At 36.6% G+C, this 60,948-nt stretch overlaps 2 protein-coding genes across 5 annotated transcripts; both read left to right on the top strand.

Moving 5' to 3' along the window:
* Positions 1-18,991: 18,991 nt before the first annotated feature.
* Positions 18,992-29,668, top strand: LOC110655500 (uncharacterized). Of its 3 annotated transcripts, XM_058129763.1 has the most exons (19): positions 18,993-19,192; positions 20,197-20,526; positions 20,834-21,022; positions 21,112-21,195; positions 21,315-21,374; positions 21,830-21,874; positions 22,528-22,727; positions 22,978-23,448; positions 24,379-24,505; positions 24,616-24,813; positions 24,963-25,052; positions 26,084-26,146; positions 26,530-26,604; positions 26,722-26,772; positions 27,139-27,216; positions 27,701-27,835; positions 28,015-28,122; positions 28,926-28,991; positions 29,314-29,668. In XM_058129763.1, the coding sequence occupies exons 2-19, from the start codon at positions 20,215-20,217 to the stop codon at positions 29,380-29,382; spliced, it is 2,421 nt and encodes an 806-aa protein (XP_057985746.1). In that variant the 5' UTR covers positions 18,993-19,192; positions 20,197-20,214; the 3' UTR covers positions 29,383-29,668. The 3 variants fall into 3 exon arrangements, with proteins under 3 accessions (XP_057985747.1, XP_057985746.1, XP_057985748.1); XM_058129764.1 differs by lacking the exon at positions 21,315-21,374 and having other exon boundaries at positions 18,992-19,192; XM_058129765.1 differs by lacking the exon at positions 18,993-19,192 and having other exon boundaries at positions 20,386-20,526; positions 20,827-21,022.
* A 3,533-nt stretch (positions 29,669-33,201) lies between these two features.
* LOC110655501 (growth-regulating factor 1-like) lies at positions 33,202-35,357 on the top strand. Of its 2 annotated transcripts, none has more exons than XM_058129766.1 (4): positions 33,202-33,813; positions 33,933-34,404; positions 34,520-35,019; positions 35,109-35,357. In XM_058129766.1, the coding sequence occupies exons 1-4, from the start codon at positions 33,627-33,629 to the stop codon at positions 35,114-35,116; spliced, it is 1,167 nt and encodes a 388-aa protein (XP_057985749.1). In that variant the 5' UTR covers positions 33,202-33,626; the 3' UTR covers positions 35,117-35,357. The 2 variants fall into 2 exon arrangements, with proteins under 2 accessions (XP_057985749.1, XP_057985750.1); XM_058129767.1 differs by having other exon boundaries at positions 33,203-33,813; positions 34,526-35,019.
* Positions 35,358-60,948: the final 25,591 nt, after the last annotated feature.

Genomic DNA, 60,948 nt, shown 5'->3' with positions numbered 1-60,948 from the left:
ATGTCTATTCAAATGTCATTTCTTTTTTTTTTTTATAATCATTTATTAAATTTCAAAATCATTTATTAAATTTCAAAATCAATTATTTTTATTATTTTAATCTCAAACGGTAAAATTATTTACCGTTACTATTTTTTTTAAAATTGTAAAATTACCCTTTAGTCCCTAATAACCGTAAAAAAATAATTACTTTTTGGGGATAATTTTAGAAATAAAAAATTTATAAAAACTCTATAAATACCTCAATTCATCAACTTAATTCATTCACACTACTCTTAAATTCTCTCCAATCTCTCAAATCTCTCAAATTTTCTACATAATTATTCTCAAATCTCTCTTTAATTCTCAATATTCTCTAAATTTTTACACTTTATTTTTTTTTACACTCATAAAAATTTCTTATATCGTATTATTTTATTCAATAACTCTATTATTATTTTTTTATACTATCATTAAAATTTAATATTTTCTTTATTACTCTATTTTTTTATATACTCATAAAAATTTTCACTATCTCTAATTTTTAATTTAAAATTTTAAACTTTTTTTTTGTTTGCAAATTTCTAATTTTTTTTTTATCTTCTACACTTCTTTTTTCAAATTTCTAGTACCTTCTATTTTTTGTTATCTCTATAATATTTTTTTTTCAAATTTTATCATAGTATCATTCCTTTTCTTTTTTTTTTTTTGAGAAAATGGCAAGTAGTGGATTTGGAAGTTCATCAAGTAGCAAGGGGAAAAGTAAGGTTGGTGAATCAACATACCCAAATCCAAATGAGCTTACTGCAGTTGATTTAGATAACATAATAGAGCAAATTGGGGATGATGATAATGGTGTTGAAGTTCAAGAGTTATTCCACCACACTCAAGAAAGCCAAAATCAACAAGCTGAGAAAGTTGAAGTAAAAAAAGCACTCACGTCCGATATTTTCAAAGTCCACTTTATTTCAATATTCTGATCAAAAAAATAAAGAAGAATTAGCAAAAATGATTTGTGTTGACTATTTATCATTTAATTTTGGTGAAAAACTTGGTTTTATTAATTATTGTCAAAATGCTTTAAATCCTAATGCAAAACGTATTCCTAGAAATACTTTGAAACGAAATGTTTTTTCTTTATTTAAAAAAGGAAAAAAAGAATTACTAGAAATTTTTTTAAATATGAGTGCACAAGTTTCTATTTGTAGTGATATTTGGAGTGATCATTGGTAAATGCATTCATATATGGGCATAACATGTCATTGGATTAGTGATGATTGGATCTTGCAAAAAAGAATAATTGCATTTCGTGTTTTTGATGAGAGACATACTGCTGGTAATATTTATAGAATGATTAAAAATATTTTAGAAGAATATATATTAGTTTATAAAATTTTTTCAATTGGTTTTGATAATGCTGCTGCAAATTCTGCATCAATTAATGACCTTAAAAAAATTTGCCAACCCAATTTTGGGGGAAAATTTTTTCATATTAGGTGTGCATGTCATGTATTAAATTTGTGTGTGCAAGATGTTTTAAGAACCCTAGATGAATTTATTTCTCCCATCAAAAAAGCAATTTCATTTTTATGGGGACATCCTCAAATTATGAAAGAATGGGCTAAATTTTGTAAAATAAATAATAAAATACCAAAAAGATTTCCAAGAGATGTTCTCACTCGTTGGAATTCAACATATGAATTACTAAACGAGTCATTTGGATATAGAGATTTATTGTGCACATTTATTAACAATAATGTGCCACAAGTTCAACTATATCCACAAAATTGGGACATTTGTACAAAACTTTTGGATATTTTAAAAGTTTTTAATGATGCTACATATATATTGAGTGGTGTTTATTATCCTACATCTCATTTATTTATGATTGAATGTCTTAATATTATTGGTACATTGCAAGACCATGAAAATGATGTTAATTTAAAAGATTGCATTTCTAACATGAAAAAAAAATGGTTAAATTATTTCAAAAATATTCATCCACTTTATCTTGTTGCTTGTGTTTTTTTATCCTAGATGTAAATTAGATGGTTTAAATGATTATTTGTCTCTTTATTATTTATGTTTAAATCTTGATGATGAGATTGATTTTGATATTCATGCAATAATTGTTGAAATTAGAAAAGTAATTTTTGATTTATATAGTGAATTTTGTTCTTCTAGTCAACAATTAGTTTCTCAATCTCAGCCTTCTAGTCAAGTTCAGAATGAGCCAACCTCTAGAATAAGCATGGGTGATTGTGCCTTATTACAAAGGCAAAAAAGGCCTAGAGGATCCCTTGGTAATAATTCTGAATTTGATATTTATTTAACCACTATTTTCGAGTTTGGTGATAGTAGTGCAGGTAAAGAATTTCCAATACTTGATTGGTAACGTCGACATACAAATGCTTTTCCCACCCTTGCACTAATTGCTAAACAAATTTTAGCAGCACCAGTCTCCACAGTTGCAGTTGAACAAGCTTTTAGTGCAGGTGGTAGTATATTAGATGAGACACGATCTAATATGGTTCCTGAATCATTAGAAGCTCAAACATGTTTAGATGATTGGATTAAGACAGCCTTAAGGCAACAAGAGATCACACGTGAAGGAAATAAAGATTTATATGACATAAGAACCGATGGAACAACAATGGAATCGAGCGATTGTGGAAGTGATTAGGGTAAGGGGGTTATCTAACTCTAAATAGAAGGTAAGAGAACTACGTGGGCTTTGATTCCTCTAAACCCCAAGAGGATACGTAGGCAACTTAATTTCTACAAAATTAAGTTCAAGCCCTTCTTCCTTTTTTTTTTAACTAAAATTAATTTAATCTCTTTTCATTTCTATAATTTTTTTAAATTAACTCTATACATTTCTTATTAATTTTTATTACAAATACAAATAATATCATTTTCTTCTTTTTTTTTTTTGAAATATTTATTTTACCAAATTTTTTTCTCCCATTTTTTGATCAAACCGTCCTAAACCATCCCCCGAACCGCCCTAAACCGCCTCTTGAACCGCTCCAAACCGCCCAACTCTAAACCGCCTATTAAACAGTTTTAAACCGGGGCTCGAATCGGAACCGGCGGTTCACGAACCACCCTTCAAACCGTCTCTTAGCGGTTCGGTTCAGGTTCAATATTTCTCTGAACCTAAACTGGCGGTTCAGGAACCGTAATCGGCGGTTCCTAAACCATGGCCACCCCTATTAGACATGAGCAAATTGGATTAAAGGAACAAGATATTCGGTCTAATGATAATTATATCTTAGACCTCACAAAATCATATTAATTTGTTGAGCTTATTGATAATTTTATCATATATTCTAAAGATACAATCTAAATTAAAGCTTTGGGGTTTAATAGTAATTTCATTTTAAATTCTATTTAAAATAAAATTTTATAATTAATGCTTTAGGTTTAATGGTAATGTTACCCTAAACCTATTAAAATAAAATAATTAATTTATATTGTGGGTTTTAATGGAAAATTCTTCTTAAGTCCTATTAAAGTCCAATGAAAATGAATTAATTAAATCTTTGGGTTTATTGATAATTTCATCATAGACCCTAATTAATATTTAATGGTAATTTCACCTTAAACATATTTAAAAAAAATCAATCGTTAATTAAAATTTGCTGGGTTAGTTACAAGTTTCATCACCTAAATATAAGTATAACCTTAAACCCTATAAAATGCACTAAAATACAAAATTAAAATAAATTTAGGTCTAATGATAATCTCGTTTTAGATCTTTTTAATTACAAAATTTGGAATTAATTATTTCAGGTCTAATGATAATTACATCTTAGACCTTAGAATTTAAAAATATAAAAATACTAATTTAATAATAATTTCATCTTAAATCCTGTAAATTTAAAATAAAGCATATAAAATCTTTCAGAGTTTGATGATAATTCCATCTTAAGCTCTATAAATCAAATAAAACTAAAATAATTGGAGGTTTAATGATAATTTCATCTTAAATCTCGCAAAATAAAATAAAATAAAGATCATGGGTTCGATGATAATTACATCTCTAACCTAAAGAAATAATAATTAATGGTTTATTGGGCGTAATGATAATTTCGTCTTATACCCAACTCAACTCAACTAGGTCTTTATCGCAAAAATTTGGAGTCGGCTATATGGATTTGTTTTCTTCACTCTAAACGGTTTTAGGTTAAATCCTCAGAAATGTGTAATGCTTATAGATCATGTTGTACTAGCCTCCTCCAAGTCAATTTAGGTCTACCCCCTTTTTTTTCTATCCTCTAACCTAATGTGCTCTACTTGTCTAACTGGAGCCTCCGTATGTCTACACTTCACATGACCAAACCACCTTAATCTCCCTTCTCTCAACTTATCCTCAATTGGCACTACTCCTACCTTTTCTCTAATACTCTCATTACGGACTTTATCTAGTCTAGTATGGTCACTCATCTACCTTAATATTCTCATCTCTGCAATTCTTATCTTAGACGCATATGACTCCTTCAGTGCCCAACACTCACTACCATATAACATAGCCGGTCTTATATGAAGAAGTGGAAGCATGAAAATTATTAGATTAGAACATTGAATTCAAAAATTTTCTTCTAAGGTCTCATGCATCATGCAAATTTAATTTTTACCTATTGATTTCAATGTTCAATTGCATATTAAAACTCTTTTAATATGTATTTGGATCTATGTTTGCCATTTAAGATTTTAGAATTAACAAATTAATTCATCAGAACCCTAGATTAAATCAAGAATATGTGCACTAACATTTTGATGCATTGTTGATTTGTTTGGTACCTTTGGGATACACCTAGGACACCAGATATTATCCCTCTAGCTTGTCCACACCAAGATCACCAATGGCAGCCCCTTGAACAGCTTCTCAAGCCTTTTCAATCAATTAGAAATTGAGGTTTTGCCTTTTAGAGATGTTATAGATGTATATAGGACACTAGAAACTATTTCTAGCAATTTTAATTCAAAAGAATGTTGTTAATTCTCTTTTAATTGATGAGAGATAAAGAAGAAGAGTTGAAGAGAGGATGAGAGGTGGCAGCACACAATGAAAGAAATCAGATTGTATTTTTTGTTCTTTCATCCTTTCCCTTATATAGCTAGGTCATCACTTAAAACCCTTGCCACATGTCATCTTCTGATTGGCTTTTAGTTTAATTGACCCAATCACATTGTGCCAAGTGTCAAACCTAGATTTAATCTTGACTTTAATCATCTTATATGATTATAAGACAAATGGCAAGCTTATGTGTAGTGCCATGTGTCACCATCTCATGGTGCCACATGTCACCTTGTGAAATGACCAAATTACCCTTATGTCTTAATTTTGAGTTCTCAACCTAAAATAATTATTTCTCTTCTTCTAATCAATTTATATCAAATATAAATTAATTAATTAAACTCTATTAATTAATTTCTCATAATTAAATTTATATTTAAACACTTTAAATATAAATTTAACTTATATTATACATCAAATAACCTAGATTTAGTTTCAAGCCATGCTAGGAACTTTGCAATCTAATTGCAAATTAAACCTATTTAATTAATCAATTAAACTCTTTAACTAATTAATTAAATCACATTTAACTTGGTGATTACTTGTGTATGTGTGTGACTCACTAGGCTCATCACTAATTGGCAATGAGATATAATATCAACTCTTAATATCATCAGAACTCTTTCTTACCATAAATGATTTCTCTAAATCATTTTATGCACCTCATAGACCATGGTTAACACTTAGCATAGCATGCTATGGCCACCCAATCAGTAATAAGGAATACCTTAAATGAACCTTTTATCATATGTTACCATGTACTAGAATCTCTCTGTTACAAAATTCCAATTCAAGTTTGAGTCATGGTTTATGTCAAACCCTATTTGCTATGAATATTATGTTCTCTTTTAATTTTAGTTCTTGATTAAAAAGATTTTATCATCAGAAACTCTTTTCTGATTAAATCTATCTGTTCTGGCCAGGAACTTGAAACATCAAGAACAATTAAATAAACATAAGATTTTATCCCTATTTACTTAGGGTAACAGATTCCATCTTGATCAATACCTACCTCCATATATAACTAGTAGGAGCCAACACATGCCCATATACCCATACACAATACAAGTATGAAAGCAGTATCAAACTCAAAACACCTATATACAAGATAACTGTGCTATCTCAGGTCTAAAGATTATATGCACTAATATGATTTATGACAATGCATTGACAAGAGTAAACTCCATGTGCTTGTCATAAATGTCACTGGTTCGGCCTACTTATCATGTATAAGTGCCTATCATGTTTGCTATATGGCATGAGACTCACAATTCCATTTTATTTATATCTTATATAAATAACTTGGGAACAAACATGGTTACAATCTTTCTGGATAAGTCATGTCCTTATTGTGAAGTATCCTTGATTGTGAACCAATTTATGATACTTTATGCTAGAAATATTGTCACTCATATTCTTAACAACTTAAGAATAGAATTTCTAACAAAATATTAATGGACCTTTTCTATTACATATAAATATATTATGTAAACGAAAAAGTAAAAATATCTTTTATTAATAAAACATGTACAAGATACATACTAAATGATATATTTTAGAGCATACTACTAATAGTATGGCTGTACAGTAAAATTTTTCTTTCGACTTATTGGGAATCTTGTGATCACATAGAACTCCCGTGGCACGTCTCCACTTCAACCATTCGGCTTTAATCCTATGACTAACATCCTCCTCACATCCCCTATCTACTTGAAGGACTGAGCCGAGATATTTAAAGTGATTACTTTAGGACAGTACCACTCCATCCAAACTAACTCTTTCCCTATTACCAGTTTGGCCTTCACTAAACTTGCAATGCAAGTATTCTGTCTTCGTTCTACTTAACTTAAAGCCCTTTGACTCTAGAGTACTTCTCCAAAGCTCTAGCTTTCTATTGACTCCTTCTCGTGTTTCATTTATCAAAACAATATCATCTGCAAACATCATGCACCAAGGAATACTCTCTTGTATATGTTTCATCAATTCATCTAAAACTAATGTAAAAAGGTAAGGGCTTATAGCTGATCCTTGGTGTAATCCAATTGAGATCGGAAAATCTTTTGTGTCCCCTCCCACTGTGCGCACAATAGTAGTTGCTCCTTCATACATATCTTTCAACACTTGTATGTACCTAATAAATACCCTCTTTTGTTCTAATACACTCCATAAGATATCTCTTGAAACACTATTATAAGCTTTCTCCAAATCAATAAAAACTATGTGTAGATCTTTCTTTATATCTCTATATTTCTCCATCAAGCTTCTAATGAGAAAGATCGCTTCCATAGTTGAACGATCGGGCATAAAGCCAAATTGATTGAGAGAGATAGAAGTATCATGACGTAGTCGATGCTCCACAACTCTCTCCCACAACTTCATAGTATGGCTCATGAGTTTAATTCCCCTATAGTTTGAGCAACTCTGTATGTCTCCCTTATTTTTAAAAATAGGTACTAAAATACTCTTCCTCCATTCATCAGGTATTTTCTTTGACTTTAGAATCTTATTAAATAATTTTGTTAACCATGCCACTCCCATATCTCCCAAACACTTCCACACTTTAATTGGTATACCATCGGGTCCACAGGCTTTACTCAATTTTATTCTCTTAAGTGCTTCCTTTACTTCTAAAGATATAATCCTTTCAGTATAATTCATATTCTTTTCTATTGTTCTATAGTCTATATTCATGCTATTACCATTTTGACTATTATTAAAGAGATCATTAAAATAATTTCTCCATCTTCCTCATCTTTTACCAACACTTTTCCTTATTTATCCTTAATGCACCTAACTTGATTGAGATCTTGATATTTCCTTTCTCTCCTCCTCACTAATGTATAAATATCTTTCTCCCCTTCTTTAGTTCCAAGTTTCTCATATAACTTTTCAAAGGCCTGTGCTCTTGCTTGACTAACTGCCTTTTTTGCATCTTTTTTTGCTATCTTGTACTATTTATATGTCTCATTATTATCACATTTAGGTAATTTCTTATACCATTTTCTTTTTCTCTTCACAGCCTTTTGTACTTTCTCATTCCACCACCATCTCTCTTTTGAGGGTGGTCCATGTCCTTTAGACTCTCAGAGTACTTTTCTAGCTACTTCTCTAATCTTTGATGCCATCTGTATCCATATATCATTGGCCTCCATATCCAGCTTTCATACTTCGGACTCGAGAAACTCATTTTTGAACTTCACTTGCTTTACTCCTTTGAACTCCCATCACTTTGTTTGAGCTACATTATTTCTTCTGACCTTACTTGAATTGTTCATAAACTTGACATCCAAGACCACTAACCGATGTTGACTTATTAAAGCCTCTCCTGGAATGACTTTGCAATCCTTGCATAAAGCTCTATTTGTCTTCCTGGTTAAGAGGAAGTCGATTTAGCTTCTATGTTGCCCACTTTTGAAAGTCACTAAATGTAACTCTCTTTTTATAAAGTAGGTATTTGCTAGTATTAGGTCGTATACCATAGCAAAATCTAGGATACTTTTTCCCTCCTCATTTCGACTGCCAAAACTAAAAGCTCCGTGAACATTCTCATAACTTTGCCTATCACTTCCGACATGTCCATTCAAATCTCCACCAATGAAAACATTCTCTTCATTCGGTATGCTTTGCATTAAATTATCCATATCTTTCCAAAAACTTTGTTTACTCTCACTATCTAGTCCTATTTGTGGGGCATAAGCACTAATTACATTTATTGTTTCTCCTTCTAGTACTATTTTTACTAGTATAATTCTTTCTCCTACTCTTTTCACAGCTATTACAGCGTCTTTTAATGTCCTGTCTATGATTATGCCCACTCCGTTCTTGTTTTTCTCATTTCCGGTAAACCACAGTTTGTACTCTGAATTACCCACTTCCTTGCTTTTCTCTCCTACCTATTAATTCTCCTGAATGCAAGCAATATTCACTATTCTCCTTTTTAAAGTATCCACAAGCTCCATTAATTTTCCTGTAAGTGATCCAACATTCCAAGTACCAACCCTGATCCTCCTCCTATCCTGTTCCTTCCTAATTGGTCTCCTTCTATGATATCTTCTATTGTTTTCTATGTCTATTTTGTATTTTGTTTCATTATCTGTTCTACTATTTGTCTTATGGACTAACTTCTTTACCCACACTCGTCCATGATGTGGGAACCCTTGATCACTTAACACCACACCCGAGCGCCAACATGGCATGTCGCTTTCGGTGAATGCCTTACACCCTTGCATATTTCTCACTGCACCCGGGCTCCGATGTAGTGCATCGTAAGTAGAGGACGCCCCAACGTTTATATCATTTGAATCCATATCATAAGGTGTGACGAAATTTTTACGCTAGTTGTCACCTACCGCAACCCTCCTCCTTTATCCGGATTTGGGACCGGCTAAGCGCAAACTACTTAGGCAGAGTTTTTCGTCTTATACCCAATTAAACAAAATAATTAGATTATTTTTTCTTAAATTATTCTAAAGATAATAATAAATTCAAATGTAATATTATTCTCGTATGTGAATTATTTAACTGGTCAAGAGCTACAAATTTTGGAAAATCCAGCTTTTAGGGGCATCTCGCTATATCTCTCGGTCAACTTGTAAGTAATATATGTGCTTAATTCATAAGTTGCATTTCATAATTAATTAAGCACACTACACACATAACACCCTCAGTCATTTTGACACCAATGATGGGATTAACAATAGGGAGTTGAAAGTTTTCACGATCTATTGGAATCCCTAGGAACTAAATGATACCTTTCTCAGTATTAAAATTTTAATCATGGAAAGGGAGGAAATTAATAAAATATTAAATAGGTATCATTTGCATCACATATATGCTTGATTCTTTTAGCAAGATTTGTATTTAAAAAAATGACTGATACCTTTTAAAATTAAAATTCATTTAGCTTCTATTTTCAATGGTGTGATTTAAAAAATATATGAAAATAAAAATAAAAATAAAAATAAAAACTCTTAAAAATAAAAATCTATTTTAAAATTCATTGTCCGTTTCAATTTTTTTTTTTTAATTTTACAAGTCAAAATTTAATTTTTCAAGTTAATTTCATTCCAAACAAGATTTTACTTTAACAAATTTAATTTTCAAAGTACAATTTAATTTTCAATCAAAATTTTGTTTTCATGCTAAATTTAATTTTCAAATAAATAATATTTTCAGATTATTTGTCAAATTTAGAAGCCTCCTTTAAAATAAAAATTTTCAAAAACAAAATACGGAGTCATAATTCACTTTTAGGGTATTTTGACTTACTTGTGTATTTGATTTATTCTAAGAGTAAGACATTCAAGTGTTCCAACATTTTCGATCCATCTACCCTTTTGGGACGATGTGGGGTGCCTAACACCTTCCCTACACGTATAAGAACCCCGAGCTTAAAATCTCTGAAATAGAAGTGGATCATTTTCTTTAAAACAAAAGTTTCCAAAATATAATAAAAAGTTTTCTCTATTTTTCCCTCAAAATTAGAGTGGTGACTCCTCACATTTCCACTTCGGTGTGAATTACGTGGAAACCGCAAAATACATTGCGACAAGGGGAACTCTTAAAGGTAACCATGTTTTACTTTCCTGCTAGACAATCAACACAATTATTTAAATGCGCCTAGTTTATTCCGGATAACACATTCTGCTTCATTAACTTTGTCATCACTTTCTAGCTTATATGCCTGAGTCGTCTGTGCCATAATTCAACTGTGCTATCTTTCTCCACTGTGCTCATAACATCATTGGAGAGCTTTGCTTACATCATATAAAGCATTGATTGCTTTACACCTTTGGCCACCACCAGGGAACCTTTGGTGAGCTTCCATTTGCCATTCTTGAAGGTGCTACAAAAACCTTCATTATCAAGTCTGTCTATGGAAATTAGATTCAGGCGCATATCTAAAATATGTCTGACATTTCTCAAGACTAATCTCGTGCCATTCTCTGTCATCAAGCATACATCTCCTTTGCCAATAACTTTGGACAGATTGTCATTTCCCATTTTAACAGAACCAAAATCTCCAGGTGTGTAAAATGAGAAGAACTCTTTCCAAGATGTAACATGGATGGTTACACCACTATCAATCACCCAACTTGTTTCGTGGGTTGTCAAATTGATTATATCATCATCATAAACAATGTTGAACTCATCAATGACATTAGATCGTTCATCATCACTGTTTTCATCTTTTCTCACTTCTTGCCTTTGTTCTTTTTCGTGATCTTTCTTGAATTTCTGGCAAAACTTTTGAAAATGTCCCTTCTTTTTGTAGTAATGGCACTCAACATTTGCATATTTGTTTGACTTTCCTCTACTCTTGTCTCTAGGATTGAAACTCCTTAACTAGCTCATTCCTCTAGAATCTGTAACCAGGATGTCTAACTATGATGAATAGGCTGAATTCTGCGATCTCCTCGTCATCTCTTCATTCAGAATACCACTCTTGACATATTCCATACTTACTACACTATTAGGTGTAAAATTTATAATTGATACCTTTAAAGTCTCCTAAGACTATGGTAAAGAAGCAAGCACCATAAGAGCGAACATTTCATTATCAAACTTTATGCCCATTCCTGACAGCTAATCCATGATCCCTTGCATTTCATTCAAGTGATCTGCTAAGAAGTGCCTTCCCAATATTTTACTTGCATCAACTTTGTCAAGTAAAATAATTTATTGTTGCCAGTCTTTGAAGCATATAGCTCTTCAAGTTTATTCCACAACGTTCGAGCATGAGTCTCATTGCAAATGTGGTTGTACACATTATCTTTGATAAACTGTCTGATAAAACCACACACTTGCTCATGCTCAAATGCCTAATCCTCATCTATTTTGTCTTCATGTTTATTTGTAGCAAACACCGAAAAATGCAATTTCATCACAAATAGGAGATCCATCTTGTTTCTCCATATATGGTAATTTGTGCCATTTAAATTGATCTTCTTGTTTGTCTTTGCCTCTATTTTTGTAGTACTTTAGGTGGGAACCAGGCTCTAATACCACTTATTAGAGAAACACCTCAAATTAAGTAGCGAAAAAATAAATATTGCAGTAATAATAAACAAAATGGCACACAAAAATTTAATGTGGTTCACCCTTAATTTGGGCTACGTCCATAGGCAAAACTCCAAATAAATCTTCCACTATAAAATAGTAGGTAAAAAGAGAGTACAAATGAGATCTACCAAAAATAATGGTACTCAAAAAAGTGTTTTCCAAAAAACTCACAAAAATTTCCTCACTATTTTTGTCACTTCCCTTTTAGAATATAATTTCTAAAATTAATAATACTCTCTCTCAATTTTTCCTGAAAGCTATAAGCCTTGGAACACCCTTTTTCAAAGCAAATTTGCTTTGGAATAACTCACAAACTCGTATGCATAAAATGAATGAAGAAATGCCTATTTGTAGGCAAAAACCAACTTACATCGCTTTAAGTATAGGCGGTTAACAATTCTTATACTTTAATAATTGATTTGCTTTTTATACTGCTTGGTATAGCTACACATAGCACCCATTTTTTGACTTTTTTTTTCACTTTCTTTTTTTTTTTTTTTAAACCATTGGCTCTTCAAAATGGTGCCTCCATTAGGAGGGACCCACAACAATGAGGAGGGTGCTCGTGTGCTTCACTTCTCCGTATAGTTAATGTGGGAAGTATTAGAGAAACCAAAGATATGATTTTGATGGTCTCTCCAATACATGTCGACAAGTGTGCTTTCGATGGTCTCTCCATCCCCATGTAAAAGCATTATAGTGGGTTGGCGAAAGATCGTTGTCTCGATCGAAGCTTATTGAATAACGCCGGTCCCTACGCTCATTTCCTTTTTCTATGCAATCTAACTCAGAGAATACAAGACTAGTGATCACAAACAAGTTTGGATTACTAAACAATAGAAGATTAAATGAGAAGGTTATTCTCAGAGTTATGTAGTCCATCGTGATGGCTTAGTGGTAAGCCTTGGGAGTTGGAGGCGTCTGACCTCGGTTCGACTCTCTGCACTTACTTTGAGAATTATTATTATCTCCGCTAAGAGTTGATGGGTGAATCGACTGTGGGTAGTTCATTCTTGTGACTCTTTGTGTCACACCTTATCCCTTGTAAGGCACAACATGTTCCCGTAGCATATCTAATGAATCACCGAACTCCACCTACCGATAACCCATTAGTTATGCTACAAAGAATTTTAATACAAACTATAGCTTTTTATCTTATCAATTCTTTTGCAGAAAACTGCATGAGAATAGTTAAAATTCCATGTAAACATTCATTAGAAATAATGATAGACTAAATATTGCAAGAGTTACATTTTCATAAGTCTCAAAGTGAAATACAAAATAGTTACAAACTCAAAATGTGATAGCAATGTTGTGCTTTTAAATACAAACTGCTCAATGTTCGTATATCCATACATATAGGTACAAAATACATCCAAAGGAATCACAAGGGTATACCTAACGTAAATACCCACAAACAATACTAAAATGCTACTTTCAAGTCTCTCACTCGGTAGCCTTCTCCTTTCCCTTACCTGCGACAGCATAAAGAAGCTATCGCTGAGTACATCACTCAGTGGTGCACAACTAATAACTTTAAAACTTAAGGTAAAACACATTTTGTCAAAGCATAATAAATCACATTTTTCTTAAGCATGAAAACTTCACAATAGTTCTAAGTCCATAAAGGCCATTTATTGGAATAACATTTCAAGTGAGAAATCACACTTTATAAATCACAATTCACAAAGCATTAGTGTTGCCAACATCAACATACAGTTAAGGTTATGACAAAAAATTTCACGATCAGTGCTTGTTGTACACCACGACAAAGCAATCTCAACCTCACTAACCGTTATTAATGAGGGAAGGGCTAGCTAGCTAATGAGTACTCATGTAGTCTTACCCCCACTAACCGTTATTAATGGGAAACATAATCAATATCAATTATCAACCTCAAGTAGCCGTTACTACTGGGGAGTTTCGAAAGGGACTGTCATGCTAACTGTGGTTTCAAAACAATTTCCAAAAATTTTTCACTCAACAATCACGTTTATAAACCAATAAACACATTCAAATTCATCATAATATCCATATAAAGGTGACAACACCCAAATTTCTCAAATGCAAGAGAAAAACCATATTTCAGTCAAAGTAAACTTGTTCAAAGCAAACTCATTCAAATAAACACATTCCAAACAATTTACAAGTTTAAAAACGAAGAAAAGGTTAGTTGTGCACAAACCTTCAATAATTTTCCTTCCTTGTTACCTACTTCTCCTTGTCCGTTCCAACTTCTTTTTCTATTGAAAATACACAAATAGAATACTTCAATAACAATCTTAATTGCTGCCAAGAACTCATTACATTCATGTCTAATGCATCCCAAATTAGCTTTGCAAATTTTTGAAAATTTTGGTTTTGGACAACTTGGTGCCCCAATTTTTTAATCCAATTTTTACCTAGTTTCGATCATAATTTGGTGAGGTGTTCTTCATGAAAATTGTTCATCTAGGTCTTAACTTTATTTTTCTTTTTGAATCGCCTAATTCAGAGCTGTGTAGCTCAAGTTACGCCCAAAACACGATTACTGTTCACGTCACTGTTCATGCTGCAGATTTAGTTCTGGCAAATTTATCGATCTAACTTTGTTCAGCAATTTGATCAAGTTAAGTATATAATTTGGTCTAATGTTCTTCATATAAAATATTCTACTATGTCTTAGGTTTCCATCGGTTCAAGAATCACCTAAATTGGAGTTTTCTAGAGAGAGTTATGGCCATGCAAAGTTTACTGTTCATATAGTAAATCTGCAATTCTGCAGATTCAGTGATTCAACTTTGCTCAGCAATTTGATTGGGTTAAGTCCATAATTTAATTTATGCAATCCCATGAAATCTTACTACTCTCAATCATGCATACTACCTCAATCTAACTTAGATTTATTATCAATTTAACTAAAATACATCAAAACCCTAATTTTTCCTAAGTTGGCCAAAACCCTAGTTTAGGTTCCATGCATGTTTCCTTTCAATTTCTCATGAAATTGCACCATAAGTTGGGAGAAAGGTCCCTTAGGCAAATCCCACATCAACAAAGCACGGAGATGGTCTTGGGTTCAAAAAGTAATGATATATAAAATCGAAAAACTAATCACTAGAGCCGCCTTTTGGTGGAATAGCCTGGAGAGTTGAAAGAACTCCAGGGTTAAGCGTGCTCGTTTGAGAGAAATCTTAGGATGGGTGACCTCCTGGGAAGCTCTCCATTCCACCTATGGAAAAAAATCGTGAGGCTTATGGCCAAAGCGGACAATTACTCTAGTGGTTGGAGCCCGATTGTTACACTTTGGGGACCTATTATGAGTTAGTGGTAGGTCCCCCCTATGGGAGAGGTTAATTAGGGGCTAATGAAACCATTTAACCATGAACCTTGGCCTAAGGACCAATGACCGTCACACCCGGAAAGCTCCTTTTTTTTTTTTGCAGTTCAAAAAAATATATATAGTCCATCTCCATCAGAATTAATTATTTATTTATTTATTTTAAGTTTAAGATTTTAAAGCATTTTAATATATTTTTTAATATCTTTCTAAATATTGTTCTGAACTCTCAAGGAATGTTTGGCCCTAAATATTAGAATTTGAAATTTTAGCACTTTTAATTTAAAAAGTAATAATTTTCAATTAAAAATTAGGGAATTGACTATTCAAAAGCATATGGCTAGCTATTAATAATTTGAATATACAAATAATTTTAATTTATATGTTTAATTTAATATATGAAAATAAAATAATATTTTAAATTTATTATTAATTAATCTATATTTTATTTTTATTTCTTTTTCATATAAACTAAACTTTTTATCTCACTTTCTAAAAAAAACTTTTTATCCCATAGTTTTTTACCGAAGATTTTATAACATTATAAAAATGAAAGAAAATATTATTAATCATGAAACCTGAATTTGTAGCTCTTAACATAGGTCTCATTTTTAGTCTTTATTGTAAAGACTTGTAAAACAAATAAAATATGGTTAGAGATCTACCGGCTCTCCAATACTCAAGCTAGAGCCCTTAATTTTCAAGCGAGGGATAAAGATAGGAGAGAGTGTAAAGAGAAAGGATAATCCACCTTTTACCTTTATTACCTAGGCCTATTTATAAGAGGAGTGAGGGGAGTATATTCTTTGACATATTTTTTGGGTGAGAGTGTATTCTTTAGCATATTTCTTGGGTGGGAGTGTATTTTTTAACTAAGGGTATATTCTTTTTAATGATTGTTTTATATTGTATTAAAGGGATTTAAGTCCTTTTATTGTATCAGATGTCCTTCTATTTATGACTTGTGTCTCAAGATAAGCTTCTCTGTCACAAACCGCACTTGCTATCATTAATAATAAATAGTTATATTTTTTCATTTAACAGGTTATCTAGTTATCACTTATTGATTTTTTAAATTCGTCATTTAAGCAAATCAAACCAACAAAGTGAAGGTCGAACGAAGGGATTATATTGTCATTAAGACTGATTGATCATATAATATTCAACTAAAATGAATTTGTGTGTAGTATTCTTTTTGAAATTATGTTAGCCTATTAAGGCTAATAAGATTATAAATTAGAGCACATTGCAATATTATTCAATCTACGAAATATTCAAAACATATATTTTCTTACCTCTTCAAACTTGATAAGGCTAAAACGGATATGATCATATATACTACTAGCAATGTAGAGTGCAGGGGAAGTAATTTCTTAGTGTTTTGCAACTGCACTCATAGAGATCTTTATTAATTTGGAAAGGTCTTCTCAACTCTCTAAGAATCCTTCAAAGCACTAATTGTCAGAACAGTTTTGTGGTTTTATGAAGCTTATGGTTTTGATAGTAGGCACCTTATCGCTATGATTTGATTAACTTGCGTTTGATTTTCATGATTTGAGTCTATTGTAATTTGAGGCGTTATGGCTTTTAGAACTCATAGCTCTAACAGTTGGGCCACTGGCTTCGAGGCCTTGGGAGGTTTTAACTCTGGAAGTCGGACACTTGGGGCTTATAGCTCAAATGAACATTTTGACGTTTAGAGTTCTTTAACCCTTCAATTTTGAAAAGATAAAATTTACTCGTAAACGTAATTCTAGATTTTATTAATAATTTTTTGGAAAGGATATTTTATTTAATAATCTTGAATAATTAATATTGAAGTATCCAATTTCAATTCTTATTTTATTTGTAAGGTGAATTAAACAATTAAAAAGTTGGATAATTTACAATTAAATCTTTGAAGTATAGCAAAACTCACAAATTAGTTTTTAGTATGTTTTTATTAATAATTTAATTCTCAAATTTTATTTTATTAGTAAAATAATTTCTATATCTAAATAATTATTTATTTTATATCTAAATAATTATATAATTCTTTATAATTATTTACATATAAAATAAATAATTACTTGAATATAAAAATTATTTTATAAGTAAAATAAAATTTTAGAGATTATTTTATTAATAACATAAAATTTTAACAATTAAATTATTTTAAATTAAATAATTAATAGAATTAATGATATTTTTACAGTAGAAACTAATTTATTAATAGAATTATCACTAAAAACGTACCAAATTTTAATAGGTACTACCTTACAAAGCAGGATTATGAAAATGAAGCAGTAGGTAGGGTGGCCCAGAAGCCTGTCTCCTGTTATATGCCCTAACATGATGTGAACCAACAGGAGAGGAGGTCCCTATCCACACAAGCAATAGGAAGCTGACACCCTCTAATTTCTCAATCCCTATCATATTCCTCCATTATCCATACTTAATTATGTCATTTATTAATTCATAATAAATAAATGAAATCCCATCAAATCTCATTCTCATGGTCATCCTTGCCCCACATTGGACCAATCTCTCTGTTAGATCCTCAGCCATTCATCTGCTTAAGCTTGCAGATGTTGACTCAGCATCTTCATTTTTCAGTGCCAAATCAAGAAACTGCTTCTCTGAGTATGATTTCTCTGTTCTATCAACCTTTTCCTTTCTAGTTTAATGCAACTGGTCTGGTTTGTTCTTCCACCTTAATTAACTAAATATATAATAATTAATTAATTATTTTTTTATCAAAATATAGAAAAAATATATTTTTTAATAAAATTATAATAATTTTATCAAAATACATTAATATATTATTCAAAATATATAAATAATAGGGCTTTATTTTTTAATTTTCTAGTGATTAAGATATTTAAAAAAATAAATTAAAAAAATATTTTTTAATTAAAGAGAAAATTAAATTATTTTAAAAAAATAAAATTTTATTTTCAAAAGAGAGAGATATTTTTTAAAAAATAAAAATAAATTTCTAATTTTTAAAGAAAAAATTATTTTTAATTTTTTAAATTTTAATAATTTTATTAAAATATAAAAATATTTATATTTATACATATGTAATATAAATATATATTAATAATTTAATATTATAATTAAATAATATAAATTATTTTTGGTAAAACAAAATGAAGTCTAAATATAGTTGGTAAATTTTTTAAATTAATTTTATATACCCAAAAGTACAATTCCGGCTCTGCCCTTGTTTCCATTATTGCTGTGGCTGGTGTTGCCAAATGCCCGGTCAGGTTTTGGTGGTGGAACTTGGAAGGGAAAGAGACAAGAAGTGTCTATGAGGGGTTTAGGGAGGAGAGGGGATAGGTGGCATAGCATTTTTCTTTAATTTTTAACAATAGAATAGAGATTTTGGACGAAAGGATTTAATAAAATTAAAATATCAAAAAAAAAAATTAAAAATTAAAATTTTTTTGGGATTTTAATGAAATAGAGGTTAATTAGTTAATATTGACAAATGGAAGGGTGTTATAATAATTTACCTTTTCTTTCCCCTCTTAATAAACGAAAAAAAGCTTTTCTGTAATTAAAATTAGTTAATTAGCTTAGCATATAACCTTCGTTCTCTCTCTCTCTCTCTCTCTCTCTCTCTCTCTCTCTTCCATCTCTTTGGGGTTTTTCAACGAGAAGCGATATTGAGCTTTCTTTGTTATGGCCGCCTGAGCTCTTTATCTATCTTCCCTCTCTATAGACCTCTTTCTTTCTGTCTCTAAATTAATCGTTTTGTTAAGGTGAGTTTTCTGTGCAATTATCGCTTAATTTTATTATAATTATATACCTCTGCCTTTTCATTTCTCTGTATTTTCTTCTATTTTTTTTATGCTAATTTTGGAGGTTGATAAGTATTCGTTTTCCCTTCATCTCTCTGTAAATCATCGATCAGCTTGATTTGAGTTTTTTTTTTTTAATTTTTTTATTGAATATAATGATTTTTGCCTAGTTAGTATTGTTTGTTGCATAATATCTTTTTTTTTTTCTAGGTAAAAAAAATTTATGGTTTTACTTTAATTTTTAAGAGATTGTGTAACTGATGAAGCTCATGGAAGTAACTGAATTATGTTAACAACTCTTTCGAACATTAATTTATAGCATCTGCTTGCTGGAAGTGTTAATTTTAGTAGGTGGTAAGTTTTTATGTTTATCACTGCCAACTGAATTGATAACGGTAGCCTCTCAAGTACAAAAATTGCATCTTTATTCAATATAAGAGGATACGGTATTAGCTTTTGCTACTTTGAAGGCTAAAAATTTTTGCTTTGAGCCTGTTTATATAGGACGTGTTTTTTGGTTGGAGGTAACGAGCTGACTGCTTCTTTTTGGCAATCGACGCTAACTGCGATTCTCCAGACATCTGCAATTGTATCCGTTTATGCAATGAAGACAATATCTTGAGTGCTCCAGTGTGAATTTTTTATTTTTTTTGTTACAAAATTTGAGCGAGAACATTTGTGTGTCCTCATTCACTGTTGAAGTGTATTGGGTTTGATGTGGATTTATAAAAAAAATTGAATGCCATCCTATGGTTCAGTTCAGTATTCCAAAACTTTCAACAGCTCCTTGTAATGATCATGCTCTGTTGGTCTAGAGCTTCTTCAGTAATTGCCATTGCTTTGTTGTTAGTTTTGCATGCTTCTTTATGGTCATGATTCCGGAGTGTTGTTGCCGCATTATTGGAATAGTTATTGGAATAATTATTTGGGTCTTGACTTATTCTTTATACAATGTGACTTGGCAGTAGAAGAGCTTGTTGAGGATGGCTAAAAATGAAGACACTGGTAGTCCTGGTTGGAGAGCTTCACTTTTCTTGCAGACCACAGAAGATGTTGCGCGAACTGTTGCTGCTGCAGCTGCTGCAGCCACTGCACCTCGTTCACCACGGCCCTCGGTAGTATTTTCATCAAAGGATGATCATGGCAGTAGCCAGTTTCAGAAGCTACAACGCCATGTTTCGAGAGTGCTAAAAGGCTTCTCATCTCCTCCTCCTCAAGTGAAAGGTGTAACTTACAATCCTGAAGTTCTAACTAGCCAAAAGCGTCAATGGGCAAACTTTCAGTTACAGTACTTGGTATGCTATTTGGGTTTGAAGTCGGATTCTTCGTTTAATATTCTTTTGTGTGTGTGAACAAATTTTAATGGGCACATTTTGAACCTCTTTCTGTATTTTTACTAAGTTTGAATATTTCTACTTTCTTACTGCTTTACTGCACCAAGTGCTAAATTTTAAGTTGAAGTCTTGAGGCAAGGTTCATGCTTGATAATACGTTAATGGGGCAGTTTTTACTTTCTTTTATCGTGATGCATCAATTAATCATTAAACAAGCTGAAACTTTGATTTGTAGTGTTTTCATAACTTGTGTTATTTAAGTGTGCAGGATCATAGGTCTTTAAAGGAGCCCTCAAGGCTTTTTGAGAGCATGGTAGTTGTTGGACTTCATCCTAATTGTGATCTTCAGGCACTTCAGAGGCAATATATTACTCGAAAATCTGAAGTTTCTGGAAGATTGCAAGGTTCACTTGGTTCTCAGAATCAGTCTCGTGTAGAACCCATTCTTGAGCCTCAGGTGAGTACTTTTTGTTAACACAATAGTAAATCCTTTTTGTGTTTGGAAATTGCTAATTCTTTTTAACCTTGTTTATTTTATATCTTCAGGTTTTATTTGTTTATCCTCCTGACAAACAGTTGCCTCTTAAATACAAGGATCTTGTATCATTTTGCTTCCCTGGAGGCCTGGAGGTTGGATTAATGCTTACTGAGTTTTGTGCCCCTTTTATCCCCCTTCTTATATGTATTCATTAAAGATTGATGTGCTCTTAAATGGAGGTGTTACTGAATTTTAGTAATTGTGAATTTAGGTTCATGCTGTTGAGAGAACACCCTCAATGAGTGAGTTAAATGAAATTCTTCTTGGGCAGGTATCTGCATTACAATCTTATATGGAATTCTCTATCTGTTGAATTAGTTCTCATGTTATTTCCTTGAACCTTCTTAATTACTAACCATATTTTTGGTTCTCAGAATACCTGGAATCTGTAAGTTTTAGATATAGATTAGAACAAGCTGACACTTTTCCTCTCCTGTTGGAGTACTTTTCTAGGCTGTATTCTGCACTATACACAAAATATGTGCTTAATTTAACAATATATTTCAATCACGTGGGGTTGGTTACACAATTTCCTCTCATTCTCTGTCATTTAGCTTTATATGGATCTTATTCTCTTATGTTTTGATTGCGTGTCTCAGTTGTTTCCAAAGGACGAAACACTTCTGTGATAAAGCATATTCTATAGTTACTAGTGTTCTGTATTTATGATGCCAAGTATGCATGTTATGTTACAAAGTTATCTCAGTTGTGGTGAATTGTTTGCAGGAGCACCTTAAACAAAGTGACCTGTCATTTGTATTCCGGTTACAGGTAGCTTTCAAATATTGTGCCACTTATTTTCTTGTTTTGTTTTGCGCTCCTTTTTTTTTTAAAAAAATTTTTATGTGCTTTCCCCTTTGTTTAACAAATAACCCGCATGAATCTCTGTATGGCCTGTTAACTTTTGATAGCCCAATATACAATTTTTTTTTGGGGGTACTGCAAAGTCTATTATTATTAAGTCTGTTCTTACATGGGCTGCAGTTTCGACATCTATTTTGTGATTTTGCATCTTTTTAAGAGTTTCAATTTTTTGTTTGGGTAAAAGGCCCATGTTATGTTGTGTTGTATGATATTAGATTTTGACATGCTAATGGGGTTTTCAATATCTCAACTCCGTCTTCTTTTTGCCACAGTTTTATTGATGTGGTACTATTGGCTGACAAGGTCTTGTGGATAGGGAGACTCTTTTTTTTGGCACTTGGAAAAGCCTGAAATCCTTACCATTATTATTAGTCAAGTACTGATTTGGAATTTTTTGATTTTTGCGGAGTGGGTGTTTCATTATAGGTGCTGCCTATTTAGATTTTGAAATGGGATTTCACATGCCCATTTCACAATTTCTGTTTGTTTGGATGACAATGCAAATGCAATACCTCTTTCTTGAACTTTGTTTTCTTTAACCTCCAATTCTTATTTCTCAGGTTGCTGATGATTCTACATTGTATGGTTGCTGTGTGTTAGTGGATGAAATAGTGCAAAAACCCTCTGGCTTGCTTTCCATGATTTCAGATAAGCAGCCTTCCTGCTCATCTTTGAGCCGTTATGTACTAACCACACGAAGATGTTACTGCATCCTTTCAAGGCTTCCATTCTTTGAACTGCATTTTGGTGTATTAAACAGGTGCATTTATTTTTATATTATGATTATTTTATCTCTTTTTCCTTTTTCTTCAACTTTACCTTTTGCTTCTATCATCTTCCAATGATGTTTAATTTTTTATCTAATGAGCTTAAAATTTATTATTCAGGGATTATCTATGCTTTTGTGGAGATCCTACTAAAACATGATACCTTAACAAACATGACTGGATATCTGCAAATGGTTTTTGTTATATCATATCTCTATTTGACATTTCACAATTTTCATGTAGCATTTTCACAGAAGAAAGGTTGGAACGGTTAACAAAAGAAATTGGTGTTTTCGAATTGGAATCCTTGGAGGGTTATAGCAAAGAAGAAAATTTAGAGGGCAATTTAGATGGTATATCACCAAATTGTGGATATGCAGGAGAAGTGCTTGATGGAACAGCGGAAAATTTCCAATCAAGCTCAATAGATTCTATGCCTGGAGGTGTCGCTAATGATGGGAATCACCTGGAGCATCCAATTCCTGAAGGGCATATTCACTTGTCAAAGAAAGGGAATGAGGATAATGTTATTACAGCTGATTCTGAAACAGAGATAGGCGTTGGCAAAGGAGAATCTGGCAGTAGAAAACTTGACGATTGTGATATTGATGTTGATTATTTATCCAACAAACAAGCAGAAGAAAGACGTTTACCAAATGCTGTTCTTCCTCTCCTACGCTATTATCAGTATGAAAGCTCAGAGTCTTCTTCTAGGTACATCTCCATTTTTTGATGTCTAATACACGTATATCAAAATTTCATTTGGTAATGAAGTGTATGTCATTGTTCTAATGCCTCTCATAGATTTATTTTGAATGCTTCTTGTGGCAACAGATTTTCTAATGAGGAAAATAGCACATTAAGATTTTATGTTTCCTCTAAAAATGATGTATGAAAGTAATAGGAGGAAAAACTGAAACAATTTATCCGAACCTGCTGAAGATCCTGTTACTATGATTCTATCAACTTAAACGAAGCTTGATCCTATTTGCTGAAGGGTTAAATTCTTTTTATCTGATAAGCTTAAGCCTTAAGGTGATTAGAGAGTCAGAGAGCATATGAAGATAATTTTTTTCTTTTCAAAAACCATTAGATATTACAAGAGGCAGCGTGTGAAAAATCAAATCATTGACATTGATATCTTACGTATCATCTCATAATAGGACCCATGGTTTTATGTACTATCATATAATGAGAAGTGACTAAAGCTTCTGGTTATGTTAAAAAAAGCTTGTTTACACATAGGAAGCTTGATTTACTAGATTACCATGGAAAACATGGCAGTACTTATATGTTAGGATATGTTTTCCTTTTACCTGCCATTGGAATGAAATATATCGTTAAAAAGTTTTGGAGTTGAACATACAAAAAATTAGACCAGAGAGAATTGGGTTCTAGTATCCAGAGTAGCTTCATTTCTTCAGGATGAAGCTCTGCATTCCTCATCAATTGTGCCTAGCCTCCCTACTAGCCTCATGCCTTGATTTGCTTAGCTTTTCCTTTTTTTCCCCCACATATGACAATATATGTGTTATTATGGTGTCTTTGTATCTCATTATACTCACATATTCCTGCATAGGTGAATTTATGAGTGGAGATCAATTATTTCAATTGCAAGTTTCTCTAAAAGTGTTTTTTATTCAGTTTCCAGGGTTCTCCAAGTGAAGACCGGAACTTTAGGAGTGATGTTGATGATACAGAGACTGAAGAGGCATCTTTTTCTGGCCAGGAGGAATCTAATGATCATATGGATATTCTTGAATGGGCCAAGGTTTGAATTTGTTCTTTTGTAGTTTATTATTATTATTATTATTATTATTGTTAATCTTTAAGCCATTGCTCTTCTTTCCCGACAGCTTCTAAAAGTTTCTGTTTTTCCAGGCAAACAACTATGGATCACTGCAGATAATATGCAAGTATTACCAGTTGCATTGTCCTTCTAGGGGTTCAACATTAAGATTTCATCCTTTGGAGCATCTTCATCCTTTGGAATATCATAGACCAGATGAAACAGTTCTACATATTGCTGGCTCAACTATCAACTTGAGATCTTGCAGTACAAGTCTGGAATTTGCTGAGGTACATTTGGTGATAGTTTTATGCAATCAGATAAAATATAGTTTCTTCCATTATTTTGTAGTGACATTTTCTTAATCAAAAGTATCAATGTGCTTATTTTTGTTCCTGTTCAAGACATTGCATATCTCATTTTTATTTTCATTTATCAGGCGCATAGTGCGCTCGCAGCGGAGGAGGAAGCAATTGCACTATCAACATGGGCTGTTGCATGCATATGTGGATCCTTGCGTCTAGAGAATGTATGTGCATGTTGAAATTTTGAGTTTTTTGAAACAATTGTTTATTTAGGTTCCTGTGCCATTGACTGTTGTTTGTATGCCAAAATTTGATTTATCGCTATCCCAAGATGGCAAACATAACTAATATTTGCATTTGAGACTTGTGTAGGTGATTCTTTATTCATTGTGGTATAGAGTGTGACAACTAAAACTCTCAGAAGGATTGTATATTTGAGTGTAGACATTGAATTTGGAAGTCTGCTGTTAATGTTAATTGCCTTCTGTTGCTTTGCTATACTTGATGAATTAAATATTGTTACAATACCATAGATGTCCTTTTTCCTTAAAAATGCGGCTTAGACATCCTTTTCCTTAAAATATGGCTTCATGAGTCAATGTTGATCATTTGGGGTAAGGAAAAATGCATTAAATAACCTGTGAACTTTCCATGTTTTTTCTGTTGGCTTGTCAATTGAACTATTGAAGTTCTGTTCTTATGAAACTCATAAACCTTTGGATTTGTTACTGCCAAGTTAATGGAAAAAAATGTTATTTGTTGAAATACAATCAAAATGCAAGGTCATGATAACGGAGCTTGAAACAAGAAAGACCGGCTATTCATATTCTCAGATGATAAAATTTCACATAGTGAGAATGCAAATTAATGTTATTTATGTTCTGTTTAGCATTTGTTTTAATCTATGCAGGTATTGGGAATAGGTATTAAGGATTCAAACTAAAAAAGTTTTTGGTAATTAACCAATACCATATATTTTGTAGTTAAATTAGTACTCCGTGACACCAAAATAAATAATTTAGGGTTTCAATAGGATAAACTTTCAATTAGAGGGTTTATATCAAAAGTTTGAAGGGCTTTGTGATTGGTTTTTCCTTTGGTATATGGATGTTTCTATTTTGTATGTTCTATAGGACATGATTGCTACTTAGGTTGTCTGTTGGTATATGGTGATCCAAAATCATATGGTTATTTTATTGCCATCTTAGAGTTTTATGTGAAAAACGATTTGAGCACTAATTCTCCTTGTGTGCAGGTGTTAACACTGTTTGCCGGTGCACTGCTGGAGAAGCAGATTGTGGTTGTTTGTTCTAATTTGGTATGTATTACTCACATGCCTCATTGTCAAGTTGACAATTTTCTTATTTGTTACCATCATTGTAGTTTTCCATGCTGCTTCCGAGTGATGAGATGATTTTGTTGGACTTGTTTGATCCCAAATTGGAAAACATGGTATATATTTATCTCATCATTAATATCTCCCTGCACCAAATAGCCCTTAGATTAGTTACATCTATTGTTCATTATAGACAATGGATGCATAATTGGGTTTTCAAAGACATCTTGGTTGGAGCTGAAAATCACAGTTAACTTGAGCAATACTTCAGCATTTTTTTGTTTGGATTTTTTTAATTAAATCTTCATAGAAACAACTGTTAGAGTCTTTTTACAGAAATTAGTTTTAAACACTTTGTTACACAGGGAATCTTATCTGCATTGATTTTATCAATTGTCCCTCTAATCCGTCCCTATCAATGGCAAAGCCTATTAATGCCGGTATGGTTTCCTTGTGGCCTGCAAGTTCAGTTGAATTTTTTTTTTTTTTTTTTTTTTTTTTTTTTTTTTTATGGTCATAAACTTTACTGCAATTTAATTCTCTGTATAAATTTCCAGATTTTACCAGATGATATGCTGGACTTTTTGGATGCACCAGTTCCTTACATAGTAAGTTTTTTCCAGCCTCCATATATTTATTATCCTTAACTGCTAATATTTCTGTTCGTTTGGTATGGAAATACAGAATGCGGATCCATCGCCTGCTATGTTATTCTCATTAAGTTTTCATTTATGTACTCAGTGCCATTGGAATTGGATAGAACTTGCTGCAAATTGTATATTCTCGTCCTAGTTTAGTAGTTTTCAAGATAGATTTTCTAGAAAGGAAAATACAGCTTGATATCTGCAGAGTTAAATGTTATATGTCATGTTGGAGCTATTGATTTTCATACCCATTACCATACTCATACATTATTGAGTTAGTAGCTTCTTGTTGACTGGCTTTATTTGGGTAATGGTTATATTTATCTGTAGGTTGGTGTAAAGAACAAAACCAGTGAAGTACAGTCAAAATTGACGAATACCATACTGGTTGATGCTAACAAGAACCAGGTTTGTACTTTAATTTTCATTTGAATTGCGTAACTGTCATGACAATCTTGAAGAGATACCGAGGCTTTCTACTTTCTTTTCTCTTCTCTTCCACCCCCTTTCTTATCCTTGTGGTGCAGGCATTGTGTTGTTGTTGAACATGGCTGCAGATTATATATGTTCTGAAAAGTTTGCTAGCATTTTAAGGACACACAAGTCCAGTTTAAAAGTTCATACAATATTTTCTAACTTAGTTTAGTTATAGACTTGGCACTTGCTCATAGGTATTTCATTTTCCTATCAGCAACATTCCCTGATGAACTATACTGAGCTCTTATGATGCTGGTAGGATCCAATAACTTTGTGAAAATGATATATGGTTTTTAAGTCATTGAATGAAACTCTTACCAAGTTTGTTGATTGGTTATGACCCATCATATAATACCTGTGTGGTTTACACTTTGAGCCAAGTTATTTGACTTTTTTCTCCCTATTTCTATAATAGGTGAAGTCGCCGGCAATACCGCAACTGCCAAAACACAAGGAATTATTTTCGTCATTGAGTCCTTATCATGCAAAGCTTGTGGGAGAAAGTTATTTGGCAAGGAAAAGGCCAGTTTATGAGTGTACAGATGTACAGGTATGTTGTTCTGCTTATCATTCTTCTTGTTGTGGAAGTATGGATACTCTGATAAGTTATTGAGTTGTTTCTCGTCTTTTATTTCCTTCATGCTTATTACCCAGGAATGATCTGGAATTGAACTGGTGTTTTTGATATTTTGTTAATTATTATGTCATGTGAATTTTGATTATTTACAGGTTGAAGCTGCTAAGGGTTTTTTAGCGGTGTTAAGATCTTACCTGGATTCACTCTGCTCTAATTTGCGCTCACACACAATTACAAATGTACAATCCAATAATGATAAGGTTCATGTCTTTTCCATCATAATGTTGGCTTTTTTTTTTTGTACTGATTCTAACTGTAATTCATGTCTGCTAGTCATTGATGGTAATCTTGTTTGTGATAAGTTATTAGAAGAAAAGGCTTTACTTAACGGAAGAGCAGAATAAATCAGAAATGTTCTTTTACTCAAGAAAAATGATTCACCATGTTTGTGATATATATAGGTATATAATAGTACAATTGCATTAAAATGTCAAAAATATCATTAAGTGAACTAAACTGTGCAAAATTTATATAAAGAGATTGATAGTTCATTACTGGAGGGTGCCAAAGCACACTAGTTACATTTTTCAGAAACCTAGCAAAAATTAAAAAGACATCATATCTGGTAGAATATTTTGTCAGATTAAAGTGCTTCTTAATGGTTATCTTGTAGAAGGTATACTTTGACCTTTTTAACCTCCCAATTCTGATGTTATAAGTATGGGTTTCATAGGCTACTGAGTCCAATTATGGGGATATGTTGTAAAGATTGACCAGTCTAAGATGTCCTTGTTTTGGTGGACTGATATGTGGATAATAATTTAAGACGTCCCAGTAAGTATTTGGATAATAGTTCTTCAAATTAAGATATTATTCTGTGGAGTCCTTGTTGTATTCCTGAAGTCTTAATCACAGGAAAGCCAATCTCATGGTGCACAAAACATAAGCATACCAGGAAATATTACTCTTTCCATATTTGCATCTTGCACGCCGACTTAATTGTCAGATGGTAAATAATTGCAAATATTGCTAAACCTTATCCTAATATTCCTTCTACTTCTAGGTGTCATTGCTCTTAAAGGAGAGTTTCATAGACTCCTTCCCTTATCGTGATCGACCATTTATGAAGGTGTGTTCCTTGTGACACTATTTTTTCATTTTGAAGTTAATGATGGCAAGAAATTGTATAATTCAGCAATCCTTAGTATCCATGATGAAAATAAATGACAGCAATAAGTACAAATATATTTTCTCCATCATGCCCAATGGCTATTGTGGAAATTAATTCATATTGGTTAAGGAAAATAAGAATTGCTGCTAGTTTAAGCTTGTTTTAAGCTAATTTTGAGAGTTCCTGTTATCAATGTCTTGATGAGTATATATATACGCATGTATAAACTAGTAGTCGCTGAAAGCATACTGACAAAATTTTCCTTAATTGTGCCGAGCAGCTCTTTGTAGACACACAGCTCTTCTCTGTACATACAGATCTTGTTCTTTCTTTTTTCCAGAAGGAATAGTGCTGCTGTGCAAGGTTTGCCTGTAATTATATTGGTCTGTTGTAACTTGAACGCAAGTTCATCATACTCATAGATATTTGGCCAATGGCCATTTGGTAAAAGTCACACTATTGCAAGGCCACTGGGCATGCCCAGGTTCAGAGCTTCCCATAAGGGTGGGAAGAGCCTGCCTTTGAGCAGTCTATAGGAGTTATAGTATTAGGAAGTAAAAGTGATGTGTAATGCTAATGTTATGGTATTTCTATGTTAGTTGAAATTTTTCTTAATGGAAAGAGTTGCTTTTTTTTGATAAACATACGTGTATATATACACACTTCCCTTTTGCAGCTTGACCTTTTCCAACCGCAGTAGATGTGAGATGCTATGAAATCATGAAATGTCTGCCTGATACATAGCAATAGCTTCATAAAAAACATCATGCTTTGGTGGGTTAACGCATTTTAAATTTTACAACTCTAGATAACTGTAGATGCATAGCAATAAATTGAGAGTTTCTTTTGAAATGTGATTTCAGATATTGTTTTTACCTTTTCATTTTTTTTTTTACTGGGTAGATACTGTTTCTAATGTGAAAACTTGCTTTACTTTGTCCACTGTCGAGTATCCCGAGAATAGAAATTTGGAACTACTTTTTTGTTTGTACCAATTTGTTGCCTCATTCCTAAATAGTTGCCTTGTCTGTCTTGTGGCATAAGTAGCACATATGTGATCCACTGCCACAGTAATTTACCATAATTTGATAGTGCAAGCTATGGACAAGACTTCCTTCTTTAGCTTTCAAAGGTGTTCCCTGCCAATGAGCTACTTGCCGGTCCAAGCTATGTGGTTGGGGTGGGAGCAAACTGGATTTTGGTGGGAAATTCAATTGAAATTACTTTTGCTTTAGATTGTTGGGACAAAAGTTACAAACCGCTCACGGACGTGCATTGAGGCATATGGGTGATATTCAAGTTTATGCAACAATACCAAGAAGAATTCGTGCAGGCAGATCGCAGCCTGGTTTCAACTACCAAATGAACTAAAACTAGAATAAAATCTTGCATTTCTATAAGTTCATACCATGAAGGATCTTGCCAATAAATCAAAGTTTCGTGCTCCTTTCCCCTTATAAACGTGTGAGAAGACAATCTAGTACTGGTGTACCCCCGAAGTGCTGTTTGTGTCAGCTTCAATTTTGGGGGCAGGCGTAATGGGTTTTACCTCTCCCAATCAAATTTAAGACTTAGAACTCGAGAATAAAGCAGAAGAAACACCATCCATACATATAGGCTTGAGCCATGCCGGTTCTGATGTGCATTAAGGAAGCATTTCTGTGGTTCTGATATCTCATTTCACGTCAGGTGATGGTCTGGACTGGTCCGCAACAAGTCTGCTTAATGTTTTCTTCTTTGGACATAATTAAATATTCATATTAAATCTAACCTGATATTATTAGATTCATAATTCTTCTTTATGTTCAAATGAGAAATTACCGAATTAGTAATATGTAAGTGTGAAACAGAGAAATATATGGTGAATAATTCACAATCGCATGGCTACAAAAATTTGAAGAGGGTGTAGATCAATGATGGATGCCCACACCAACTAGGGTGGCATTTATGAGTCGTAAATGCAGGCCTTGAATCATTAAAGAGTTTCAAGATAAATGCAAGACTTGAAGCTTCTATTGGCAAAGATTATTGAAAGGGAACATTACTTTCTTGGTACTGTTCGGCCACAACTTTTGGTCAAAACACTTATCTTCTTTTTTTTTTTTAATTTTTTTTTATTTAGAGGCTGAGGATACCATGATACTCTTAAGCCTCTTAACTTTTAAAATAGTATTTATTATTTTGATTATGATAATAAAATTACATTGCTATTTTTACATTAATCAGCTAATTTATCAAGTATTTTCATTCAATATTTTTATTTTAAATTATTATATAAATAATTAATTTTTAATAACTAATAACTAGTAGAACACACAGCTAACTACGTTGTGAAGTAGGCCCTCATCAACAGATGCAGCGGTGTATAAATTACCTGAAAATACTATGCTTTTAGCCCATTTTTTTGACCATTCCTTTTTAACAGGAAATAGTTTCAAGATTATGAAATGGGATTTCGTGGCCCCCTGAAGCAAAGTCTGGACCATCGAAATTTTCTTTAGAAGACACGACTACTTTCAGACAAGAAAAAGGAACAAGGATCCAATCTCCAATCAAGATTGTAAGCTGATAGTGAATCCTGAAGCTCGTGCTAATGTTATTATTATTATTATTATTATTATTTTGAAAGAGGCATCTTGTAGAGAGAAGTGTATTTTACCAGAGGTAAGTGAAAGTGAGTGAGGAAAGTGAAATGTCAAGGAAATGACCCACTTGGAATCAATGTTGGGCCAAAACGTGGGTGGGGAAATTTGAAAAGGGGATTTATTCAAGAAATGCACCTGGGGAAATGTTCTGCTCATGTGGGGCTTTTGTACCAAAAAAAGGATTGTTTGCATGTGTTGGAGTCTGCCAGGGGATAACAACACTGCTAAAGAGTAGTGCTCTACTTTGTACAACTCCTGCCACTGCCAATCTTACAATACAAGAATAGTTCCAGGGAATTAAATGCAACCCAACTAAAATCAATGCTCTGTTCTTTTCATTCCTATTTTACTCAAATACCCCCCACCAAAAATCCCTGCTTGGAAGCTGAAGATAACAATTAACATCATTTGGAGTTTGGACTAATATCTACTAACTGAAAAAGTGTGTTACTTTTGGGTAACCCAAAAGAGTTCTAACTTTGCACTTTGCACGGTGACGAGAGATTTTTATTATACCAGTCCACCAACTCACCTGCCTTGATAAGTTGATAAACCATTATTTAGCCTAGCTCACAAACTTTGCTATCTCCATCCGTTAATAAGAGCTCTTAAACACTCTTTCTACGTTGTAATTGCTTATTAGATTATCCCTAACTATGATAAACAAAGAATATCAGTCCTGAGTACTCAAACAATATTTTGCAACTGTAACCACAGTTAGTTTGGTTGGTGGCACAAATAAGATGATAAGATTCTGTGCTTAACGCATTAAAATCCTGCTTTCACAGGTAAAAAATCTAGGATATGTAACCTTTTTTATGCATCTAGAAAAGCTGCTTACAACTAAGGAACAGCCAATGTAGAATGATAATGTTAGTTGAAATATTCTGAGGATGCATCGGGGATTCACTAAACAAGGTGAGAGATTTTGTCCTGGTGATATAGCTGCTTAGCTCCCCATGATGGTGGTTAGAGTTTCTGATTGAATCCCATGATTTTTCTAACCTAAATAAGAAGAAAGTGGATCAAGCAAAGAAATGAATGATTAAGGAAATAAATTAGTGTGAGGGGTTGAGTCACCTAATAAGGATGGCTTATGCAAAGTAGCATTTGTTTAAAAAAAGACAAGCAAACCAACACATCTTTCACGAGCAATTTTGCAACAAAGCAAAGAAAAAAAAATATCTTGAAATATTTCGATTAAAGAGAAAGGAGGAAACTAGGAGAGGGTAAAGGGAGGGATTCCAGTTGTATCAGGACCCAAAAGAGCCCTTCTTGCCTGGATCCCTCATTTACTCAATTTCCCAAATTGAAAAGGGTCAAATAGTGAGTGGGGGGTCTGAGGTAAGGAAACAGAAAAAGTAAAAGAGTTAGTAGCAGTAAAAGCTTGAACCGTACAACCTTCTCAGTGCAGGCAGGCATTGGCTTCAGACACCAACAATTCTTAAATGTTTTTCATAAAATAAAATAAAAGAAACTTTTTTCTTTTGTTTTTGACAGTTTTTTTAATGCACTCTTCTCTTTAGTTTATGGGTTTCCGTAGAAGTGTCAGAGACAAGAGCTGCCACTGAGGCAGCTCAGCTGCAGCAGCAGACAGAGAGGTGCAGTCATAATATGAGCAGAGAGAGAAAGGGAAAGTGAGGGGTGTCAGCATTATAATCAGAACCATTAGTTTTGTCCATGTACAGCAGATTCTGCAGGCTAATGGTCCCTGAAATAAATATACCTACTCTACTCTTCTTCAAGCTCTCTAGTAATAATAACAAGTGATAACCCATACACACTCACACACACGCTGCACCTGCTTTCGTTGTTCATTCCTGCAACTGTCTCTCTTTAACAGTTTCGCTTCACTGTTCTTTCTGAGGGAGCTCTTTTCCATTTCTCTTTTGGTTTTCTGTTCGAGAAGTTCCCCTCTTCTTCTTCTTCTTCTTCTTCTTCTTCTAAGATGATGAGTGGAGCAAACAAATTTCCATTCACTGCATCTCAGTGGCAAGAGCTTGAGCATCAAGCACTAATATTCAAGTATATGGTCTCAGGCATTCCCATTCCATCTGACCTCCTCTTCACCATAAAGAGAAGCTGCTTGGACTCTCCACTCTCTTCAAAGCTGTTTCCCCGTCAAACTTCACATAGTAAGCCCAGTGGATACCTCTTTCTCTTTCTAAAAGATTCTTGATGTATTCCTTTCCTTTTAAAGTTTGTTTCTGTTAATTAATCTCTACATATACTTTGATTTGCTTTGCATTTGCAGTTGGATGGAGCTGTTTCCAAATGGGTATTGGGAGGAAAATAGACCCAGAGCCAGGTAGGTGCAGGAGAACAGATGGAAAGAAATGGAGGTGCTCAAAAGAAGCATATCCAGATTCCAAGTACTGTGAGAGACACATGCACAGAGGAAAAAACCGTTCAAGAAAGCCTGTGGAAGTTGCAACACAAACAGCGACAGCGAACCCTTCAATAACACCAACCGTCTCATCAATCGCCAAGAACCACTCTACTTTATTAACCCCACCTTCCCACTCTATCTCTTTATTGTCATCTGAGACCCACCAAAATCACCTTCATTATTCTGGGTACAATTCCTATCTCAATCATCAGTTTTTGTCTTCACATACTTCTTCAAGACCTCATGGAATTGGTCTTTCACCCCAAGACAACTCTACTCCATTGCTTTTGGACTCTGGCGGTTCTTGTTCCCTGAGTAACAATTACACAGACTACAGGTTCATTTGAAAAAAAGACAGTAGCATTTGTATTTCCTTGTTTTTTATTTTCCTTGTGATTGCTTTCTTGAACATTGGTTTGATTTTTTTTTTCTCCTTTTCTGTTGAAAATAAGAAACAGGAGTGCTTATGGGCTGAAAGAAGAGGTTGATGAGCGTGCTTTCTTCTCATCAGAACCCTCTGGTTCTATGAGAAGTTTATCTAGTTCATCTTTGGATGATGCTTGGCAATTCACTCCACTCACAATGAGCTCATCCTCTACTTCATCTTCTTCAAACCATAGGAGTCTGTCTGGTTTACATAATGAGTACTCTTACTTACAGCTTCATAGCTTAAGTGATCATGATGCCCCAAAACAACAAAAGCAGTATCAACAAAGTTGTCTTCTGGGAAGTGATATGAAATGCCTTTTACCTATGAAAATTGAGAGAGAAGAAGAACCCCAAAAGACTGTTCATCGTTTCTTTGACGAATGGCCGCCAAAGAACAAAGATTCATGGCTCGATTTGGATGATAAGTCACCAGATAGCACATCAGTATCAACAACCAGACTCTCCATCTCCATTCCCTCCTCTTCACATGACTTCCCCATCTTCAATTCAAGAACACATAATGGTAAATTTTTTCTCTTTCTTATTTTTTGTAAAATATCTCTTCATTTATCAAATCCTTCTTGTCCCTGAACTTTTTTTTTTCCTTGGCAGATGGTTGAGTTTTCAGCTTTGTGTTTCTCTATGGAGGGCCAAGAATGTACTTGCTTAGTGGGCTTGCTTCTTTTTGTTAGGTTTAAGAACTAATTCTTATTTTTTATTTGTTGCTTTTGTAGCAAAATGTGGTTGGGATTGAATCATGTGTATGTTTAGTGATGTATCCAAAGTCTTCTTTCTTTGCTTTTGTTCTTTTCTACTTCAGTTAAGAGTTCATTAATGGATTGACAGCCAAATCTTTTTTAATTGTTGCCCAAAGATAGGAGAGAGATGTTTGAATCTTCATGCTTTCTCTCAATTCAAACACAGCTCAACGTGCTGCACGGTGCAGTTATGGTTGAGGGACCTAATGTCCCCAGGCTTTGTTAATTTGTCATTTCTCACTTCACCTAACAGTCCAAAACCCATCTTAAGTTAGTGGTAGAAATATACCCTACCAACATACAATTATATCAAAACTGTAGCCTGTGTTTGTTAATATGAAACATATCCATACTAAATTGGGTTTTGATAATCAAATTAAAAAGCTTTCAATTTCATGGGTATTGGGAACCAAGGGCACAATCTTTCCTCATCTAACATTTCCCGCATAAAACGCCACTTCACAGATTAATCAAGTGTTATCAAAAGAATGTTTGGGTTGGGCAACGCAATGAGAAGAGGGGCATTTTGGTCATGGAAACTGAAGCAGCAAGCAGAAGGGGTCAGGTCAGATAAAGGCCAAGGCATACTGAGCATTAGTCTGCAGATGTTCTGAACCTTCTGGTGGGATGAGCGTGGGTCTGGCTTGCCTCAGAAAAAGAGTGTTTAGAGAATTGACTAAGAAGGCTTTCCCACTGAATCAGTAGCCAGTAAAGAAGCAAAACCTAAGAATGCAAAAGTTCCCGAATCCGACTCGGCCCGAACCGATCAATTTTCTCCGACTATGTCCTATCCTTGATTTGTGCGGGGCATGGATAGGATAACCTTCTCCCCACCCCGAAATCCCATAACTTGCCCGCACAATAATATATTATTATTTTTATTAAAAATAATTTATTTTTATATATTTAAATATTATAATTTAATAAGATATATAAATATATTATTAAAATAATATATAAAACTTACATTTCTAATTATATTTTATTCTTACATTTCTAATTATATTTTATTTTTTAATAAATAAATTTATATTATATATTAATAAATTAAAATAAAAAAATAAAAAAAATTCCTGGCAAGGAAATCTACCTGCCTTGCACCTCGACAGGAAATACCCCACCCTGCCCCACCCTGCTCTGACCCCAAACTCTTGTAGGGCAGCGACAAGAAGAGTGATCCCCGCCCCCGACTCACCTCGTTGCCACTCCTAGCACAACCATATGGTACACTAATTTATGAGCCCAAGCAAAATTTGCTTGTCAGTCATTACTCCAGATACAGACATGGAGAGAAAGAGGGACAAAAACAAAAAGCCATGCCTCACACTTTGAAAACAATCAACTCTGTTCAAGTATTGAATTCAAGAGACAAGTATAGCATTAAGATCCCAAAAGCTAAATCTCGAAAGCCCGTGAGTATTGTCACGACTTGATTCCATGGGCCAGACCAACACTAAGATTTGGACTGACATAAAGCCCTCGAGGTCCGTAATAAGCGTCATTATTCTCAAATCCATAACTAGAGCCAAAATTAAGGCGCAACATGCAAATAAAATAAAATATTATATTTTTATTTAGGCCAACCCATCCCGATAACCATCATGTATAAACTATTCAATATCATAAAAAATTTTCATTTATTAATACCATAAATATATAACCCAATGTTACAGTGGAGTTCTAGTTATTAAACAAATAAATAAGTAAATAAATAAATAAATAGATACAAAAACTATTAAATTAAGAAGCACAACCTGCGAATGAAAAATGCTGATTAAACTCGAATAACTAAACTCGCTCCTCATGCAAGTTAGGAAAAATATTTGAACAGAAATGAACGTTTGACTCAAAGAGTTTATATATTGATTATAGATGTAATTTCTATAACTATCTAAGAATAGTATAATCCTACCATTAAATGCACATCCAACACATAAATCAAATAATTCACTCAATATTTGCACGAGAAGTTAATTTGGAGCTATTCATACAAACAGCGTATATATATATATATATTGAAGTTGATCCTCTATACAGCTTTCTTAATTTAATACCTGCTAGTGATGTCAACTTAAGGCGGACTTTTACTTAACAATCCAAGTGCGGGGGTCAGCGAGATCAACTCTGTAACACCCCTCACCCGGCTACAGTGTAGCCGAGCAAGGCGTGCTACAATCGGTGCTGGAGCACCCAAACTTATCTTACTTTATTTTTGAATAATTTTGAATTCATTTAATTTAATATCAATTATTTTTTTGATGGAGAAGCCAGTGGAGTTTCTCATATTTTATTATCGTTTGGCGTATTTCAATATTCACCTGTTTGAAATTCAACAATATTTTAAAATAAAAATCTCATCCATGCTAATCATAATTATCTCATCAATCATTCTCATAATTTTCTCATATTTCAAATCTCATCCATACATTTCAATTTCATAATCATTTCCATACATTTCCATTCATACTCAATTATATATATATATATATATATATATATATATATATATATATATATATATATATATATATATATATATATATATATATATATATATATATATATATATATATATATATATATATATTGGAGCTGATCCTCTATACAGCTTTCTTAATTTAATACCTGCTAGTGAGGTCAACTTAAGGCGGACTTTTACTTAACAATCCAAGTGCGGGGGTCAGCGAGATCAACTCTGTAACACCCCTCACCCGACTACAGTGTAGCCGAGCAAGGCGTGCTACAATCGGTGTTGGAGCACCCAAACTTATCTTACTTTATTTTTTTAATAATTTTGAATTCATTTAATTTAATATCAATTATTTTTTTGATGGAGAAGCCAGTGGAGTTTCTCCTATTTTATTATCGTTTGGCGTATTTCAATATTCACCTGTTTGAAATTCAACAATATTTTAAAATAAAAATCTCATCCATGCTAATCATAATTATCTCATCAATCATTCTCATAATTTTCTCATATTTCAAATCTCATCCATACATTTCAATTTCATAATCATTTCCATACATTTCCATTCATACTCAATTATATATATATATATATATTGGAGCTGATCCTCTATACAGCTTTCTTAATTTAATACCTGCTAGTGAGGTCAACTTAAGGCGGACTTTTACTTAACAATCCAAGTGCGGGAGTCAGCGAGATCAACTCTGTAACACCCCTCACCCGACTACAGTGTAGCCGAGCAAGGCGTGCTACAATCGGTGCTGGAGCACCCAAACTTATCTTACTTTATTTTTTTAATAATTTTGAATTCATTTAATTTAATATCAATTATTTTTTTGATGGAGAAGCCAGTGGAGTTTCTCCTATTTTATTATCGTTTGGCGTATTTCAATATTCACCTGTTTGAAATTCAACAATATTTTAAAATAAAAATCTCATCCATGCTAATCATAATTATCTCATCAATCATTCTCATAATTTTCTCATATTTCAAATCTCATTTATACATTTCAATTTCATAATCATTTCCATATATTTCCATTCATACTCAATTCATATGTAAACATTCTCAAATTACATAAGCAAAATTTTTAAATTTCTTTAATTTACATAATTTAAAAAATAATTACAAAATTTCATAATTTACATGATATATAAATTAATTACATATGAAAAGGCTAATTTATTAATTTACATCGCGTTCCTATTAATTACCTGTTCATAATATACATTACAATACAATATTTAAGCAATTTATGCAAAATATAAAATATGTTCTATATGGGCCCTATCTACATGCATTGCTAAGGAGGTGACAACCTTGAATACTTCAGGCACTTCTGCAGATCAGAACTCCAAAATCTCAGTTTAATATTTTTATCTGGGCTTTACCTTCAGTACCTGCGTGAGGAAACAATTCCATCGGGCTAAGCATTGCTGCTTAATGGTGCAATAATATAACAAGAAAATAATATACAAATAAAGATAGAAATAAAACATAATTCAAATAATTAAGATTTATTTATACTTCACATGCGATTTCTAAAATTTAATATGTTTTATCCTAATTTAGTCTTCTTTGAAAGTGTTTATTTTGTCAATGTACAGTAATAATGTACATAGAAAAATGATCTAAAAATAATAAATTTATGCTTATATTATTATGTAAGTCACATTTATAATATTTATGTATGTCATAATTTTCTTTGCTAATCTTTTAGCATTTTCTCAATATTTTCTAGGTTGTCTCAGTTTATTTCATAACAAGTAAATTTTAATATCAGTCCAGTTTATTTCGATTTTTTCTAATAAATAACTATTCTAATTTATTTTAGGTCATCTTACTCATTTATTTAATTTCTAATATTTTTAATTACTAATATTCTTAACTTATTTTAATAAATTTCACTGCCCATGTAACCTATGATAGGCTGACTAAACTGGATAACGGGTTGTTGGCACTGGACACTGCGGTGCCTCGGGCCGTCATACCATGGGACACGGAATGTCAACCACGTATGCAGTCAGTATGGCTAAAAAGCCATGATAATACATAATCAGGTATAAAAACCATGAGTGCGGGCATAAAGCCATGAATGCGGGCATAAAGCCATGAATACAGGCATAAAGCCTTTCGCAGTACTGCTAAAACAATACCCTATTGGCATGCCAATCTATCCAATCTGACACACATGTCTAGGCAATACAAGGGCACATAATATCATTAAATATTAATATATTGTGTTTTATGGCTTCATTATTTCATGATAAATTTCAATTATAATTTATACATTCATTTGATCATTTATATGAACACAATTCACATCAATTATCCTTTTATACCATTGTACTCAAAGTACTTTTCCTTTCTACAATAATGAGAACTAATGTCTCATTCATACATTAATATGGTTCATTTTTTCATTCATTATGTTATTCATATTGATAACAATTCTAAACAATGGTTCACATGTACCATTGTGTTCAAAACATTTTTCCTTTCTCATTTATACATTCAAAAATCTACTTATGTAATTACAAATTTTATATTTCAAGTTGAGTTACTAATATTTTATGAATTCTATTTGTGATGGGCATATAAGCCCTAACTATCTATTCACATCAATTAGGTGACTTATTTTTCATGTTTCAAGTAATCCATGAACATTTCATGGATTTCAAATTTATGGCCTTAATTTCCTTTTAACAATTTCGACTAGGATGCATAGTCCACATTTGTCATATAATTCTAAGCATTTAAGCTTAGAATTGGTTCTAGGTCTTCATTTTAGTTTGCTAATCATTTTGATTACTATTCACCTTACTAGTCAACCAAAATGTTGACTTTTTCATACTTAATGAATATGTTAATTCTAATTATACCAAGATCCCACATTTTGAGTTTTACATTTGCTAGCATTAATTGCCAATTGCAATTTAAAGTCCCCTAGATGCATTTCTAAATTTTCAATTTTAATTGCCTAAGTTTACTGTTCCATTGGCCAATTTTACAGTGGAAACTGGGCTAACTTTTCTTCATCAAAGTTGTTTCTTATTGTGTCTTCTTTAATTTTCTTTTTGAATCACTCCATTTAGAGTTTTGTAGCTCAAGTTATGATCATTTTACCATAACTAGCCGGAGTGATCTGTATCCAGATTTTCTGGGCAATTTGGTTCTGCCAGATTTGGTGACCTAAGTTTGGTTGGCAATTTGACTAGGTTATGGTCAGAATTTGGATTTGTGTTCTTCATGAAAGTCGTAGGCCTATGTCTAATCTTTCCAATGACCAAAAATCAGGTCATTTGGACATGTTTAGAGGAAGTTATGGCCAAATGAACAGTTTGGTCAATTTTCTGTATTCAGTGTTTGGATTTCCAGATTGGGACAGTGATTTGGTCAAGATTTGTACAGAATTTGGGCATGGTTTCTTCATGAAAAATGGGACATTTTGTCGTAGGTTTCATCTCCAATTGGCCTCACACTAATTGGAGGAACACAACTTCAGTTATAGCTCAAACAATACATTGGACTCAAAGGTCCGAATTTCCTGCATAAGATCAACACTCCCAAATTCAATTCTCCCAACTCCACAAACTTCATTTGACATATTTGGAACTTCTAATAGTCATTAAATCATTCTCAATTTAGTCAATTTCAAGCAATTTCACCAAATCCCCTAATAGTTAGGTCAAAACCCTAACTCATCATATCCCAAATCATGTAACTCACATCTAAACATTATGACTATCAAGTGTACCTATCAATCATCATCCATAGGCATATTTATTATCAATTAAACTCATTATGCCCTCATGTCTCAAGGCTACTGAAATTTTGATCACCTCACACATCCACCTGTCACGACCCAACCTATGGGCCGGACCGGCACTAGGACCTGGGCCAGCCTAAAGCCCCCAAGGCCCATAGTAAGCCTAACTGTTCATTAACCCAACTCTAAGGCCCATTTGGGCCCAATATCAAGAAAACAAACGGACAGAGTCCGGCCATAAAATGGACTTTCCAACGGGGAGTTTTCGACTCACCCGACCTGTAAACATAATAAATACTCAATTGGGGAGCTCAGCTCACCCTCCACATACTCATATCCTCATAAAAATAAATGGGAGCTCAGCTCCCTCATCCAATCCATCAAACATGCATATCATTATACGTTTGCAGGTCCAACATGATAATAATATTACAGACCATAATCAAATAAATACTTCTAACACATGCGGAAACTCTAGGAGTAAATAAAATTTACACAAATATTGATAAACAACCTGCGAAGGAGAAAAGCAGGTTAACCAAAATAAAATCCTCCTGTAGCCTGAAAAAAATATTGAACAGGAGTGAGCGTTCGACTCAGAGAGTAAAATATAAAGCAGGTCAACTGTCGAATTTCCGCGAATCGAGGATACTTACACGAAGCCCATAACACGGGGGTTAGTACATAAATTTTTCAGAATTTTCTAAGCTCATTAAATGCTCGGAAAAACACTGCGAAGTTCCGTGGGACCCACCGAAAAACGGTGTCGGAAAAATTCGAAATTTATGTCGTTATGAAGCTCTCGACGAGAGGAGCGTGCTGGTAGCCTCGGTTTTCTCGTGGAATTCACGGTTTTCGAGAAATCTAGCCCAAAAGTCGAAATGGGCTAAAATCTTCCCGAGCAAAAATCGGACAAACCGCTCGATGGATTTTGGCGTTCTTGGTGTCTATGGAAAGCTCTCGCCGAGTAGATGATTTTAGACACAAGACCGGTCCAATTGGTGGCGGATCGCGGGATTGGCGGGAAGCTGAATCGACGCACGCGCAGGGGGCGTTGCGCGTGCGTTTTCTAGTCGTTTAGCGGCGTGGCCGGGAGGGCTAGGCGGTGGTGGCTACCGGGGTGGGGAGGAGAGAGAAAATGCGAGGAAGAGAGAAGGAGGAAGGAACGCGCGCAGGAGGAAGAAAGAGAAGAAGACCATCCGATTCGACCGGTCCGATCCGGTCCGATTCGATTAGGCTTCGATTCGAATACAAAATTTTTGAATTTTTACTCACGCCTCGGACCAAAAAGCGAGGTCCAAAAATTCTGAAAAATTCGAAAACTCGAGAAAATACGTAGACTCCAAATATATTTTTAGTTTTGCCACGTGGTCTTTAAATTAATTTTTAAAAATCATCAAAGTTTATATTTTCAGAAAATCGAACCCAATTTTTAAAATCCGAAAAATCTCAAAAAAATTTCTAAAATTTAAATGAAATTAAAATACCAAAAATGCTCATAAATTTAATATTTTTGGGGTGTTACATTCTTCCCCTTACGTAAAATTCGCCTCGAATTTTACACAAAGCAGAATAAAGCACATGATTATACATTGAGCAGATAAGGGTACTTGCTACGCATGTCCCGTTCGACTCCAGTGCACTCTTCCAGATCGACTCCTCCATAAAACCTTAACCATAGGGATCTGTTTTGATCTCAGCTGTCTCACTTGGTAGTCCACTATGGCTACAGGCTGCTCCTCAAATGTCAAGTTCTCTTTTAGCTCTATCACATCCGGCTGCAGTACATGAGAAGGATCGGTAATGTATTTCATAATCATGGAGATGTGAAACACGGGATAAACGTCAGAGAGGTTGGGTGGTAGTTCCAACCGTAGGCAATCGCTCCAACTCTATCGGAACCTCAAAAGGTCCGATATACCGAGGTGCCAACTTGCCCTTCTTTCCAAATCTCATGACTCCCTTCATTGGAGAAACCTTCAGGAATACATAGTCGCCCACTGCAAACTCCACATCCCTCCGTCTGGGGTCTGCATAACTCTTCTGTCTACTGAAAGCTGTCCTCAGTCGTTCCCTGATTAAAGGAACTACCTCTGAAGTGTACTGCACTAGGTCTACATCATGCACCTTCGCTTCCCCCATTTCTGTCCAACACAGAGGAGACCTACACTTTCTTCCATATAATGCCTCATAGGGTGCCATCCCTATGCTGGAGTGGTAACTGTTGTTGTAGGCAAACTCCACCAAAGCTAGCTGCTCATCCCATTGACCTCCAAAATCCAAGACACTCATGCGAAGCATGTCTTCCAGTGTTTGGATTGTCCTTTCAGACTGTCCGTCTGTCTGAGGGTGGAAAGCCGTACTGAAGTTCAACTGTGTGCCAAGTGCCTCCTGCAACTTTCTCCAAAACCGAGAAGTGAACTGGGGGCCCTCTGCCGATATTATGGAAGGAACTCCATGCAATCGACTATTTCTCGAATGTAGAGCCGGGCATACTGTACTGAGTATGTAGTCTTCTGGGCAAGAAGTGAGCTGATTTGGTTAGACGGTCTACAATTACCCATATCGAGTCATATCCTCGCGTGGTACGAGGCAACCCAGTCACAAAATCCATAGTGATCATTTCCCACTTCCATTCTGGGATAGGGAGCTCTTGCAGCTTCCCTGACGGTCTCTGGTGTTCAAACTTCACCTTCTGACAGGTCAAGCACTTGGACACAAAGTCTGCTATGTCTCTCTTCATGCCATTCCACCAGTAGCTATCTTTCACATCATGGTACATTTTGGTAGAACCTGGGTGGACGCTGTACAGTGTGCAGTGTGCCTCTCGCATGATTTCATTCCTGAGGTTGTCCACATCGGGCACACATATCCTAGAACCTTGCACTAGGGCGCCATCATTGGCAGATCCAAACTCACCACCTTCACCTTGCTATACTCTTTCTATAATCTTCATCAGTTGTTGGTCTCTGTGCTGGGAAACTCTAACTCTGTCCCTCAAGTCTGGCCTCACTGAAAAGTGAGCCAACAATACCCCCTCATCTGAAAGATCTAGGATTAAACCTTGATCCATCAGCTCATGTACCTCCTGAATCAATGGTCTCTTCTCTCTTTTGAAATGTGCGCCAAGCGCGGAGAAGATTTTTCTGCTCAAGGCATCTGCCACAACATTGGCCTTTCCAGGGTGGTACTGGATGGTGCAATCATAGTCTTTCAGAAGCTCCATCCATCTCCTCTGTCTCAAGTTTAAATCCCTCTGTTGGAAGATATACTTCAAACTCTTGTGGTCGGTGTATATCTCGCACACTTCACCAAACAGGTAGTGTCTCCAGATTTTTAGTGCAAAGACTACAGCCGCCATTTCCAAATCATGGGTGGGGTAGTTCTGCTCATGCCTCTTCAGCTGCCTTGAAGCATAAGCCACTACCTTTCCATTCTGCATCAAGACACACCCTAGGCCAACTCTGGAGGCGTCACAATACACGTGTATCCTTCACCACTCACGGTAGTGTCAACACGAGGCGGTGGTTAGACACTCCTTAACCTTCGAAACTCACCTCACGATCATCTGTCCAAATGAATGGAACATTCTTCTGGTCAACTTAGTTAGGAGCCGCAATCTGGAGAAATCTTGTACAAAACGCCTATAGTAGCGGCTAAACCAGAAAACTTCGCACCTCGGTGTTGTAGGCCTAAGCCAATCGATTCTGACTTCAATTTTCTTGGGATCCACTTGAATGTCGTCACTAGAAACCATGTGTCCCAAGAATGAGATGCTTTCTAGCGAAAATTCACATTTTGAAAATTTGGCATATAGCTGGTGCTCCCTCAACGTCTGCAACACCATCCTCAAGTGCCACATGTGTTCTTCCTCGGTCCGAGAGTATACCAGAATGTCATCTATGAATACGATGACAAAACGGTCCAAAAATGACTTGAACACCCTGTTCATCAAGTCCATGAAGGCTGCTGGTGCATTAGTGAGTCCAAAAGATATCACCAAGAACTCATAATGACTATATCTTGTCCTGAAAGCCGTTTTGGACACGTCCTCATTCCTGATTCTCAACTGATGGTAGCCTGATCGCAAGTCTATCTTGGAAAAGAATCTAGCTCCTTGGAGCTGATCAAACAAATCATCGATCCGAGGAAGTGGATACTTGTTCTTCACAGTCACCTTGTTCAGCTGTCTGTAGTCGATACACAACCTCAATGACCCATCCTTCTTTCTCACAAATAGAACAGGAGTGCCCCAAGGTGAAGTGCTCAGACGTATAAAACCCTTGTCCAAAAGCTCCTGTAGTTGCTCCTTCAGCTCTTTCAATTCTGCTGGTGCCATCCTGTAAGGTGGCATGGATATGGGGTTTGTACCCGGCACAACATCAATACAAAACTCTATTTCCCTTCCTAGTGGCAACCTCGAAGCTCCTGCAGGAAGACATCCATAAATTCTCGACAACAGGGAACATTTTCCATGCTGACACCTTCTACAGATGTATCTCTCACCAATGCCAAATACCCTTGGCATCCACGCCTCAACATTTTTCTAGCACTAATTGCTGACACTAAGTTATATGGAGCCACGCTCACATCATCATCAAAGCTAAACTCTTCCACACCAGGTATGTGGAAATACACCTTTTTGTTCCTGCAGTCTAAAGTGGCATAATGAGTTGCCAACCAATCCATCCCCAAAATTACATCAAAATCCATTACTGGTAAAGGAACCAAGTCTGCTGGGAGGATCTTTCCATCCACTACTACTGGGCTACCAGGAAAAATCATATCTACATTGTCGACACCATATTTTGGCCGATCCCCAAAATACTTTGAAACCGATCCCCGGTGCTAAGTTTCCTCGGAGTAGCTAATCACGTTTCCGATCCCTCTTTGGTAGGCGGTCACATTTCCGACCTCTCCTCGCAAAGACGTGAATCAATGATAAGTCCTACGCATCCCTTGAAACTCACCGATCTCTCAAATCATTTACCGATCCTTCAAACCCGTTCGGATTTCCGGACTGTCAAGAATATTCCGATCCTGTTGATAAATGGAGTGAACTAGCACTAGATCTTTTCCTACCAGTTTTATTGCCGACCTCCTTTCCGAAAGTTTAAGAGCTAAAGTGTTGGTTCGATTCCGATCTTAAGTGTTCGAGTTAAATTTTCGGTCAAGTTCTGTTCAGCATTTCTTCCCTACCGATCTCATGTTCAGAGTGCTTTCCGATCTCTCATACTTAGATTAATAATCACATTTAGTTTTTGTTTTGCTGTGCTCATACAATCAAATATTCAGAAAAATAATTTTTCAAAATTTACCGATAACAATCATTAATTGAACAAAAGGCATTTCATTTCATGTCATAATTTGTACATAGTTATTGGTGAGGATCACCCCACTGATCTACATTTGATCACTCCTCTCTCCCTCTCACCCTCGGCTTCATCCTCACTATCTTCACCATCGCCCCGGTGCAGTCGTCCATCCAAGAAAAGTCTTCTTACGGTAACGCTCCGGAGTGCGGCTAAGAGATCCTTGTGATCCTTCACATAGGCCTCAGCTATTCCCGTCACCATCTCCTCATCCCTCTCCTTAAGCTCCTTATCCTTCGCCTCGAGTTCCTCTATAAGTTGAGCGACCTGAGAGGAGGCATTGGCGTGGAGCGCTGGACTTCCTTAAGAGCGCGGTCCTCTCGTCCAAATACTGTTACGTTTCGGCCAACCGGTCTTCATGGAGCTTTGCCCGCCCTCGACTGAGATATATAATCCCGAGCCGATGAGAGTTCGGATCGGAGGGAATCCACTTCTGGTTCTTCTTCCCGATCTCCTTACCCAGCCGAATCCTTTCGGATCATGGTGCGTTCACGGACACTCCACGTTTAAGCTCATGGTCCGAGTCAATATGTCATCAAGGCCACTGGGATAGCTGTCCCGATCCTCTGAAAGAAGATGGTAGACCCGGGACTTTAGCAAAACCGGGTTCTCCTTAACGATTCGGTTATCCTTCAAGGAGTCGATCGATGTCGAGCGCCCGAGAGGAGGTCCTCGAAGCTTGAGTAGGTCCCCTTTCCGCGCTTGGGACAGCTGCAAGAATTGAGGCGCTCTTCCGATCTAGGAGGAGATCGGGTAGCCAGTGGTCGAGGACCCAAGGTTGGGAGGATCTCTTTGTATCTCCCGTGCTCGCGACAGTGTTTGGAGTCGCTCAACGCTTCATCTCCTTTACTTTCCGGAAGATCTCTCTTTCCTTTTTCCGCTTCCTATGACCTTCACCACCCGCCATACCGCACGAAGAAAAGGTTAGTGAGATCACTAAGGTCGTGAGAATTGAGATATAGAAAATACCGATGCCGAGGTTAGAGAGGAAGTTCGCGGTCTTGGCGGTGGAGCGCTGAATGATCAATGGTGCGGCTCGGCGATCACCGAATCCAAACAAGAATACTTTTAGTGGCAGCCTCACTCTTGAGATCCATCACTATCAAACTTTCCTCTTCGCTCGAGGTAATATGGTTGGAAGCAAGGGTCCCCAGTACCACCAGCTGGGGAAATCCTCAAAGCGGCTCGGTTCTTTGCTCCTCAGAATGAAGAAACGATTCTTCCAGTTCTTAAGGGACGAGGCGGATCGGAAAAAGAGCCCGCAACTAGGCCGCTGAAAGAACCGATGGTCATCGTCCTTTCGGTGAGTTAGCGGTGCGGCTTGGCGAACACTTTAGCCGTAGGTCCGATTCCCTTAGCTCGGCATAGACCTGAAAGCTACCAAGATCCGCCACGAGTTGGGGTGAAATTGAAAAAATGATGCTCGAAGAAATTTTAAGACCTCCTTGTAGAAGTCATCCGAGGGGAAGAAGGCGCTTTAATTGTTCCTCGTACACCATAACCATGTCGTTCTCTTCAAAGAAATGATTGACACGAAGGTCGTCATGGCACTTGATTAGCTCGTACAAGTCGGGCCGAATGTTATATTCTTGGCTAAACGACCGAAGATCGGATTCTCGAAGAACCGATCGTAGCTCGTCTATAGGGAGATTCTCCCTACCTGAAGGGCGCGTACGCCTTAATGGTACGACCCGCCCCTGACCTGGAGCAGGGACCCTAAGAGGTTCGGGTTGCGTGCTTGGCCCGGCCGCCTCTTCCTCATCAGACGATGACCAAGAGAACTCAATGGAAGGAGGGCTCGCCGCTCTCTGACCTTCGGCACCGCTCATTTTCAAAAGAAACAAAGAACTTAAACAAAAAAGAAGATCAAAGTCCTTACCAGAGTCTAATCGGTGTCGGAGAAACCGGAGAAAATGAGAGAACTTCGAAGCTATGAGCAGGAGACTGAAAATGAAATGAGAAAACAACTGGCTAACCCTCCCCTATTTATACTAGTCCGAGCATTTAATGCTCGCGAGGTTCTAGGCGGCGCATCGATTGGTGAGACTCGACAGCTGTTCTGACACTTTTCTCAAATATCAGAATGTTCAGAGATCGGTTAATCGGAGATCGGCATAACAAGTTAAATATTTTGAATAAAGGATCAGTCAAGTGTCATTCAAGTAAAGAACCAGATCGGATAACCACCTTAGAGATCGGAAAATAATCAATGCAAAAAATAATAAGATGATAACTGCAAAATAAAGTCTTTATTTGCAAAAAGATCGGATTACAATAAAGGACTAACTACATCATTTGGGTGATCTCTAGAGATCTGATTACATTGACAGACTACATCATTTTGGCGATCTCTAAGGATCGGAATACATTGGAGATCTGACTATATCAAAAGGCCGATCTAAGGATCGGTTTACAACTGATCCCAAGGATACTCCCAGGAGATCCATGGATCAGTTTATAACTTATCCCAAGGATACTCCCAGGTGTTCTAAGGATCAGTTTATAACTGATCCCAAGGATATTGCCGACCGGATGCTTCATCCGCTGTCGGAACACCCAATGTGGATCGAATCGCCGTTTAACACTCAATGTGATGAGAAGCCAAATGAACTCGATTGAGCAACTCGAGATCGGTACAACCAAGCCCGCAATACGGATCGGTCAAATTCGGTTCTCTCACCATCGCCAATTAGGACCATCCATTCAGCGTGATCGTAAATTTTCCGTCGAGGAAAAGGGAATTCCATCGGAAGAGGATCAAAACCACAGTTGTAGCCGGAACTTTCCCCGGAACAGCTAGAACCAAGAAACAAGGAGAAAGAGAGAAAAATCGAATGAAGGAAATGCCACTATCAACAGGGGTATATATAGGGGAAAATGGGCATTTAATGTCGAAGGGAAAACGGCGGACGCTCAAAATCGAGATGTAATTAATGCTTGGACCGAATCCATCGATCAAGGGATAAAAGAGATCGGAGATAGGAGATCGCATGAGAGATCGGAATGGGAGCTAGGAGGGATCGGAAGACAAAAGAATAAGACAAATTCGATAACCGTCGCCGAATCGAGCCGAGGTCGTTAAAGCGTGGCAGACGAGATCTCAACCGCACTCCTAAGAATCGCCCGCACGCCGACAGTGCGGTATGTCATGATCCTGTACATCCCAATCCCCACCGTTGATCTCACTTGTAAGGATGAATCAGAACCCTTGGATCAAGAGAGAAGACGACAATACCAGCGTCTTTCACTCTCAGCCCCCAGATCGTTCCGGACAAAGGATTCAAGACCGTCGGATTAAAAGAGGAAAAGGACAAATATTTTGAGAAGCGATCTCAGCCATTCGTTTTGATTCTCTTTAATTCCTGAACATCCGATCATGTACTTCAAAATCCTGACCCTCCATCTCCCTCAAAATGAATCCTGACCCTTCATGGGGAGCACCCGATTCCTATAAATACCTGCATGAAAAACTGTTCAAAGGAGGACGGACGAAAAAAAAGAAAGGCTGTTATTATAGCGGAAGAACTCTGAAAATTTCATTCAGTTTGTTATTCTGCTACTTTGAAGTATTGATTGGAAAGACTTTTGAAACTAGTTTTCTGAAGTGTTTCTTGAAAAAGGATTTTGAACACTGGAACTCTACATTTCCAGCTTGTTCATCACCTGATCACGCCTTCACTTTCAACTCTTTATCATCTCTATTTTCATCCCTTCTGTTGGAGCTCAAATCCCACTCAGTTGTTATCTTGACCTAATCACATCATAGCTAGGCTCCCTCCAGTTCACGGTGAACATCAACTCTCAGGCTAATCAGTCCGCGGTCTTGTTTCTAGTGGCCACCCCACAATTATTCCTACAGATTCAGCTCCTCCCAGGTAAGAGCTCACGTCGCTGTTGTATTAAGTGTTTGCGTTCATTTCTTTCGTAGTCTCTCTGTCCTTTTTACGTATGTGATTTTTCTCCAAGTTCATCTCGTGCAAAGAGACCCAGAAATGTTATTCTCAGGTCATCTCTTTAGTGATTAGTGTGCCTTTTATTAATCTTCGTCATTTCTGAATACAAGCTTTTCTGGTTCCTAGTAGAGTGTAAATGGTCAGGTAAGACGTAGGTAACTGCAACCTAAAGATCTCTCTTAAAGGGAAAATCTGAATAATACATAAGGAAGATAGTCAAACTAATAGGTCGACATAAACGACAGCGGCAAAGATGCCATAAAATGGAAGTAAAAGAAGCGAGTAGATTGGTCATAAATAAATATTGGTAAAATAAATACATGAGAGGTCGGTAAATCAGTCTCATTTTCCTGTCTAGCGAAGTATATTGATAAGTCCTATCCACTAGCTCTTTAAACTTCAGGATCCTTATCTCTAGGTTCTTAGGGAACCAAAATTCTTGAGATCGGAAAAATACCTTTCAGGCACCTTTCTAATTTAAAAGAGATCGGAGGAGAGTTCTTATCCGGTCTTAACTCAAATTCTAATAAACATTTAAAAGAGATCGGAGGAGAGTTCTTATCCGGTCTCAACTCAAAATTTTATTAAATAGGGATCGGAGGAGAATTCTTATCCGGTTCCCATCTCGAAATTTTAATAAATACCTAAAAGAGATCGGAGGAGGACCTCACCCGACCTCCAATTAGAATTTTAATAAATAATCGAGTAGAGATCGGATGAGAGTTCTTATCAGGTCTCTATTCAAATAAATATTAAGAAGAGATAGGAGGAGAGTTCTTATCCGATTCTCACACCAAATTTCAACCCGTATGCAAGATAATCCCAAAACCCGAATAATTAAACGCCAACTCACTAAGGTGTCTCATTTACTTATGTATCTGGGTAATCCTAATTAGTGAAAAATCAAACATTCCTTTTACCAAAAGGATTAACATTCCCACTATAGCCCTTCTAACTAATTTATAAATGACACAAAATTAAATCTACTTACCCTTGTTAAGGGACGAGGTGGGGTGCCTAACACCTTCCCCACCCTAATGGACCCAACCTAGAATCTCTGTTTTGAAGTGGTTTCATTTTTAATTTAACTCCTAAATGGTTTTCTTTAGTTTCCTCAAAACTAAGGTGGCGACTCCTCACTTTTCCCACTTGGTGAGTGATCGTCAGGCGACCGCAAAATCCCGTTGGCATACTTGGCGACTCTAATCGGGAACATGTATCCTAACCCGATCTAGAGGTCCAAAAGTAGGCTTAATTTTTGTGCGATCAAATTATAGTTAGAGGGCTCACTCGCAATGTCTTATATGCTAATTATTATTCTGCTAACTATTTTGTTTTGCTGTTCTATCTCCTACAGTGCTCTTCATTTCAAAGAAAAAGGAAAAAAGGAAAATGGAAAAATAAAATCCCCGAATCGGGAAGAGGTAAAAGTGTCCCTTCACACACGAACACTTACACAATGTCCTCACACACTATAGTCCTAACCGGGCTTTCTTACCCTTTTAGGAAAGTAGGAGGGGTCATGTAGCGGTGCGTGGGTTTTACCCGTTAGTATCCGTGAAGGCTCTGCTCAAATTGAAACTCGTTCTATCCATTGTGATACTCGTGGAATTTTCCCGACAATATCATGGGGGTAGAATGGGGCTCTCTTGTTCTGAGGGGCAATTTGGGAACTGTGGCTATTAGAAAATTAGATCTGAGCTAAACCGTCACAATAGTGAAAGCCGAGTAAAGCGCCTCATAAGATAGAACCATCCGGATAGGTAGCGCTTCAGTATCGAGTCTAACTATTATAGGACAAAAAGGGACATGTTTACTCTTACCTTACTCTCTTTCGATTTCTTTTCGTTCATTTTGTGAGGGTAATCTTGAATACTACTGAAACACTTACACATTTTCCTACTTAGATAAATGTGTACGTGTCACTCAACAGTATGATTCAAAATTACCCTAATTTGTCTTACTAACGAATCTTCCCGCAGGCATCACCAAACCGAGGGTCTGTAAAAGGATAGGCATCATTTTTATCATGGCATCCTCGAGTCAGTCGGCAGAAAAGGTTCAGAATGCTAAACTTTGGTCTGAATCGGCTCATGTTCCGGTACCCTCCCAAAATGATGCTTTCAAGGCGCCTGCTAGCTCGCTACCTTCACTGGATTTGGATGAAATAGAGGTCAAAATGAACAACCTCGAGGGTCTGTCTAGTAGATGGAGGTCGCTTCCCGATCAGGTCAAGGTACAGTTTGAAGAAAAGTACGGAAGGATTGCAACCTTAATGCAAGTCAAGGTCCAAATCCCGGCATTAAAAGCCATGTTGTCGGTTTGGAATCCTAAGTACGGAGTATTCTCTTTCAATGATATTGACACGGTCCCCACTATGGAAGAATATCAGGCATTGCTAGGGATCCCATACTCCTTGCAGAACCGGATCTACTTACACCTCGAGCATAGACAGACCTGGAAACGGTTGGCACACATGTTGGGTTTTCCCCCAGAAGAAGTAAAGTCCAGAGAAACAGTCAAAGGGAACACGTATGGATGGTATTGGACGTACCTTGAGAAGCGGTTAGATCATCGCCTCCAAGAGAAACGATGGGATCAAGCTTCCGTAGCACTCGCCTTGGGAATCTATGGTCTGATCCTGTTCCCGGGGCCATTGGGGATCATCACTAGCGGCAAGAGAGGTATTTTGGGCAAGAGAGCGGGGATCAACCCGATACAGGCAATCCTTCTTTGAAACCTTGTTAACCCTAACTACTGCATAACAGGGAAAGGGTCCATTAAGTGTTGCTCTCAGTTATTATACCTCTGGACTATCAGCCACATGTGTCCTGAGGAGACAAAAGGATTGACTTGGTACCTTGACCAGCCTCCCATTGAGAAGATGATCCGGTTAGTGATAAGCCCGAAGAATGAAAAACAGTGGCGGGAACGGATTCTGAGTTTCAATAGCCATGATTACTGTTGGAGGAAGCTGTGGACGTCAAGCCAACCTGTCTTGATTGGTACAGGAGGTATTCAGTCGGTGTCCCTAATTGGAATAACCGGGTATACAAATTACACTCCAAATAGTAACAAGGCGGTTTGGCTCAACACAACTGTGATCAACATTGAAGAATACCACCAGGACACTTCTACCATGAACTCAAGGAAGAAGAAGGGTTGAAAATGGATCGCAAGTCCTGGGAAAGCATCACTCTGATAGAGAAATCACCCAAAGCCCCAAGTCCCTCGGCCGATTATCTTAAATGGAGGGCGACAGGACCGAGAACACTCTCATCAGAGAATTCAAGGACGACAACCTCGCCAAGACGCCTTATTAGAGGAAGGCGATAATCGCTGGTTGACTCGCTACAAAAGGCAAATACCGAGAACTCACAATTGCAGAACAAATAAAACAGTGGAGGACCAACAGAAACTTAAGAGAAGGGTAAGAAAGCTCAAGGAAGAGGCAAGGGCCGAAAGGATAGGGTTCGAAGAGCAAGAGGTACAGTGGGAAAAAGAAAGAAACTCTCTCCAAGCTGAGGTCAAAGAAATGAAAGGGCAGAATAGTAAGCTTCAGGAAAGGATGAAGTACCAAGAGGTGCTCGTTGAAGAGTATAAACAGGAAAACAAGAAGAAGAAGCTTGAATTAAAAGAACAGGCACTCCTCATCAACGATATCTTGAAAGAGTGTGCTAAAGAAAGAAAAGAAAAGAAAAACAAGCTGCCTCTATCAAGAATCGAAAGAGAATGTAGACCAGTGGAGAGGACAATAGCACAAGGAAAACAAGAATTATTACGAATCCGAGCACGCTGAAAGCATTCGATCCTGCCAGGCAAGAAGGAAGGTTATATGAGTATCTCAGAAAATGTCATCTCATTATAAAGAACCTCCCAGAGCTTAGGCCGATGTAAAAGATACGATGTACAAATTATTCAGTTAATGAAGTGATTTTTGGACCATTGTTTAGCAAAATTTGTGAATGAATAGTATGACTCGTAGGAACTTCCTCGCTAGGGTTATGTGAAAAATTGAAATGCGTTGAATGGACCAAGATCATAAATGCGCACTCAATCTCGTCATTGACGGTCCGACTATCGATCGATGCCATGATAAAGCTGATGATATTATCCTTTTTAGAGATTTCAACTTGGCTCTAAAATGCCACTGTATCCTTCGTCCAGAGCAGGACTTTTAGTTTCTCTGCAATAATTCAAATTTTATTTGATTTTCTTTTACTCTTCCCAGGAAATCAATATTGATTCAAACAAGGCAAGTCTGACCAAGCACACAGTTCAACCCAAGCGAGTGTACTTAACAAGATCTCGAACAAGAAAGATAATGGAAAATCAGAGCAAGTACAGAACCTACAGGGCGGTCTCCGAATTGAAAGATCGACTTTACAAATCATGAGACTAATGAAGGAAATGTCTCGTAACAAACCTACTTCAGAACCTAACCCACCATTACCTCCTCCGCCTCCTACAACAAATGATCCTCATCAAGCTTCAACCTCTTTTACCTTTCAGGACCCGACAGTCACTGTCAATCCGGTGAGCATGAATAATGACCCACCTTTCTCCTATTACCCGGCTGTCTCAAGTGCCGAGCCTCACCCTTCAATCCCGATCCATCCATTTACTCCACCCTCGGCTCCGGTTGGAGGAGCATATCACCTGATGGAAGGAGAACATAGGGCGAGAGATAACGAGAAACTATACGCCTAGAAGAAAGACCGAGGGCAATAGAGGGGCCGAACATGTATGGTTGATCGATGTGTCGTCACTAAGATTGGTGCCGATGTGGTGGTACCACCCAAATTCAAGCTTAGGATTTCGACAAGTACACTGAAACTTCGATCCTCGCATCCACTGCAACCTACATTGCCAAAATGTCGCTTTAACGGAAGGCGATAGACTTCTCATTCACTTCTTTCACGAGCCTCTCCGAGCGGCTACGAGATGGTGCATACAATTGACAGAGCAAGATACACTCCTGTAAGGATTTATCCGATACTTTTCTGAAGCAATATAAATTCAATTGTGATACGGCACCCACAAGGAGGGACCTCCAGAACCTGGTACAGAAAGACCGGGAAAGTTTCAAGCAGTACGCCCAACGATGGAGGGAGAAGGCTGCAGAAGTATATCCTCCAAAGGACCGACAATGAACTTTGCTCCTATTCATCAAACGTTGAAGGCTCCCTACTTCAACTTGATGATCGGAAATACCTCCAACGACTTCTCGGATATCATCCAAGCGGTGAGAGAATCGAAGCCAATCGAGAATAGGAAGGCTAGGAGTTGGTGAGAACCTCAGAAAGAAAAGCGCCAATTTTGGCAAGAAAAGGAGGGTGATGTACACTCTATCACCCGCGAATAATTACCCCAATTTCCCCAAAATAACTACTGGCCATATTCCCCCTCTCATGGCCAAACCATCGCCAACATTCCACCTCCTTTCCCTAATAATCCACAAACACGCCCACAATACGCCCCACCCACAAATTTCCAACCAAGACCACCTCCTCCACCAACTCAACCACGACCACCACAAAATAACCCGAGACATCCAAGAAATCTGATCCACCCCTTCCTCCCTCTCGGTGAAATATACCGATACCTTGTCAGGTATAAACCAAATCGCATCCCTTTAGACCCAATCCACCGCCATATCCTGTGGTATGATGCCACACCGTTGTGAGTATCATGGAGGAGCACAAGGGCATTCAATCGACAAGCTGCGGGCACTCGGAGGAGAGTGCACGCCTAATCCGAACGGGTGGTTGAAAATCGAGGATTGGTTCCCTCCCCAATGTCACCTCAAATCCACTGCCCAACCATAATGCGGGTAGTGGTGTAAATATGATCGAATCTAAGGGAAAGGGATCAACACCTGAAGTGGATGAGCTGGTTCCATACTTTGAGGAGATTTTTGCTATAGCAATGAGGGAAGGTTATCTTTCCCCCCAGGCAACGGGATTAGAGGAGAATACGGGGTGTCCTTACCATGGAGGGGCAGCTGATCATGAGCTGCGAGATTGTGAGGGGTTCAGGCAAGAGGTCCGGAACTTATTGTCTTTTAAGGGGTTGAGATGTCAGAAGAGGTCAAAAACGGAAGGGGAAGTGAACACCACAAGATTCAGCCAAACTGCTTCTACCTCCAAGCCCAGAATCACCTTCTCACCCCCAGTAGCCTCACCACCAGTAACAGTTATTCAGACTCCGCCACAGCTCCCCATCACCAACACTCATGCTGTCCCTTGGAACTATAATTTCCAAGTTTTTACTCAGGGAGCGTCAAGCAGCACATCCGCTCCTAGCCTCGCCTCACCTCCGGCACTACCAAAGCCATGTTTCGCTCCTCACGAGCACTTCAGGATGACTTATGCTGGACCTGCCAGCAACATCGCTCCCCAAACAAGTCCCCAGCCTATTATTGCAATAAAACCCTCTCCACCTGAGCAAGAAGTCAAGTTTATAACCCGAAGTGGGAGGTGTTACGGGAACGAGGAAAGAGAAAAGAGAAAAGGGAAAGTAAAGATGGGAGAGTCATCGAGAAACACGGAAGAGGAGGTTGAGAAAGCAGGGGAAGCAGAGCACATGGGCATAGAGAAGATGAAGAACTGTTGCTCCAAATAATGAAGCAGAGCGAGTATGACGTGGTGGAACAGTTGAGAAAGACACCCGCTCGGATTTCGCTGTTATCGCTGATTTTGAGTTCGGAAGTGCACCGACAAGCCTTGCAGAGAATCCTGGATCAGGCCTTTGTCAACCCTGACATTACTCCGGGCAGTTTGAGAAGTTAGTGGACAAATCTGCATCGGCTCGTAGCCTTTTCTCAAGAGGAGGTAGACCTGCAGCTTAGGGCATAATAAAGCTCGCATATAACGGTAAAATGTAAAGGCGTATAGTGGCCAAGGTCCTCATCGATAACGGATCACCCTCAATGTATTGCCTAGCGCTACCTTGGCTAGATTGCCGCTGACCAATCGGACATACGTCAAAGTACTATGGTGGTGAGAGCTTTTGGCGGAACAAGGAGAGAGGTGCTGGGGGACGTTGACTTGCCAATCCAGGTCGGTGCATGTACTTTCAATATCACGTTTCAAGTGATGAACATTGAGCCAGCTTACACCATGCTGTTAGGGAGGCCTTGGATCCATTCTGCGAATGCTGTTCCTTCTACTTTGCACCAGAAGATCAAATACATTAAGGACGGCAAAATCATCACGGTGAAGGGCGAAGAGGCCATACTAGTCACCAAGCCGCAATCACTCCCTTATGTGGAAGCAGCCGAGGAGTCATTGGAAAGTTCTTTCCAGGCCCTTGAATTGCAAGATACTGGGAAGGAGGGGGCCATGGCTATGGTGGCCAAAGTAATGTCAAGAAGCGGGTATGAAGAGGGTAAAGGCCTAGGCGCCACTTTACAAGGGATTGTCAAGCCTATACCGGCCATTCAGAAGATAGGCCGTTGTGGTTTGGGATATGAGGAGGATGCCCTCGTGGATGGGCGATTCTGGATGAGAAAAATGCTTCGGGATCAGAGATTTGACCAGAAGATAGGAAAGGTGAAAGTAGTCCCGAGAATCACGGAAATCTTCACTAAACCGGTCATTCAACATCCGGCAAGTACAGAAGAATCACCTGATGATCCATCCATAGATGTCATCCAACTGGATTCCTTGTATGAGGCCCTAACTTCGCCAATGGCTGAAGAGCAGGAGCTTGACAACTGGACAACGGAGGATATCCCTGTACTCAATCTCGAGTAAAGTACCTCTGGTTATCTACACTTGATCACTTTGTCCATGGTGACAAGTGTAATACTGTAAATGGACCTTTTCTTATGGCATTAATATTAATGAATTAATAGCGCATTTTTAATTCAATACTCATTTCTTTCCATCCTTATAACATGTTCTATTCTTTATTCCTTCAGACAATTCATCAATTAACACCTAATAATCCAATAGACTCGTAAAATTCCTCTGTTAATTTTGAAATCCCAATAACTGCCATTACTTCAATTAATTCTGAGGAAGACCTTACAGAAGAAAGCAATGAAAAAGATGAACCCTCCCTCGTGCCTTGTGAAGACGAAACGTGCACAATAAACTTAGGCACGGAAGAAGTAAAAAGGGAACTTAAGATAGTGGAGAGTGAGGAGTTGGGAGATATGATCGGTCTGCTTAAGGAATTTCTCGACGTGTTCTCTTGGAGCTATGATGACATGGTCGGTTTGGACCCTCAGATAGTGACGCACAAGATTCCTTTAATTAGGAACGATCGGTGAAGCGAATCGAGGAGAATGAATCCGATACACCGCTCAAGGTTCGGATGAAGTCAAGAAACGATATGACGCCGGGTTCTTAGAAGTGGTCAAATATCCCCAATGGGTGGCTAACGTCGTCCGTTGATGAAGAAAGACGGAGAGTCGTGGTGTGTGTTGACTACAGGATCTTAATAAAGCTAGTTTGAAAGACGATTTCCTCTCCCCACATTGATGTGTTAGTTGACAATGCCGCGGGTTTGGGCGGATGTTCGTGTATTGATGGGGCATCGTGGTACAATCAGATCCCAATGGACGAGGAAGACAAGGATAAAGCGCTTTATCACCCAATGGGGGTATTCGCTATCGGGTCATGCCCTTCGGGTTGAAGAATGCCGGCTACTTACCAATAGCGCAATGGTCACATTATTCCACGATATGATGCATAAAGAAGTGGAGGTGTATGTGGATGATATGATCATCAAATCCGGGAGAGGAGAGCCACGTTCAGTGATAAGGAGGGTGTTTGAAAGACTCAGAAATACCAGTTGAAGCCAACCCCGCTAAGTGCATATTCGAGCTAGATCGGAAAAGCGTTGGGATTCATAGTAGCGAAAGGGATAGAAGTAGATCCGCATAAGGTTCGAGCTATTCAAGAAATGCCGCCCCAAAAGCAGAAAAGGGAGGTGCGATTTTAGGAAAATCGAACTACATTTCGAGGTTTATTTCTAATCTCATCGCAAAGTGAGCCTATTTTGATTACTCGGAAAAACAACTCTACTCAATGGGATTCAGTTTGTCAAGAGGCTTTTGAGAAAATCAAGCGATTCACATCAAACCCACGATTGGTCCCACTGGCGTGTAGGCCTCGATCCTGTACATGGCAGTCCCAAATGAATTCCATGGGATGTGTTTTGGGACAGATGATGATACCGCCGAAAAGAGAGGGCCATTTATTACGAGCAAGAAGTTCAATGATTGTGAGTCAAGGTACTCTTCCTTAGAAAAGACTTGTCGCGTTGGCACAGACAAATCGCCTTAAGCACTACATGTTAAATCACAAAACATGGCTCATCTCCGGATGGACCCTATCGATATGTATTTGAGAGCCCCTTCGTGCCGGAAGAATAGCCAAGTGGCAGTTATACTCTCCCAATATGATATAGTCTACATGACCGGAAGCGGTGAAAGGTAGCGTGATTGCCGACTCCTAGCAAAAACCCTATCGGATTATGAAGCTCAATTTTGAGTTCCCGATGAGCATATTAATGAAGTAGATCGAAGAAGGGGAACCAGCCAATGTATGGGAAATGTATTTTGACGAGCGGTCAATTTATCCGAACGGAATCGAGCCGTACTAGTATCCCCAGAAAGAAAGCACTTCCCAATAGCTGCTAAGTTGGGATTTGACTGCACCAACAATGTCGCTGAATATGAAGCTTGTGTGATGGGTCTACATGCCGCTATAAAGATGAAAATCAGAAAGTTGGAGGTGTATGGAGACTCGGCTCTGATAATTTATCAGGTTAAGGGAGAATGGCAAACCAAGGATCCCAAGCTAATCCCCTATCAGAAGCACTTACTGGAGATGATCAAGGAATTCGAAGAAATCTCTTTCACTCATCCGAGTAGAGACAGAATCAATTTGCGATGCCTTAGCTACTCCGCTGTTATGGCTCAAATCGAAGAAGGACAGACGCTTTGCACGTTCAAGATTAAGGTAAGGGATGAGCCACCTATTGTCTCATGATTGAAGAAGAGCCCGACGGAAAGCCTTGGTATCATGACATCATGGTCTACTCTAGAACCGGAGAATTCCCTTCAGGGGCAAGCAACAATGAAAAGAAGATCATTCCGATATTAGCATTATTGTACTTT

The sequence above is a fragment of the Hevea brasiliensis genome, chromosome 11 (assembly GCF_030052815.1).
Source record: "Hevea brasiliensis isolate MT/VB/25A 57/8 chromosome 11, ASM3005281v1, whole genome shotgun sequence".
Classification (NCBI taxonomy): domain Eukaryota; kingdom Viridiplantae; phylum Streptophyta; class Magnoliopsida; order Malpighiales; family Euphorbiaceae; genus Hevea; species Hevea brasiliensis.
This window is presented reverse-complemented; position numbering and strand designations above follow the sequence as displayed.

What these genes read in the sequence shown, in the direction of transcription:
- LOC110655500 (XM_058129763.1), top strand. Translation starts at nt 20,215, where the DNA reads ATGGCTAAAAATGAAGACACTGGTAGTCCTGGTTGGAGAGCTTCACTT. An exon ending in CATTTGTATTCCGGTTACAG is followed by an intron (nt 21,875 to 22,527) that starts GTAGCTTTCAAA and finishes CTTATTTCTCAG; the next exon opens with GTTGCTGATGATTCTACATT. An exon ending in GTGATCGACCATTTATGAAG is followed by an intron (nt 28,992 to 29,313) that starts GTGTGTTCCTTG and finishes TGTGCCGAGCAG; the next exon opens with CTCTTTGTAGACACACAGCT.
- LOC110655501 (XM_058129766.1), top strand. Translation starts at nt 33,627, where the DNA reads ATGATGAGTGGAGCAAACAAATTTCCATTCACTGCATCTCAGTGGCAA. An exon ending in TCCCCGTCAAACTTCACATA is followed by an intron (nt 33,814 to 33,932) that starts GTAAGCCCAGTG and finishes TTGCATTTGCAG; the next exon opens with TTGGATGGAGCTGTTTCCAA. An exon ending in AACAATTACACAGACTACAG is followed by an intron (nt 34,405 to 34,519) that starts GTTCATTTGAAA and finishes GTTGAAAATAAG; the next exon opens with AAACAGGAGTGCTTATGGGC.